This window comes from Zeugodacus cucurbitae, chromosome 4 (genome assembly GCF_028554725.1).
Source record: "Zeugodacus cucurbitae isolate PBARC_wt_2022May chromosome 4, idZeuCucr1.2, whole genome shotgun sequence".
NCBI classification, from domain to species: Eukaryota; Metazoa; Arthropoda; class Insecta; order Diptera; family Tephritidae; genus Zeugodacus; species Zeugodacus cucurbitae.
Genome location: NC_071669.1, coordinates 16975408 through 17047496, shown reverse-complemented (window position 1 = coordinate 17047496; position 72089 = coordinate 16975408). Strand labels below are relative to the sequence as shown.

The following is a 72089-nucleotide window of genomic DNA, read 5'->3' as shown; positions in this document are numbered from 1 at the left end:
TGATTGAGACCTCCTTTCACTTTCATGCGTTGAGCGTTTTCTCGACATTTGCTTTCTTCTGACAACAAATATTCATTTGTAAATTTGTTTACTTACATTCATCGGCATTTGTTACACTTGCCAAGCAGGCCAGAAGGCACAATAGAAAACAGCGCAGATTGCACATGCTACCCAAACGCGACGCGCACAAATTGAAAAGAAGTTGAACTGAGTTGTGTAGTGAACGTCACCCGCCAGCGAATGCTACTGTTGAGTTTTTTGCAAAGTGACGCAGTTTTTATTCGGAAATTAAGTGTGTAAACAAAAACAAAGAAAGCGCTTAGCAATCGAAATGGCTAAAATACACGAATACTGAAATAAATCTAAATGCGGCGATAAGTATCAGCAGACGCTACTTAATGCTTAGACGGCGGCAAAGTAACTGGGCATGAGCTACACATGCCTGGCTTACTGAGAGAACGTGAGAAAGCAGAGTTTGTTTTGTAGACTACAGTTTGAAAGTTCAAAATGAGAATACAAACTCAAAAATTATTTTTTGAAAAACACGTAAGACAAGCTGCTAATTTATTGCCGGCGCTAGCAGCGAGTTTGAAAATCGCACCAACTTTTTGTAGCTCAACTTGCGAGCGTCACTAGCCGACCTACTAAAGTACGTGACTCACGTGCGAGTTCTACAGGTTTCTACTGCTACTTAGTAATCTAATCAAGTCTAATTGCCGGGCAATAACTCGCCGATATCCCAACGGTGTATTGCCGCAGCCAATCCGAAGACGGCAGTTAAACTCCATATGCTAATATCGGCCGTTTATATAGCAAACGGAGCACGTCGCCTATAAAAGACGCACCCGCAACCGCTCCACAGCAGTCTGCACGAAAATGTCGCAACAGACAGAAAAATTGCCGAAGCTCACAGCATTACTGCTATTGGTTGTCGTCGTTGTCGTCGCGCAGACGACACGACACACCGCCGAAGCCGCCACTACCATTTGCGAACTCGCCGACAATACAGATGACTGCATGGAAAACGCTATGCACCCGGATTTTCCAACGAAACACCAACACAACGGCAAGGCCTACAGCGAACCGGAGTACACGAGCGACTTTTGGCTGCAGCGCAGCAAGGAATTCGTACGCCAGCAAGCGAGTGCGCGACGCAATAAGCGCGTAGCTAAGAATGTTATACTCTTTCTCGGCGATGGCATGGGTTTGACAACGTTTACGGCGGCGCGCAATATGCTCGGTGGACCCGAGAAGCAGCTATCATTTGAGAAATTCCCCTATACCGGCTTCTCGAAAACGTACTCGGTGAACACGATGGTACCGGATTCGGCGTGCACTTCCACCGCTTACTTGTGCGGCGTTAAGGGAAATCACGGCACGATCGGCGTTAATGGGCGTGTCGAGCGCACCGATTGCGCGGGTATGGCGAACGCGGATAATCACGTGCACTCGATTGCGAAGTGGGCTCTGGACGCTGGTAAGTCCGCCGGTCTCGTGACCACAACTCGCGTAACGCACGCCTCACCGGCCGGTGTGTACGCGCATGTGGCAGATCGTGAGTGGGAGAATGATGCGGTGTTGGCCGATGATTGTGGCGCCGATTCGGGTTTGCCGGATATTGCGCAACAGCTGATATACGGTGAAGTGGGCAAGCAACTGAAGGTGATCTTCGGCGGTGGCAAGCGTGAGTTCTTGGACACACAGTTCTATAAGAAGGGCAAACGTCAGGATGGACGCAATTTGATTGCAGAGTATTTGGAACAGTCGCCGGATAATGCTTTTGTCGAGACACGTGAGCAGTTGCTCAATTTGAAGTTGGATTCTTACAAACGCGTGTTGGGTCTCTTCGAGCGTTCGCATTTGGAATATCACTTGGATGCCGCAGATACGCAACCGACTCTGAAGGAAATGACCGTGCGCGCCATTGAGATGCTGAAGAAGGAGGATGGTGGATTCTTCCTCTTCGTCGAAGGTGGACGCATTGATACAGCACATCACTCAAATATGGCGCAATATGCTTTGGATGAGACGGTGGAGTTCTCAAAAGCGATCGCCGCAGCGCGTGAACTGACTTCGGAAGAGGATACGCTCATTGTTGTGACCGCAGATCATTCACATGCGTTCAGCTACGCGGGCTATCAGGTGTGTATGGCAAGGGCGAGATATAGTGAGCATGAATATGAGAGAGTGAGAGAGAATGAGTATGAGAAAAAGAGAGAGAGAGATAGTGAGCGCGCATAGTAGAAAGCGTGTATAGTATACGAAAGTAGATAAGATTTATAAATTAAATACGCAAGTTCTTTGTTTTTAAACCAGATAAGCCGTAATACCTGCCAGAAAGTTTATAAATATTACTATTTGCATTCATATATTTTCATTCTCTCTTTGTTCCTTAGGACCGCGATAGCGATATTTTCGATGTCGCACCAGCTGAGGGCACCGATGACACACCCTACCTAACGCTGAGCTATGCCAATGGTCCCGGTTTCGAGGATTACTACAACACGGAGAAATTCAAGCGTCGCAATCCACAAAAAGTACGCGCTCAAGTGAACAGCTTTCCCGCCACAGCACCGTTGGAGAGTGCTACACATGGTGGTGAAGATGTTGCCGTTTTCGCTTCCGGTCCGTGGTCACATCTCTTCACCGGCGTTTATGAGCAAAATACCATACCGCATATGATGGCGTATGCTTCGTGCGTGGGCGATGGTTTGAAAGCGTGCTAAATGAAGTTACATATGTGAGTTAAGTTGGTTGTGAAAAGTGAAAATTTTACTAAAAATTATTAAAAATAAATTAAAGGAGAATATTTTATTGTTTACATGTTGAAAGAAATTAAAATTTAAATAGTCAAGGTCTTGTTTCGAATGCTTAGACTAAGTGACATATGCAGACATATTCAATTTAATGTTGCTGGATTAGATTGACATGCTATCTACCAATAATGATATGTGTTTGTGCGATTAATTATAATCAGTCTTTATTTTTTGAGTGATTATCAGTTGGCAGTTAAGATTGTGCTAAGAAATCACAGTCATAAATATTTACTTATGGGTTTATTTTATAACCAATAAGTTAAAATCCAAAAAAAATCATTAATAACATTCTTATTGCTATTTTTACACAAAAAATCATAAATTTAAAAACTCTCCACTTTCTGGAGACTTTTTCAAAATCACTATTTTGATGCTAGTTGTTGTTAGAATACTTCTGAAATCCTTAGTGAGATATTTTTATACAAAAATGCAACTCTCCACTTTTTTGGAGAGTTTTCAAAAACCACTGTTTTGGTACTAGGTAGTGCTATTATACTCATAAAATTTCTATTGAGCTAATTTTATGCAAAAATAAAACTCTCCACTACTGAAAATTTTTGATTTTTATCATATTAATCAAATTTTCTGTGTTTTTTATATAAATCTGTTGCTAATAAGAAGTATTAGACTTCTGGGGCTCATCAAATATATATTAAAGGCGCTTAAATTTCATGAAAAGTAAAATAAATTTAATATTTTAAGGCCAATATAGATACATTTCTACTTAACAAAACCCAAAGGTAGGCATATAAATTTAATTTGCCAAAAATTAAAAATCCTTCTCAACGCAAACTCACTGTCAAATAAATGCAATCATAAATCAATAAGGCCACACCACCAATGCCACAGTATATTAAATATAAATTATCCCATCAAATAGACATCAGCATACGTGCATGTAGCCAATATTGACCGCACTGCAATAATGTGCGTTGAAAAATTGAAAATCGGGAAATGTATAATTAATAGAATTTTCCACAGTGCCGCTCTACGCATAAATCCATAAATTACATTGATTTCTTGTTTTATTATTACGAAAGTATACTTTCAACGTTATGCTGTCGAGTGTTTTTATTTTGCATATATTTTTTTTTTTATTTTTGCTATTTGTGGCAACACACCGTATATGAATGATAACGTAGAAAAAACGTTGGACGCTATGACAGCAGCTGCTGTCAGCCGATAGCCAAGCCGTTAGACAGACAGTCAAGTCAGCGGCAACGACAGGGCAGCATTGATTGCGCTTTCCTACATACCGACAACAACTCATCAGACACAAATGAAGGCGCGCATATTCGTGTGAGCGCTTCACACTTCTTGAACAACCACACCTTTACAGTATTCACACTTTAAGCTGCATATGAGCGCCCGTAACCGTGTCCTTTCGACCTACACACACACATACACCCTCTACAAAACTAACAACGCCCACTACGCTTGCACAACATTTTAATTAACCATTATCACAGCTGTCGCAGCGTTGGCGATGCGAGTGTTAAATTTGCATAACACAGCGTATGAGCTGAGTAAGAGTGAGGGGCTACAAAGAGAGCCATAATATAGACAGTTGGTAAGGCGAACTTATGAAGTGATAGGTGACATTTACATATGCACATGTGGACAAACACATATTCTCTTTTGTTATTTTCAAACAAACACTTACAGTGTGGAAAGCTTAATAAATATTGTTCGAGTTAAACCAGTGAACCAAAAAGGGTTTTATAAAAGTAAAAAAGCAGAAGAAAATAGAATAATGCAGAAAAGTTATAGAAAGTTATGGAAAATACAAAAAATATATTTTCGAAAAGTCTCCACATTTGGAGACTTATATAAATTTGCTTTAGAAAATTCCAAATGGTACTTAAATAAATTTAATTGAAGAAGGTTTTAAATTTACACCCAATAAAAAGTCTCCAAATTTTGGAGAGTTCTATAAATTTGCATTTGAAGCTTCCAAATGTCACTAAATGAAATGTGATTAGAAAATGCTTGGAAATTTATCAAAATAAAAAGTCTCCACTTTTGGAGAGTTGCATAAGTTTGCATTGTCGTTGTAAAAGTTTATGGTAAGATAATTTTTAATAGAAATTGCTTGAAATTTCAATGAAAAGAAAATCTCCACTTTTGTAGACTTTTAGCTTTTACAGTTTAAACAGCATTTCAAAGAAAATAACGTCAGATATATGACTTTTTTAATACTTAATAGCTTTACTTGATCATTTTACTACGCTATCTTTGCTTTACTGGGTTACCGTAATAATTTATTATGTTTTCAGCGTTTTATTTCACACAACTGTAGAGATATTAATTTACACATCTGCATACAAACAGTAAATATGTTAGTATATTTACATTTGTATACATGCAAATATTTTGCCGTAAAGTTGTATATGATTCTGCATAAACCGGCAGGATATGTGGTACTATATAGCATACCTATGGATGTTTGTTTGTATGCACACACTTGACATTCGTAAATGTCGATTGCACTGACAGTTGAATGTTGACAATTATGATAGCCACAGCTTCCCGACCGGCACAACGCACAGAAGTTGTTGTTATATTTTTTTATTGTTGTTGTTGTATTATTTTTTATTATTACTCTGGCTATTGCACTTGCCGTTGCATTTATTGGCAGTATTGTCATTTACATTATTGGCGTGGGTGTCGTTTGCGTTCTGAAATTAACGCCATTTTAATTGAATTTTAATATTTTACACATGAATGCAGGAAGCGAATGTAATGCAGAGATTCGTTGTGAAGAGTTGGGTGTTGGATGGTAGAAAAAATTGTACCATGTATGTTGCTAGCTGTCTTGGTGGCTTATGAAAGACAAGTGGTAACATTTAATAAGCATGCGGCTGGCAGTTACATAGTTGGTGGTAGTAAGCTGACAGCAAAAGCTGGGACTACAAGGGACTGAAAATAGTACGTTAAAAAAAATGCTGGGAATTGAGTACAAATGTGCGTAAAATAATTGTCATTATTTCATATTCCATGGAAAGTCAGTTTCTGCGTGTTAACCGTCATATTTGATATGCGGTGGAATTATGCTTGCATTAAAAACTTTCCAGTTACGCGTAAAGGCATAAGTACATAATTAACTGAGCTTTATATGAGCATATTTCAAAATTATACAGTTTTGGAGAGTTTTTTTCATGACGTTATTATTGTTGTACTACATTTTTAATCAATAAACTTCATTTAATCGTAAACTATTTGCATAAATTGAGTCAAAATAAAAAGTCTCCACTTTTGGAGACTTCATATTTTCACCAAAACCACATTTAAAGGCACAATATATGACGAATTTATTAGAGAATTAAGTAGATTACAATATTATTCCTCATTATAAACCAAAAAAGAATAATCAATCTTATGAAAAGTTCACATTTTTTTCATAATTGACATAATCACAGTTGTTTAATTTTAAAATTAAACTTATTTGCGTTTAATTTAACTGTAGTGGCTTAGCACATTCAATTCCGAGACAATTTCAATAAGTCTCCACTTTTGGAGAGTTGCAATTTCACTTGGAATTTGATAATTTTGATCTTTTGTCACAATATATGTCTAATTTTTTAGAGAATTAAGTAGACTACACTATTTATTTCCAATAAAACAGAGAAAAAGAATAATCAATCTAATGAAAAGATCACAATTTTCTTCATAATTGACATGATCACAGGAGTTTAATATTAAAATTAAACTTATTTGCATTTAATTTAATTATAATGGGTTACCATATACATTTCCGTGACAAATTCAATAAGTCTCCACTTTTGGAGAGTTGTAATTTAGCTTGGAATTTGATAACTTGAGCTTCTCCCTCATGTTTTCTTGATTTCCTATTTAATATTTAACGAAAATATTTAAACCAGAAGTCTCCAAAACTTCTGGAAGTTTGAAATTTTCGAATTTCATAAAGAAAAATTACGAATTTGATTGAGTTTGACTCTCTACTTTGCCACAATGACCAAAACGAAAACTCTCCACTTTTATAAAGTTTTAAATTCTCTTCTCAAATCATGATTTTAGAAGTTTTAAATCAGTTTAAGTATATATATTACTGTAATACTTAATATTTTTCATGGAATGATAAGTATTTGAGTAATTTCGCTAAATATTTTCGAAATATATATTTTCCTTAAATTTCATTCAAATTACTTTAGCAAAAAAAATTAAAATGATTTTAAGGTACCCTATACCAACAGCGCCTTTCGAATACACTAGACACCAGCAATTCATTGCATAAATTAAAATCATAATACCATTAATACGAAATGCAATGCCTCGCCTGGAATTCGATTGGCGTGAAAATCAAAAATTCATTTCAATTGGCATACGCAGTACAGATTGCGTACTGGTGTTAACGCTGCTGCTGTTGCTGTCTTCCCAACAATGGTAATTTACGCAATTACAAAATAATGATTGGAGCAAACTGTCTGTTTTTGGCGCAAATCACAAAATCCCTCAAATGAAATAGTGAAATAGTGCAGTTGACAGCTGACAGGCGAAGGCACACACAGTCATAGACTCATACAAACAATCAAATAAAACACCATTACAGTTGCAGCTAAAAATATGAGTTTAAAAAATGCATTTCAATACGTAGTAATCAAAGGGAGAAGGCAACAAAAAAATAAAAAAGCATTTATTAAATCGCAACTACGCATTGTGACAAGCGTTGACAATAAAAGTGTCAATGCATGACATGTTGAAGCTTTCGTGTCTACAGTCTACAGTGTAGACACATAGACACAAAAAAGTTTGCACAGCAGACAGTTGGGTGCTGCCTTTGACATGTTGGCGCTGTTGCTGTCATTAACTACACACCCTAGCAGCAGTGGCAGCGGCAGCGCTTTTTTCAAACGCTTACTGACAGCTGCTACTTACTCATCACATCGCTCAGCGCTTTCGTTTATCAATTTTGTGCAATTTGCATGCGAATGCTGGCTGCAGTCAGTGCTCTGATATCAACTCACACCTACATACACACACAGAAGAGTGCTGGTACACAGCTGCAATGTATTCTGGTTTTGGCTTTCATTAATTTTTTCGACACTGCATTTGCTGTTGTTGTTGCATTGTCATCATCATCTATGCGCGTAAAAATGCAAATTTAAACGAATTTCAATCATTTCGCAATTGTTCTCAGGAATGCACAAAAACAAAAAAAAAATTTATGAGTGCATAGTATAAAGTAATCAATGCATATCATTCAGATGTGTGGAGGTATGTCTATATGTATGATGCACATGTGCAATGTGTTAAACTATTCGCATTTTGACACTCTGTGGTTGATTTCTTCTGCATAGGGCTTAAGTGCCGCGCTATTACAGCACGTTTTGGTCAGAATTGCATTGAAGCTAATACCACTGCTACTTTGATGCAAGCCATTGCGGGCACAAGTGTAAGCTGTGAAGACCCAGTAGAGCTTTTTAAAAAAAAAAAATAGCTTTTCACAAGAGTTTAATGAAAATTAATGTGTATTAAGCAATCCATGAACTTCATTTAAGATTTAAGCACTTTGTATACACTTTTTAAAAAGTCTCCAATTTTTGGAGAGTTTAAATTTTTTTATAAAAATTAACTCACAAGGGATATTTCGAAAATTTGAAGCTAAAACAAATTATTTTTACGTCAAATGAAAAGTCTCCAAATTTGGAGAGTACTGAATTTATGGTGAAAATGCTTTCAAATAAGAAAATTTTATATTTTTATTGAAAACAGGTGTACATATATCTGACGTCTCCAATTTTGTTAATTCTCTATATATGAATTGTACTAGTACAATAAATTTATTGAAAAGTAATGTGTATTAAGCAATCCATGAACTTCATTTAAAATTTTAAGCACTTTGTACACACTTTTTAAAAAGTCTCCAATTTTTGGAGAGTTTAAATTTTTTATAAAAATTAACTCACAAGGGATATTTCGAAAATTTGAAGCTAAAACATATTATTTTTACGTCAAATGAAAAGTCTCCAAATTTGGAGAATAATACATGTTAAATAATTTTTTGCAAAGACTATCAAAGTAGATCTAAACATTTGATCAATCTGAATATTAGATTAAAGACTAGACTTTTTAGAAAATACTTCAAAATAAGTTTCAGAGATATACAATTGCAACTCTTATTAAATCAGCTTTTACTTTTAATCATTTATAACAAATTTAGTTTATCGCGAGAGCAGATTGCCATTTTCTTTTTGAAATATATTAAACTTTAGGTTGTAATACGTGCGTGCGAGACAATTTTCAGCGAAAAATGTATTTAGACAAAGTCTACAATTTTTGGAGAGTGCAAATTTTTGCCGGAAGTATGTTGTATTGAATGTTTCGAATATGAATTATTCGTAAGCAGGCAATTTTCAGTGAAAATTTTATTTAGAAAAAGTCTACACTTATTGGAGAGTGCAAATTTTTGCCGGAAATATGTTGTATTGAGAGTTTTGAATATAAATTATTCGTAAGCAGGCAATTTTCAGTGCAAAACTAATTTAGAAAAAGTATACACTTTTTGGAGAGTTAAAAATTTTGCCTTAAATATATTGTATTGAAAGTTTTGAATATAAAGTATAAGTTACCTAGCAAATTATCACTTTAAGGAATGACTCCAAAGAGTGGAGAGTGCATATTTTTGTCTAAAACATCTTGTAATAAGAGCCATATATTAAAATAATAAATTATCTGGTGAATTACCACAAAAACAAATGTATCCAAAGTATTTTCGCTTAAAATATGTTAAAAAAGTTACTGTTTAAAAGAAAAACGTTGATAACATAAATTATTTTATAAAAACTTGTTCTCCCTGGGTGTTTAGTGAGCTCAACTACATCGTTTCCACCGAAAATCACTTGTACTCACCTCGTCAACTTGGCGCGCAATGAAAAAGTAATTAAATTTCATCAAGCTGCATACGCGATATTCAACTACCCCAACTCACGCCAGAATAAAGCGCTGTCAATCGCCGTATGAATACCCCAACCTATGTACTTCTACAGTATGAAGCGCTGCATAGGACTGACATTGTTGCGCTCTGCAAGTGTCGATGGTTGCAAGTGTCAAAAAAGTGTCGCTGACAGCCACCAACAGCAGACAATGGCACAACACGGTGGCCAACAGCAGATCAGCGTCATCAACACAAAGCGACTGTTTACAACAAAAAAATTAAAATATGGGAAGGATAGGAAGCCACGTTGCTGTGTGACTTTGCCAACTAAATACTATAACTGTTGTCGCACTAAATACAAACATGCAAGTCATTTTCAAACAAACCTTCAATATTACTGAGTATTTATTGTTTTTGTTGACATATGAGTATTTGCGCTTCACTCGCAGCGCTCTGGCGCGGTTGAAGTGGCGGACTAGCGGCATTACTCTTTTATACTCAAATATACATGAGTATATACATACGTAGGTATGTGAGTGCGATAGTTGGAGTGTCATTATTAACGCATTCACAGCTGGGTAACAGCTGTTTTAGAGCAGTTATGGTACGACAAATGTGGCAAATCCCTTTCTTTGGGACTTGAAGATATTTTTTATCTTTTTATGCCGAAGTTTGCTGGTAATAAATATATTTATGCATTAAAAAGTGTGCAGCTAAAGATGTTGACACTATGGAGAATAGGAATATGACATTTATTTGGAAAAGTTTAGGAATAAACTTCCATTGGCCTTTTAGGATAAATTAAAGCATTCAGTTGCATACAAAAAAAGTGTCATATTCGTCGATCTTTAAACCAACCGTTCCGTTTACTCACTCCTCTTCTATATATTGTTGTGACTTAGTGTCTTTAAAACAATCAAGATTTTACACTTTTTCTTTCAATGGTTTTTTACCGACAATAAGTTCTCTTATGCATCTTAGGTTAGGTTAGGTGAGGTAGACAGATTCGACTGACTTTTGTGATACCCGAATACTCCTGACGGAACTCTAAGTCACTCTACTGGGTGCGACGAAGAAGTGCCTACCGAGGTGCTTAAACCTAAGAGGAAGTGCTTGGATAATTCCACTTCACTTTCCTCCAAATAGCTTTGGCAACTAGCGTCTGACTTGATTCCAAGCCTCACCAAGTGTGTGCCTATTGGACAATGACCCTTAACGATAGCCTTACTTCAGACTAATCAAATTATATAACTTTTAAAATAATGCGTAGAAAAAAAGTAGAGAACAGCAGTAAGATATATTTAAACACCGTGATCACCAACACCCAATGGATGAAGACTTGCTAGAATCCTTTAATCCAACCTATTTAAAAAAAACTACTGACCTACTAATGATCTACGTACTATTAAAATACCATACGTGATCCCCCTAAATGTAAACAAGCCTGATCATGTGATCCTTAAAAATGTCAGCAAACCTGACCTCACATGACCCCTCAAAATGTAAACAAATCTTAGACCTCAAGTGTTGAAAAGACTTTGCGGTCGGTCCTGATTATTTTCCTCATCAACAATACATCGCAGACCCATTTCTGGAAGAAGTTAGTATTTAGATTTCGATTTGACGGTCAAAAACTGTTGGTTACATACATGAACTAATAAGCCCTTAGACTTCGAAAACTTTTCTGGATGTAATGTCTATGGAATGTCCTCTCTCGACAAACTAATACGAAACCCTACAAGTCCCTCATCATTCCCTTCCTACTTTATGGCGCAAAAGCGTGGACGATGTCACTAGGAGTGGACGATGGCACTAGGAGTTTCCAGAGAAAGGTTTTGTGGAAGATGTATGGTCCTTTGAACATTGGCAACGACGAATACCGCAGACGATGAAATGATGAGCTGTATGAGATATTCGACGATATTGACATAGTTCAGCGAATGAAAATACAGCGGCTGCGCTGGCTAGATCACGTTGTTCGAATGGACGAAAGCCCTCCAGCTTTAAAAATATTCGATGCAGTACCCGCCGGTAGAAGCAGAGGAAGACCTCCACTCCGTTGGAAAGATCACGTGAAGGACGACCTGGTGTCACTTGGTATTACCAATTGACGCCAAACAGCGAGAAGGAAGAACAAATTGGTCGCTGTTACAAACTCGGCTATAACCACGTAAGCTGTGTCTACACCAGTTATGTTGGTTTGTCCGCAAAGAATTCAGTTTATGGTTCCATCTGTGGAAATCTATTTCCATTCTTGGAGAAATCGAGTCCTCAGTATCCGAACATAGTTATATTCATTTCGTTAGTTTCCTTATCAATAATCCGTCAAAGGCCCATCTCAGGAACTTTTTGATATTTAAACGATTAATATTTATAGTCAAAAGAGACGTCAATCATTCGTATGTACCGCTTATCCTTGAATGTTTAATTACGTAACACCTATAGTGCCTGCACCGTATTACTATTACACATGATATGAAATTTTAGTCCTATCTATTCATCATATTCAGGAATATGTTTAATCACTGAAGACAATTCAAGAGGTAAATGTATATGTAAATTTGGTACACGATACATGAGTTTTGGATGTAAATATCTATGATTTCAAAGTGTTATGTCCATGTTAGTTGTTGCATGATAATTTTCTGAAATATCCTAAATATAAATATCAAACTCATATGTTTACTTTGACAGCTGGTTTGACAGCTATCGTCTTCATATTAGCCGAATATTTAATTGTATTTACTCCCGGATAAAAGTATGAACCTGGCCAGCTTAAGCTTCTCGGTCTGACTGCCATATTTTACAGACTTTCAGAAGAACGATCTTTAGATAAATTTTTTCTCCATAATTATATATATTACTACTACCTCCGTCTGGTAGTTCCAAACTTAATTCACCCGCCTTCAACAATGTAATTACATTTAATCATAACATAATAACGGTATCTAGTACTACTAGCAATTTGACAGTTGAATGCATATGAACCAGCAGTCTGGCAACACGTGCGCTTAGCGCTGTCAACGACAGAAATCAAACGCCACAATCTATGTAAACCACAAGCTAAACACAAATGCAGTTGTAGATGATAGCTCAACAGGAGATAACCAAGGAGATATCACAATAATAACAACTACGCATAACAAGTCACTGAGCAGTAAAATACAAATTTTGATGGAAGTCAAGGAAAAGCAAAGGAAAAAAAACGAGCAGATAATTTGCATAATTTTGCGGCAACACTTTTAATAAAAATAATCTAAAAGGAATGTCAGCGTGACACGCTTGGGTGTCAGCGACAGTATAATGCCTTTGTATGGTAACGAACGAAAATTTTGACAGTTCAACAGGGTTCAAATGACTGCATGCATTAAGTCTATGTAGCCAGATGTACTTATATATTAACATATACGCCACCACCTTGCCACTAACCACTTAAGTGACACGTTCACAAAATCTCTAAAAAAAAGGTTCATATTGCAAGTAGCGTAGCAAACAACCCTCAATAAATTTTTGGAAATAATTTTACTGCGCAATAAATACACACATCTAAAAAAATATCCATCAACCCATCACACAATCCATCATAATCAACGCTCGCAGTCACATTAAAATTGCAGTTTGCTCGATTTTGATCGATCTGTTTTGTCTGCGTGTCGGTCCAACGGCCTATCAGTGACCTGTCGTCACACCCTTAAGTGTGTCGGTGTTTTTTTTTTGTAACCCCACTGGAAACGTTAATAAGATTTTCACGCCCTTCTTTCGCTGAGAGCTGCGATTGCAATGTGTGGAAAAAATGTTAATTTGAATTTTTCTACGCAATTGTTGATCTGCGTAACGCAAATAACTACTTTATCCCCAAATTTCAACCACCGCCAACTTCACGCCACACAAGTGTTTGCTGCAACAACGCTTCTTATTATTAAATGTACTTAGCTGAGGAAGCTGGCGTTTCCGATTGTTCTTTTTCTTCTTCTTTGTGCTAGAAGTGTTAATGTTCATTTCGCATGCTTTTATATTACTGTTTTTTGTTTATTTTTTGCTTTTTCTTTACCAAAATTGACCACCCGCTGGGAGTTATTTTACGCCTTTAATGGTTGATTTCACATTTCTCTTATATTTGATGAGCATACTTATGGGTTTTTGATACAAAGAGGCGTGTGAAATTTGAAGGATTTGAGTAAAGAAATGCTTGGTTGGTTGGTAGAAAATGGAGGCGAAGAGAGACTGAACGTAAGCGGCCGCACTTAGGACATTATTAGGCCCATTGTGCTCCCCGAAGGTACCCTGATAAACATCACCTGAAAAACTCGGTCGATTTAACGAAGCTTCTGAGTTTTTCCCATCCCAGCTGCCCAATTTTTCTAAACTTAAAGTATTGGGAGCCTTCGAAGGTATCTCTTCTTAACCGACAGAAGCCTTGGCATTCGCAAAGATAATGCTCTAGTGTCTTTTCATCTTTCGCGCACGCCTTGCATTCTGTCGATTCTACTATACCAAGTCTCTGCAATTGGCTTCTTAGAGGTAGATGACCTGTGATAACCCCCGTGATACAGCTTAGTTCTCTTTTGCTCAAAGCAAGAAGTTTTTTGGTCCGTCCAGTGTCGACATTACCCCAAAGTAGTTTTGTGGTACGACCCGTGTTGTACATTTTCAAGCACCTGAGGTGTTCCCCTAGCATCCATAGCATAGAACTGAAAGGTCTGGGGCAATTTAAGGCAATTGCGTTCCCATCAATGTGATCATTTCGGAACAACATAAGCTATTAGTTCATTTCTTAATGTACATATATTTAAGAATACACACAGAAAATTTCATATCGTTCCGGTGAATATTTTCAAAGTTATAAGCAAATGAAAAATTTGAAAAGGCGTTTCAGAGTGCTTGGAAGTACAAGGTCCAAACTTTAAACGCGTTTTTCTCAAAATGGTGTTTTCAAAGTCGGTGACCAACTCGAAAACGGCTAGACCGATTAGTCTCAAATTTTAACACGACCTTGTTAAATATATTTTTTAGTAATTAATCGTAGATTTTTTCTCTCCGATAAATATTTTTTTTTCTTATAAACAATTTAAGGCCGAAATTTCGGTGAAAAATCGATTTTTTTTTTGAGAAACCGACATTTTGTCAAAAAATTTTATTTTGCTTATTCCTTCGATTAATTACTAGATTTAACATTATTTTAACGAAATCTGTTTGGTTTTTTAATTTCGGATAATCCAGTTCCGAGATATAGTGGTCACCGCAAAACGGACCGGTCACCGGAGCTCCTGGAGATCAGCTGTAGCTCTTTTTCAAATAAATATTTTTACTAAAACAAAGTCTTAAAATACAGTTAAAAGATACCATAATATGTGTATAAATTTTTGGATCAATAAATTAAAAAGTTTTCTCAGAAAAAATTCTGGAAAATTCACTTTTTTTCGGCCGTCTAACTGTATATAACCCCGTAAAGCGGTATTACCTAAAGGCATAACAGTATATACTTTTCAAGATCGCAGATACCGATTGTAAGAGCTTTGGTTCTTATTTCATTTCCACTATTTTAAATATCTATGGTTAATGAAACGTCAACGTTTGACATATCAACGATTACATCACCGAATTGAATAAGTCACCCCGTTAACAATGTGTGAGGGTAGATCATACTGAAAATATTTTCAAAAATAAAAGTTAACAAGATTTCGCAAATTTTAGTGTTTTCACCCTCTCTCTTTGCAGATTTTATAACACGATTTTTTTGTTTCCGAAGCTTTTGTGCAAGCTTTCATACTAAAATGTAAGTTCTCGGAAGCTTTTGAATAAGCTTTTATAACAAAATGTATGTACTAAGTTGTAAATGTAATAACTGGTGATTTTGGTTTGGTTTGTAACACGGTATTTCTGTTCCCGAAACTTTTAAGTGAGCTTTTATACTAAAATGTAAGTTCTCTGAAGCTTTTGTGTAAGCTTTCATAATAAAATATAAGTTCTTGATAACTTCTGATTTTGGGTTTGAAAAAACTTTCCTTATTCATAATCTAGTTTGTTTCAAACTTACCAAGTAAAATTTTAAATTTGTTGGAAAAAATTGTGTACATACCTGCAAAGAAAAAAAAATAAAACAATTTAATTTAAAATAAAAACAAGTAAGGAAAGGCTAAGTAAAATCGGGTGTAACCGAACATTTTATACTCTCACGAATTTGCAAGGCTCAAAGGTAAGGAAAACTTTTCAGGTATTGGTAAACTTTATAATAACAGTTGATACTGGAAAAGATTTACTTTGATTTCATGATTATAAGTACCAAATGCAGTAGGGGTTAGATTATTTAAAAAGGAACAATTATTTATATTATCCTCCGCTGTGACCAAATTTTTTACTGAAGATTAGGAAGTAGCTTCGATATTATAACACTCAGAATTTAACCGGAATATATAAAAGCCTGCTAACACAGAATTCTTTAGAACCTTGAGGAGAGAATATTCGCTTAAAGGAATGGTTTTGGCAAAGTATAATTTAGAAATCCAATGCAAGGTCTGAACGACCATTTACGATATGAAATTATAAAGCTAAATTCCAAATATGATTTTTAGACCTCTGGAAAATAGGCGCTGATGTGAAAAAGGTTTTAAAGCGCTATTTGACGTGCCACCAAACAAAACGCGCAATTTTCTGAATCAACCGGTGATGGCTTTCATAACTTCCGCTACTCGGCGTGCGCAGCAATAGAAATATCTGCCTGTTTTAACTGTCTCCACTAACTTTTCACATATTCGCGCTACTCTGCTGTCACTTTTTAATACCCAAAACTGATTAAATGTCATGCTTCAATGTTTGCCATTTACACTGAGCCTTATTTGTTGTTTGCCTTTGGCTTTTACAATTTTTGTTTGCTTCTATTAAAGCTGTTGCTATTATGCCGTGCTGATTGCTATCTGCTTGTACTGTTGTTGTTGTTGTGTTATTGTTATTTTGATTTTCGACACTCACGGTGTTTGTTGTAGCACATGAGACGCTTGTGGCTGTCAAAATGACAGGCGGAAATTGATGCAGTGACCAGTGAAGCGTACACAAAGTTTACCTTACAAATACACAGATACCTACACCCACACTTACATAGGCATACATATGCTTATGTAGATTTATGCAAGCATAGATTTGAGCTAAAATTGCAGCAGCGGAAGCGGCCAAAAATGAGGTAAGAAGTGACAAAAATCAACAAGATATGTATGTGGTGGAGTATTATATCCATACATACATACGCACATACTTTCAACATTCTGCTTAATATGCCACCCTGTTGCACTGCCGCCACCGACACTCACTTCTAACCTCAATTTAAGGGTTGTGCGTTGGCATGAAAGCATGAAATGCCGAAAATTTATGCGAAATTCATCAACATCAACATCAATTCGGTGTGGAGTAATCGTTGTATCGTTGTGCGTTTGACATTTTCACATATTTTTGGATGTAAACATTGCTAATGCCGCCGTCTGCGTTTATGCAAATGAGATGAGTTGAAGAAAAAGATTCAAATGGAAAAGTTTTGCTTATGAAGTTGGTTCTTAGGTTAAGTGCTATATATAGAAATCAAAATAACATACATCACAGTACAAAAATAGATTGTTAGATCTTGAGAAAGTTTACAATTTTTATTAATCCTTAAATACACTTTGTAGTTATTTACATATGTGATGTATGTATGTGATTGGCGTTGCAACCGTTTAGCCGGTTATAGCCGAATCGACGATAGTGCGCCACCTGTCTCTCTCCTTTGCAGTTCGGCGCCAGTTGGAGATCCCAAGTGTAACCAGGTCGCTCTCCACCTGGTCCCTCCAACGGAGTGGAGGCCTTCCCCTTCCTCGGCTTCCTCCGGCGGGTACTGCATCGAACACTTTCAGGGTTGGAGTGTTTTCGTCCATTCGGACAACATGACCTAGCCAGCGTAGCCGCTGTCTTTTTATTCGCTGAACTATGTCAATGTCGTCGTATAACTCGTACAGCTCATCGTTCCATCGTCTGCGGTATTCGCCGTTGCCAATGTTCTGAGGACCATAAATCTTGCGCAAAATTTTCCTCTCGAAAACTCCTAGTGTCGTCTCATCTGATGTTGACATCGTCCAAGCTTCTGCACCGTAAAGCAGGACGGGAATGATAAGTGACTTGTAGAGCTTGATTTTGGTTCGTCGAGAGAGGACTTTACTGTTCAATTGCCTACTCAATCCAAAGTAGCACCTGTTGGCAAGAGTTATTCTGCGCTGGATTTCGAGGCTGACATTGTTCGTGTTGTTGATGCTGGTTCCCAGGTATACGAAATTATCTACGACCTCGAAGTTATGACTGTCAACAGTGACGTGGGAGCCAAGACGCGAATGCGCCGACTGTTTGTTTGATGACAGGAGATATTTCGTCTTGTCCTCATTCACCTCCAGACCCATTCGCTTCGCCTCCTTATCCATGCGGGAAAAAGCAGAACAAACGGCGCGGTTGTTGCTTCCGATGATATCAATATCATCGGCGTACGCCAGAAGCTGTACACTCTTGTAGAAGATTGTACCTTCTCGGTTTAGCTCTGCAGCTCTTATAATTTTTTCCAGCATCAGGTTAAAGAAGTCGCACGATAGTGAGTCACCTTGTCTGAAACCTCGTTTGGTATCGAACGGCTCGGAGAGGTCCTTCCCAATCATGACGGAGCTTTTGGTGTTGCTCAACGTCAATTTACACAGCCGTATTAGTTTTGCGGGGAATTTTTCATTGGGGGGTGTTTTTATGTGGTGGGTCCCAAACCCTACGCACAACCGCATAAGCGGGCTTCGCCTTCTCACTTTAGCTCGCCTTCAAACGGATGTCTGTTGGCTACCCAGAGGATACTTGGTCTAAAACCGGAAGTCGTGAGCTGCTTGAACCATGTGGAGAAGAATCGTTTCTGGCCACTCCCAAGTGAGTGACAATCAAAAACTTTCCTCACTTGCGTGAACTTCTACACATGATCCCATCCTCCCGTGAACTTCTACACATGATCCCATCCTCCGATATATATATATGTTATTTACATATAATGCATCAAAAAGTGAGGTTAGTAAATGTTTTACTTTAGAATCAACTCATGTTAGAGAGCTTTGTGTTCAGTTATTGATTTTGACCATTTTTATACTCTCTTAGCAACTTTATTGTTTTATTCACATAACGGTTGTATGTAACACCCAAACTGCTCAACCGATTTCAATGAAATTCGGTATATAATTTTTTCTTGGCATCCTGATATTAACGATGAAAAATGGGCGAAATCGGTTCGCAACGCTGTCTATTTCCCATACAACTCAATTTCGAATTCCATTTGATTCGTTCACTTTATAATATATACATTAGGAACCAATGAAGATAATTTAATAAAACTTTACACAAATACTATAAAATACACAAAATCGGGCAATGACTTTTAGAGTAATTTCTCAACGATTTCTCTGAAATTTTATTGCAATTCAGAAGAATAGAAATTCTTCTAATAGTGTGTCTCTGTACCAAAAATGGATAAACTCGGGTCATAACTTCCTCAGGCTCCCATATACCTTATATTCGGATATTCAAACTTCTCCCATATATTGGTTAATATGTGATATATCTTAGCAAAATTAAGTGAGCATACAGTCTTGGATATAGTGTACCCTGGTGGTGGTGAAAATAAGTGAAATCGGTTCAGGAATTACCTCTGCCCTCATGCCCACGATGATTTTCGTTATTCTAGTGGACTTTTGGAAACAACACCCGCGCCGTTAGTTCTGCTTTTTCCAGACTGGATAAGGAAGCGAAGCGTATGGGTCTAGTGGTGAACGAGGACAAGACGAAATATCTTCTGTCGTCAAACAAACATTCGCGTCTTGGCTCTCACGTCACTGTTGACAGTCATAACTTTGAAGTTGTAGATAATTTCGTCTACCTGGGAACCAGCATTAACAGCAATAACAATGTCAGCCTGGAAATCCAACGCAGAATCACTCTTGCCAACAAGTGTTGCTATGGACTAAGTAGGCAATTTAAAAGTAAAGGCCTCTCTCGACGAACAAAAACCAAACTCTACAAGTCTCTCATCATTCCCGTCCTACTTTACGGTGCAGAAACGTGGACGATGTCAACATCCGATGAGACCGTTTTCGAGAGAAAGGTTTTGCAGAAGATTTATGATGCCTTAAACATTGGCAACGGCGAATACCGCAGACGATGGAACGATGAGCTGTATGTGTTATTCGACGACATAGGTCATGTTGTTCGAATGGATGAAAGTGCTCCAGCGTGGCGCGTTGTTGTGGACTCGGCTATAACCGTGTAAGCGGTGTCTACGCCAGTCAAGAAGAAGAAGTGGACTTTATGTCGAATATATAGGTCAAATTGTGTTATCTTTATAAAATTACACCAATAAATCGCATTTGTCAAGCAAAGCGAATACTGACTTGGGTTCACGTCAAGACTTTAAAGCTTTTAAGAAGTCGGTCAAAAGCTCAAAGGAAGTTATACCTTACAAAAAAGTAATAGGAACATCTCGAAACTTTGTTAGCTAACTGAGTTCGGTTTTCCATGCACTCTAGAATCTTACGAAAGCTTATGAAGCCCATTAATGAAAGTGAGACTTGGATTCAAAAAGATACGAGCTATGATATTTTCCAGAATATTTGAATTCAAGTCAAGGCAAATTAAATTGCAATATATGTGTATTATCAAGAAAGCTTTTGAAGCTTTTCAGCTTTCAACTTTCATCCAACCACATACACACCTTTATCGGTATAAATATAAATACTAACAAATACAGCTACACATTTTATACTCATAACTTCAAAATCACTAAACGCGCTTAAGAGCTTTTCTTGTGTCAGCGTTCATTATGTGTGTGTCTATATAAAGCACTGACATAAAATACACAGAAGTGACAGGCAAAAGAAAGCGAAAAACTATGAACTTTTAAATAGTGAAAAAACCAATTGCACTTTCATCTTGATTCAATGACTGTCAACAACATTTTCAAACAACAACAAATGTTGTCGGTGGTTTAGGTATGAAAAGAGGCTGGGAAAGAGTGAAGTTTAGTTTTTTCTAATAGAAATACAAATGCTAGTTGCAGTCACGCAGTAAATGTTGACTGTTAAACTTTTTTTTTTAGTTTTTGTATCCTTTTAGCTTATCGTTGTTGTTGTTGTTGCTGCTGTCTAACCTACTTTGTGTGAAGTCATAATTTTAATGGCCACCTTTCAGCAACAATATCGCTGCATGTTGTCACATTTTGTTGCTACTGTAGTTGTTGTTCTTGTCAACTTTCATTAAATACTAGTAAAAAACACAACAACAACAATAACTGCAACTATAACAGTAAATCACAAACGCGCCACCTCATTTGAAATGCTTTTCTACAACGAAGAATCACAGTCAACCAGCGCAGAATCGCACATTTTATTCCTTTTTTTCCTTTGCCTCTCATTCATTCATAGATTTTAATGCTTAGCGTTCAAACCGCAGTTGAGTGTGACGCGGGTGCTGAGACGCGGCGCGGCGCTGCTTTGAACGCTTTCATTTGCGTGCAACACTTTCTTTATCAGTAGATGTAAGAAATCCGTTGAGCGTTGATGTCGTTTGCTAAGGGCAACACCACACGTCACGGCAATGGGCAACGCGCTGAAAGGCGATTGCAGTCAAGCAGACAGCCAGTCAGTCAGCTAGCTAACATTTGTTGTAGCGTTTGTCGCCGTTTGCTTCGCTTAACAGTTCTACTTCTGCTTCACTTTATGTCATATTTACTTAGAAAATGCTATATATTTTCTAAAGACTCGAACTGCGCTGGGAGAATGTGACAATCTTTATGTATTACGACTATTTGTTTAGACCACGTTGAGTAGGTTAGGCCACAAGTGAGTTGGAATTGCTAAAGACGTGGACGCAGTGGCTGTAAAGGGGGACATTTTTCTGATATTAATGAAGAAGGACAGCAGTGACAAGAAGGGAGGAATTGAAGAAAGTATATGGACTCATGAAAAATGGACTTAAACGCTGAGAAATATATATACGCACTACACTACAGTTATTTATAAATACCCCTTAACCTCAAAATTCACAAATCACAGCGTCACTTGCGCCCAATAAACGTCAACTTCACCTTTTCATAATATTTTCCATTTTTGGTGTAAAATTTCTTCCCCCTTCTTCAAAGAAATCACTTTAAATTATCAGCAGCAAAGTGAATTTAAATTGATTTTTATCGCTTCTTCATTGCTTATAACCATGCACCGCCACAGCACACCCCACCCAAGCGCAAATTTCATATTTGGTTAGATAAATATTTGTAAACAACACGTGCGACGTGTGGTATGAGTAACATGATGCTGGCTTACCTTCGAAGTGCTGACTGCTTCAATGTGTGTGTGTTTGTGTATATATACTTTTTGTTGGCGGCGTGCTGTGTTGCGCGAAAATCGCTAAATTGCAAGTAAATCTAATCAGTGTCTTATTTACTTTGCAGCCGCTGTGAGTGCGGGGGCGGTGTAAAAACACATTTCAAATGTGATAAAATTTCGTTGGTTAAAAGGTAATGAAATCGGCAGATTAAGACTTGTAAACTGCTTTATTCAGTCAGCAAAATTGCAAAGAAAATATTGAGTACTGAATAAATTGAGAATTGAATGAAAGTGTTGAAAATGTTGCCAGTGAGTGTCATAATATGAGGTTGTTTCGTTTAGATTTTCATATAAATTCTATACATATATGTACATAGTTTTTCCTCAAAAGAAAATACTCTTTCAACTTTTTTTTATTCACATAAGATATTTTTACAGACCAGTACATCACTGAGGTCATCATTATAATTCAAACCTTTACTTTGGGGATCGCTGGAATGTTGACGCAATCTATCACTTCCAACGTCGCATTCTTCCACAGGATCGGGAGTGTTTTGACCACTTCCTTCACGCATGTCAGCGATGGGTCTTTTTTACATCCGCAGTGCCATCCCACTCCATCAAATCTTGGCATGGATGCGCTAGGCTCGGCGTCCATCCAAGCGAGGGGACTTCTAACAGTTTCATTTCCACTCTTTTCCACCGCTCTTTCGACATCTGCCCCAGCGGGTTACAGTGGTCTATGAGGGCGACGATCCATTGTATTTTTACTACCTCTTTGCCCGCCGCGGCTGCATTGTCCGATTGCTTAACGCTCTCGGCCGCGTTCTTTCATTTTCTCCTCATTAGTGGTACCCTCTTCTGTTCGCTTCTATGCAACGCTGCCTCTTTTCAGTGATATGCTCCGCGATTTGCAAACTTTGTATACGAGACATTGCACCAGTTCCGTGTGGCGAAATATGTCAGACCTATGTTCACCTCCTCTCTAGCCCAAGCAAATCGTTTCTCCCCCTATTATTTCATGTTGGGTTTGCCTTCGAATTGGTAGCATATCTCGACCGTCACCTTGTATAGCGCTTTTGCCTTCTACTTCTCTTTTTTTCTCTCCTCAGGCCGTGTAATAATAGAACAGAAAACAGAAAGTATTAAATGCTACGGACTTTTTCGGGAAAGTTAAGGATCAACCGCGAAAGCTCCATTCTTAATGACATAGTTGAATCCGAAATGTATTCTCTACAGATATAACGAGACAATAATTGCCTACTTTTCAGGCGAATATTATAAAAAAGACTGAATTAATGCGGGCATATAGGGTTTAAACATAAGAGAGAGAGAGAGAGACGTTTATACACATGAGTGGTTGGTTGAAAAAGGAGGCGAAGAGAGTCTGACCGCAAACGGCCGCACTTAGGCCATCATTAGGCCCTGTTATAACCTCTGTGATACAGCGTAGTACTCATTTTCTCAAAAAAAGAAGTTTTTTGGTCTGTCCAGTGTCAACATTACCCCATAGATGTTCCCCTAGGCAGCGCTTGAGAGAACTGAAAGGTATGGGGCAGTTTAAGGGAACTACGTTCCGCGCACCCATAATCTCTTGAGATGAAAAAAAATATAATTAATAAAAACGCAATGATCTCCAACAGAATATTTTCAATCTTTATTTAAAAGTCAGAATTTCCAAAGCAACTAAAGACCGTTCTTTAAGTTCCTTAAATTTAAGAATATTGTTAAAAAGTAATAAAATATGAATCATCTCCTATTGATTCAACACTTTATGTGGAACATTAACATATTTGAATATTACAATATTAACATAATTATATTTATAGTCAATTACGTTTCAATTATAGCCTTTTCGCACAGTAAAATTGAGCAATTAAACAACCGATCAATTGTAATTACATATGCGGTCTTTTTCTGCGAGTTGTTCACGCTATTATCCATGAAACTTACCAACTTCTTATGTCATTGATCAATTAATTTGGCTGTGTGAAAAGGCTATTCGTCTTCTTATACCAGAACCGCTCAATAAGTAAAACAACAGCACTCAGCATATAACCAATAATGCACACGTACCACGCCCAATAAAAGTAATGCATATCCAGGGAAAATTCCAATTCATGATCTCTCGGTAGTTTGTGTAAGATCCCACCTTCAAAACCATTCCGTTGCGTATCATAATACGCCTTCATAAAGAGACCCGTATTGAAAAACCACAATAAAGTATCGGTCAGCATTTCAACATATGGTGAATTTAGTGGCATTAACATGCCGCACAAAGCATCCCAAACGATTTCCGACTGTAGTAAACGCACATGTTTCTGGCGTAAATTCATCTGTTGTGGACTAAAAAAAGCATAGTCCCAACGTGTATTTAATAAGATTACCGAATTATTGAGTGTTAAATGATGTCGCCACATCTCGCTTCTACTGATTATTTCAACTTTTTGACGCAAGTCCGCATCTTTTGGAAAATAAGGCATATCCGTCTGTGTGAGTTGTATTTTATAAGGTGAGTGTATGACGTCAGTAATAGAATTTAGTTGTGGTTCAGAGAGTCCCGTGGTGAGAAAACTAACGCTTAAAGCACTATAATAATTCACTAAAATGAAGGCGAGTACACTGTGAAATATATACACGAAATTCAGCCGACTATTGTAGAACGAGCGCTGACAGTTACTATTGGCGGTAAAGCAGAGTGATGCCAGTAATTGTAGGAAGGTTTCAATGAAAATGTGTAGATATTTAAAAACTCCGTAGTGTAGCTGAGCATAATAATTGTTTGAGTAAGGTTTACGATTCACCTTGAATTTACTGGAACTTCCACTTCTTGGCCTAGAAGGCGAGATGATCTCGCTACTAATTCTACCAAAGCTCTCACTTAAAGACGCTTTACGTAGCCACTCAATACGAGCACTTAAAAAATAGCCGAAGGTGAGTATCCACGCTATGCAAAGCAAATATAAAAATACGACACCCCAAACATGACGCTGAAACGGTGCCCAAACGTAATCTTTAAAGGGACGCGGCTTCGCATTTGGCACTTGAAAATAATTTGCAAATAAAAAAGGCGGTTGGTTGATGTGCCATTTCTCGTAGTCCGCAAAATAAAAATGTAATGAAATATCCAGCTGATCGCGCTGCATGGCTGCAATTACCGATTCCATTTGTACGAAATCCGGATAAGGTTCGGGTAGCACAACTTCTTCTAAAGTGGCATTATGTAGCTGAATGAAATGTCGGAATACATAATACATCATACCGGACGTCTTTCGTTGTCCATTTCGATCTTTGTAACTAAAGACGACGGGTGCGTTTTGTCCGAGTGGTGTACGTATAGAATGTCCTTGGAAATCATGCGGTAATGTATAACGAAAGTAATCCACTGGACGCTCCACAGTTATCAACTGTAATTCCGGGAAAGGTGTGTAACTCGTGAGCATTATATGAGTTTCGTTCGCAATCGTTGTCGCATACAAGCTCATTATTCGCGTATAACCCGATGTCCACGCCCAACTGAAGAACGCCAGTTGTGATTCCTCATCGCTCATTGTGGTGGGTAGTACGAGCAGCACTTTTAGATGACGCAAGCGTGTCAATAGCTCATTCAATATGTTCAACATCTCATGATTGTTCTTCTCACCAAATAAGACCACAGCTAATGCATTCTTATTGACTCGATAAATTAATTTAAAGTTGGTTTGCATGCGATTAACTAAAATCACTGGCGTGTCTTTGGTGGTATACTCGCTGACATTAATTTCACGGCTATTATAGATGAAAATATTACTTTCAATTTCAAATTGCTGATTGAATTCCTTTAATTTTTCACGTATTTCCCTGGAATGCATCTGTGATTCACTCTGAATAACCATGTTTGCCAGGAGTATGAGACTTATCAGTTGCAATTCCGCGTTCATTATGATTTTGTTGTCCTGTATTGCTCGATTTCTATTAAATTTATGAGCACAAAAGCTTTAAGGAGCAATCTATATAGGCTCACATGCTTCAGAAAGAACAAGTATGTGCGCAATTAAATATGTTAGTGGATATAATGAACGGTGTATGCTTTGTCATTGCGGTAAATTGTCTTCTTAGTTGTTGGGCCGATTCTCTATGTGTTATGGCTGTTAGTTTAGTAATTGGATTTTTGAAACAAAAGGTTATGCTGATAAAGATCGTAAAATTTCAAGGAAACGCAATTGTATATAAATATGTGAATACACCAAATACATCGGGTTCAACTAATAACCGGAAATACCTTTTTACGACGAATCCGTTAACTATTTAATTTCGTTTGAAATATTGGATTTATTGATGAGATGATTATTTCCAGTACAATGCTTTGCATTCACATAGGAGATACACAACAGTATCTTCTACTTCTACTTCTTGGCAGCTCCTACAGTAGTCATTGTTTGGTATCACCAGTTCGACGCGTGCCTTCCTATCAAAAAATGACCTGTAAGCACACCTACTAGAGTTCTTATGTCATTCCTTTTAAGTTTCATTAACCGCCACGTACGGCCTTTATTCCAATCAGGACACGCAGGCAATGTTGAGCAAATCATAGATTCTTTCCACCAGGACTCAGCCCAATTTATGACCGGCTTATCAAATTAAGTATCTACAAGTGACCAACGGCAGGCCTAGTTCATCTGCTTCGCAGTTACCTGGAATATCAATGTGTTCAGAAACCCATTGCAGGTGTTTTACTATCTTAGAGGAAATCTTCAGGCTCTTAAGTGATTTCAAAGCCGCTTGATTGTCGGTAAAAATATACATTGTATATATTTTTCTTCGATTAGTAAACTATTTTCCAATACTTGGCGGCTTTCCTTTTTTTGCAGTAATCTCTGCTTGAAAGACGCTGCAGTTATCTAGTAGTCGGATGGCGATTCTGGTGTCTAATTTTTTGTCCCACATCTATATAGTGGGGAAGACAATATTGAGGGACGTATTTAGATTTAATACTAATGGATTACGGAAATCCGGAGAATGGGGTAGAAACGAAAATTTAATAACGGTATTAGAATGTCCCTGATTATAAGTGACTAGTAGGGAGGATCACCTCAGTCTAATATCAGATTAACTGTCATTTGCTTACTAAACAAGTATATAGTATACGCTCTTTATTGCGTATTTCTTTTCCATTATTGACCACCAGACCAATATGCCATGTGGCATAATTGGCTTTACCACCGCTGTGTAGAGCCAATGAATTACAAGCTTGGTTTCCACGGTAATTTGTGCTGCTTAGTTCTCTCTTTATTAGAAGTGGAAGATTTTTGGTCTGTCCACTATCCACATTACCGAAAGATGACATGGTGGTATTGCAGGTTTTCCTATAACATCCATTGCTTTAAGCAACCTTCGTCGTACCTTCGTCTGTACAGTCGATTACGGGATTCCCAAGTGATTCCCAATGAACACCCTGACAGAGTGGTCTTTGTCGAGACGAACTTTCTCTGGACGAGGTTTTGTCTCAACCTGCCAGTGTATGTATATATGTATGTAATTGGCGTTGAAACCGTTTAGCCGGTTACAGCCGAATCGATGATACTGCGCCACTCCTCTCTTTCCTTTGCAGTTCGGGGCCAGTTGGAGATCGAAAGTGTAACCAAGTCACTCTCCACCTGGTCCCTCCAACATGACCTAGTCAGCATAGCCGCAGTCTTTTTATTCGCTGAACTATGTCAATGTCATCATATAACTCGTACAGCTTATCGTTCCATCGTCTGCGGTATTCGCCGTTGCCAATGTTTAGAGAAAATTCCTAGTGTCGCCTCATCTGATGTTGACATCGTCCAAGCATCTGCACCATAAAGAAGGACAGGAATGATAAGCGACTTGTAGAGTTTGATTTTGGTTCGCCGAGAGATGACTTTACTTTTCAATTGCCTATTCAGTCCAAAGTAGCACCTGTTGGCAAGAGTGATTCTGCGCTGGATCTCGAGGCTGACATCGTTGGTGTTGTTGATACTGACAGGAGATATTTCGTCTTGTCCTCATTCTCCTCCAGACCCATTCGCTTATCCAGTCGGAGAGGTCCTTCCCAATCATGACAGAGCTTTTGGTGTTGCTCAACGTACACATCCGTATTAGCTTTGCGGACTGTCGAAAGCAGCTTTAAAATCGACAAAAAGGTGGTGTGTGTCGATCCTCTTTTCACGGGTCTTCTCTAAGATTTGGCGCATGGTGAATATCTGGTTCTTCTTCTTCTTAACTGGCGTAGAAACCGCTTACGTGGTTATAGCCGAGTCCACAACAGTGCGCCACGCATCTCTCCTTTTGGCGGTTTGGCGCCAATTGGTAATACCAAGTGAAGACAGGTCCTTCTCCACCTGGTCCTTCCACCGGAGTGGAGGTCTCCCTCTTCCTCGGCTTCCACCAGCGGGTACTGCATCGAAAACTTTCAGAGCTGGGGCACTTTCATCCATTCGAACAACATGACCCAGCCAGCGTAGCCGCTGTCTTTTTATTCGCTGGACTATGTCTATGTCGTCGAACAACACATACAGCTCATCATTCCATCTTCTGCGGTATTCGCCGTTGCCAATGTTTAAGGGACCGTAAATCTTCCGCAAAACCTTTCTCTCGAAAACTCCTAGTGCCGTCTCATCGGATGTTGACACCGTCCACGCTTCTGCACCATAAAGTAGGACGGGAATGATGAGGGACTTGTAGAGTTTAGTTTTTGTTCGTCGAGAGAGGACTTTACTTTTCAATTGCCTACTCAGTCCATAGTAGCACCTGTTGGCAAGAGTGATTCTGCGTTGGATTTCAAGGCTGACATTATTATCGGTGTTAATGTTGGTTCCTAGGTATACGAAATTATCTACAACTTCAAAGTTATGACTGTCAACAGTGACGTGGGAGCCAAGACGCGAATGCGCTGACTGTTTGTTTGATGACAGGAGATATTTCGTCTTGTCCTCGTTCACCACCAGACCCATTCGCTTCGCTTCCTTATCCAGGCGGGAAAAAGCAGAACTAACGGCGCGGGTGTTGTTTCCGATGATATCAATATCATCGGCGTACGCCAGGAGCTGTACACTCTTGTAGAAGATTGTACCTTCTCTATTTAGCTCTGCAGCTCTTATAATTTTCTCCAGCATCAAGTTAAAGAAGTCGCACGATAGCGAGTCACCTTGTCTGAAACCTCGTTTGGTATCGAACGGCTCGGAGAGGTCCTTCCCGATCCTGACGGAGCTTTTGGTGTTGCTCAACGTCAACTTACACAGCCGTATTAGTTTTGCGGGGATACCAAATTCAGACATCGCGGCATAAAGGCAGCTCCTTTTCGTGCTGTCGAAAGCAGCTTTAAAGTCGACAAATAGATGGTGTGTGTCGATCCTTTTTTCACGGGTCTTCTCCAAGATTTGGCGCATGGTGAATATCTGGTCAGTTGTTGATTTTCCAGGTCTAAAGCCACACTGATAAGGTCCAATCAGTTTGTTGACGGTGGGCTTTAGTCTTTCACACAGTACGCTCGATAGAACCTTATAAGCGACGTTAAGGAGGCTTATCCCACGATAGTTGGCGCAGATTGTGGGGTCTCCCTTTTTGTGGATTGGGCAGAGTACACTGAGATTCCAATCGTCGGGCATGCTTTCTTCCGACCATATTTCGCAAAGAAGCTGATGCATGCACCTTATCAGCTCTTCGCCGCCATATTTGAATAGCTCGGCCGGCAATCCATCGGCCCCCGCCGCCTTGTTGTTCTTCAAGCGGGTAATTGCTATTCTAATTTCTTCACGGTCGGGCAATGGAACATCTGTTCCATCGTCGTCGATTGGGGAATCGGGTTCGCCATCTCCTGGTGTTGTACTTTCACTGCCATTCAGCAGGCTGGAGAAGTGTTCCCTCCACAAACACAGTATACTCTGGTCATCAACCACTAGATCACCGCTGGGGGTCCTACAGGAGTGTGCTCCGGTCTTGAAACCTTCAGTTAGTCGCCGGATCTTTTCGTAAAATTTTCGAGCATTACCCCTGTCGGCCAGCTTGTCAAGCTCGTCATACTCACGCATTTCTGCCTCTTTCTTTCTTTTTCTGCAAATGCGTCTCGCTTCCCTCTTCAGCTCTCGGTATCTTTCCCATCCCGCTCGTGTTGCGGTCGATCGCAACATTGCGAGGTAGGCAGTCTGTTTTCTCTCCACTGCGAGACGACAATCCTCATCATACCAGCTGTTTTTTTGGCTTTTCCGAAAGCCAATGGTTTCGGTTGCAGCTGTACGTAAGGAGTTTGATATGCCGTCCCACAGCTCCCTTATACCGAGATGCTGATGAGTGCTCTCAGAGAGCAGGAGTGCAAGTCGAGTAGAAAATCGTTCGGCTGTCGGTTGTGATTGCAGCTTCTCGATGTCGAACCTTCCTTGTGTTTGTTGACGTGTGCGCTTTTCTACACAGAGGCGGGTGCGTATCTTAGCTGCTACAAGATAGTGGTCCGAGTCGATGTTGGGACCACGAAGCGTACGCACATCAAAAACACTGGAGACATGTCGTCCATCTATCACAACATGATCGATCTGGTTGCGAGTGATTCGATCCGGGGACAGCCAAGTAACTTGATGGATTTTCTTATGCTGGAATCTAGTGCTACAGATGACCATATTTCGGGCCCCGGCGAAGTCGATCAGCCTCAGACCGTTTGGTGATGTTTCGTCATGGAGGCTGAATTTTCCGACTGTTGTGCCAAAGACACCTTCTTTACCCACCCTAGCGTTGAAATCGCCAAGCACGATTTTGACATCGTGGCGGGGGCAGCGCTCATAGGTACGTTCTAGGCGCTCATAGAAGGTATCTTTGGTCACATCGTCCTTCTCTTCCATCGGGGCGTGGGCGCAAATCAGCGATATGTTGAAGAACCTCGCTTTGATGCGGATTGTGGCTAGACGTTCATCCACCGGAGTGAATGCCAGGACTCGACGACGGAGTCTCTCTCCCACCACGAATCCCACACCGAATTTGCGCTCCTTTATATGGCCGCTGTAGTAGATGTCACAAGGACCCACCTTCTTCCGTCCTTGTCCCGTCCATCGCATTTCTTGGATGGCGGTGATGTCAGCCTTTACTCTTACGAGGACATCAACCAGCTGGGCAGAGGCACCTTCCCAATTAAGGGTCCGGACATTCCAGGTGCATGCCCTTAAATCATAGTCCTTTATACGTTTGCCGTGGTCGTCATCAAAAGGGGGGTTTCTCATCCGAGGCCTGTGTTTCTTATTCACTGGTTATTCGTTTTTATGTGGTGGGTCCCAAGCCCTACGCACAACCGCATAAGCGGGATTCGCCTTCTCACTTTAGCTCGCTTCCAGACGGATGTCTGTTGGCTACCCAGAGGATACTTGGTCTAAGACCGGAAGTTGTGAGCTGCTTGAGCCACCTGTAAAAGAATCGTTCCTGGCCACTCCCAAGTGAATGGCAGTCAGAAACTTTCCTCACTTACGTGAACTTCTACATATGACTCCATCCTATATCTGGTTAGTTGTGGTTTTTCCAGGTCTAAAACCACACTGATAAGGTCCAATCAGTTTGTTGACGGTGGGCTTTAGCCTTTCACACAGTACGTTCGATAGAACCTTATATGCGATATTTAGGAAGCTTATCCCATGATAATTGCCACAGATTGTGGGATCTCCCTTTTTATAGACATATTCTGCAAAGAAGCTGATGCTTGCACTTTATCAGTTCTTCGCCGCCGTATTTGAATAGCTCGGCTGGTAATCTATTGGCCCTCGCCGCTTTTTTGTTCTTAAAGCGGGTAATTGCTATTCGAATTTCTTCATGGTCGGGTATTGGAACATCTATTCCATCGTCATCGATTGGGGAATCGGGTTCGCCATCTCCTGGTATTGTACTTTCACAGCCATTCAGCAGGTCGGAAAAGTGTTTCCTCCATAATCCCAGTACGTCCTGGACATCGGTTATCAGATTACCACCTTGGTCTCTACATCTACATTTAAATCTTCGTTAAGTCGCTTAATTTTTTCGTAAAATTTTCGAGCATTACCTCTGTCGGCCAGCTTCTCAAGTTCTTCATACTCATGCATTTCTTTCTTTTTCTTTCTACAAATGCGTCTCGCTTCCCTCTTCAGCTCTCTCTTTGCAACATTGCGAGGTAGGCTGTCTGTTTTCTCTCCGCTGCGAGACGGCAATTCTCATCGTACCAGCTCGTTTTTTGTCGTTGCCGATATCCAATTGTTTCGGCAACAGCGGTACGCAGTGAGTTTGAGATGCCGTTCCACAGTTCCCTTATGTGCCAACCTGCCAGTGACCAACTCAAAATTGGACGAAGAGAAGATAGAGAGAGCAAGCAGTGAACCCTACAACCAACAAATTCCAGGAACAAGTGGGAATCTTGATTTATACTATACTATACATTACATGTTGTTCGAATGGATGAAGGTGCTCCAGCTCTGAAAGTATTCGATGCAGTACCCGCTGGTGGAAGCAGAGGAAGAGGGAAGACCTCCACTCCGATGGAAGGACAATGTGGAGAGGGACCTGGCTTCGCTTGGAATAACCAATTGGCGCCAAACTGCCAGAAGGAGAGATGCGTGGCGCGCTGTTTTGGACTCGGCTATAACCGCGTAAGCGGTGTCTACGCCAGTCAAGAAGAAGATACATTACTATCACATGTACTTCCGCCGGAAGTGAGGAACAGATCCATATTTAGCTCCATATCTGGTTTGACCAGCATGTTTACGACAGCTTACGGTTGCCCCATAGCTCCGGCAGACTATCCATGCTGGCGCAGATGCCTGTAGTATTTTTTATGGAGTTGATAGCTAGACAGAAGACCTTAAAAGGTCCCTTGCAAGGGGTACCATGCTTAGTCCTCTTGGAGCTTTTTAAGGAGTAGGGAACCGTTTTACTTATTCAGGAACTATTTTCTTAGCGGAGCTCAACAAAGTTAGTAGTGCACCAAAATAGCCACAAATGAAACTACCGCAATAAAAATATTTGTATATATTTATTCAAAATACAATACTCACAAATTACTTTTCTTTACTAATTTCAACTGTAAACCAGCTAATCGAACTAATAGTGAGTTCAGTGAGTGAGTTTCACCACCACTAAGAAACCCTTCGCTTTGTTTTCTCATACCAGAACCGCTCAATTAGTAAGACAACAGCACCCAGCATATAACCAATAATGCACACCCACCACGCCCAACAAAAGTGCTGAATATTCAGTGCAAAACCCAATTCACGATCCAACGGTAGTTTGCGCAGAATCCCACCTTCAAAACCTTTCCGTCGCGTATCAAAGTACGCCTTCATAAAGAGACCGGCATCGAAAGACCACAATAACGTATCGGTCAACATTTCAACATATGGTGAATTAAGTGGCATTAACATGCCGAACAAAATATCCCAAACGATTTCTGACTTTAGCAAACGGACGCGTTTCTGGTGTAAATTTATCTGTTGCGAACTAAAGAAATCATAACCCCATAGTGTATTTAATAAGATCACCGAATTGTTGAGTGTTAAATGTTGTTGCCACAACTCGTTCCTAGAGATTATGTCAACTTTTTGACGCAAATCCGAATCATTTGGAAAATAAGGCATATCCGTATGAGTCAGTTTTATTCTATAAGGTGAGTGTATGACGTCAGTAATAGAATTTAGTTGTGGTTCATAGATTCCAGTGGTGAGAAAACTAACACTTAAAGCACTATAATAATTCACCAAAATGAAGGCGAGTACACTGTGAAATATATACACGAAATTCAGCCGCCGATTGTAGTACGAGCGCTGATAGATACTATTGGCAGTAAAGCAAAGTGATGTCAGTAATTGTATTAAGGTTTCGATGAAAATGTGTAGATATTTAAACACTCCGTAGTGTAGCTGAACATAATAATTTTTTGAGTGAGGCTTACGATTCACCTCGAATGTACTTCCAATCCTTGGCCTACCTGGCGAAATTATATCGCTACAAACTCTACCAATATTCTTTCTTTTAGGCGCTTTACGCACCCGCTTAATGCGAGTGCTTACGAAGTAGCCGAAGGTGAGTAATATCGCTGTGAAAAGCACATACAAAAATACGACACACCAAAGTTGACGCTTAAACGGTGCCCAAACGTAATCTTTAAAGGGACGCGGCTTCGCATTCGGCACTCGAAAATAATGTGGGAATAAAAATGGCGGTTGATTGATGTGCCATTTGTCGTAGTCCGCAAAGTAAACATGCAAAGAAATATCCAGTTGTCCTAGCTGCATCGCTGAAATTACCGATTCCATTAGCACAACATCCGGATAAGGTTCGGGTAACACAACTTCCTCCAATGTGGCATTATGTAGCTGAATGAAATTACGGAATACATAATACATCATACCGGACGTCTTTCGTTGTCCATTTCGATCTTTGTAACTAAAGACGACGGGTGCGTTTTGTCCGAGTGGTGTACGTATAGAATGTCCTTGGAAATCATGCGGTAATGTATAACGAAAGTAATCCACTGGACGCTCCACAGTTATCAACTGTAATTCCGGGAAAGGTGTGTAACTCGTGAGCATTATATGAGTTTCGTTCGCAATCATTGTCGCATACAAGCTCATTATTCGCGTATAACCCGATTTCCACGCCCAACTGAAGAACGCCAGTTGTGATTCATCATCGCTCAATGTGGTGGGTAGTACGAGCAGCACTTTTAAATGACGCAAGCGTGTCAATAGCTCATTCAATATGTTCAACATCTCATGATTGTTCTTCTCACCAAATAAGACAACAGCTAATGCATTCTTATTGACTCGATAAATTAATTTAAAGTTGGTTTGCATGCGATTAACTAAAATCACTGGCGTGTCTTTGATGATATACTCGCTGATATTAATTTCACGACTATTATAGATAAAAATATTGGTCTCAACTTCTGCTTGCTGATTGAATTCTGCTAATTTTTCACGTATTTCCATGGAATGCATCTGTGATTCACTCTGAATAACCAAGTTTACCAGGAGTATAAGACTGATAAGTTGCAACATTGTGATTTTGTTGACCTGTACAGTTTGCTTTCTGGTAGATTTATGAGCATAGAAGCATTAAGGAGCAATCCTATGTAGGATAATATACTTCACAAGTATGCTAGTAATCATATTTTTAGTAAATAGAATGAGCGGTGTATGCTTCGTCATTGCGGCAAATTGTCTTCTTTGATGTTTAGGCCGACTCTTTATGTCTTATCACGCTAATTAGTTTGGTAATTGGATGTTTAAAACAAAAGGTTATGCCGACAAAGATCGTAATTGTATCAATTCGTAAAGTTACTCAGCTGTTTCAGTCCTAACTACCCGAAACTAAAACCAAACCAAAAACTCACTAAAATAGCATATTGGGAACCGTAGAAGTTATCATTTCTCAGCTTCCACCACTTAGTTATCTCTTTCCTCGAAGTAAGTTGGTCTGTCCTCGATCAACATTACTTCAAGGTAATTTTGTAGTACGTCCTGTGTTGCAGGTGCTCTGAGACTTGAGGTGTTCCTCTAACATCCATTGCCTTAAGAACCGTTTGAGGGAGCTGAAAGGTCGAAAGTAGCTTGAAGCTACTAGCTAAAGTAACTTGTTGAAGAGAAGACCCCACGTTCCTTAGCCAGCATAGGGGTTCTTGAATGTTTTCCAATGGATAGTGACCAACTCAAAATTGAACGGTGAAGAACAACAAGTGAGCCCTACCACCTACAGATTTCAGGAATATGTGGAATTCTGGATCGATATTCATCACTATCACATTTCCGTCCGGAGGATGCGAAGGAAAGATGCGTCTTCAGCTCCATATTGTGCTTGCCCAGTAGCTTTACAACATTTTGCAGTTATCCTATAGCCCACGCAGATTTTCCAAGATAGAGCGGATGACTGTAGTATCTTATTCGTAGTTGATGCCATGTCAATTTTGAAAACAGCCCTATTTGAGGAGGAAGATTATAAGAATAGGTACATTAGACCATAACCGAATCTTGACTAACTCTGCATTGACTTTGGCTTTTCCCTTGCTGGTCCCTGAACCAAAGGTCATTGCATTCCCGTTCAGATTGTTCCTTACAAAAGGGCACAATGCTTAGCTGTGTTGAAGCTTTTTTTGGAACCACAGGAGTTTGGAGTCACTTTACAAATTCGAGGTCTTTTTCATTCCACCGGTTATGATGGAATTCAAAGAAAGTTAGTGATGCATAAAAATATAATTTTGCAAGATGAGGAAGCCACAAAAGAAACTAACTCAATCTTAATATTTTCATAAATATTTATTCAAAATAAAATATTCACAAATTACTGAATAATTAAATTGAATAATAAAAATCTGAACTGTTAACCAACAAACATAAGTCACAATTTTAAGAAACCCTTCGCGTTGTTTTCTCATACCAGAATCGCTCAATTAATAAGGCAATAGTGCTCAGGATGTAACCAAAAATGCAAACCCACCACCCCCAATAAAAGTAGTGCATATCCATCGAATATCCTATTTCACGATCCAATGGTAGTTTGCGCAGAATCCCAGCTTCAAAACCATCTCGTCGCGTATCAAAGTACGCTATGCGAAAGAGACCCGTATTGAAAGACCATAATAATGTATCGGTCAACATTTCAACATATGGAGAATTAAGTGGCATTAACATGCCGCACAAAGCATCCCAAACGATTTCAGATCTTAGTAAACGCACACGTTTCTGGTGTAAATTCATTTGTTGGGGACTAAAGAAATCATATTTCCACAAGGTATTTAATAAAATCACCGAATTATTGAGGGCTAAATCATGCTGCCACAACTCGTTCCTAGTGATTATTACCACTTTTCGACGCAACTCCGAGTCATTTGGAAAATAAGCTATATCTGAGTAAGTAAGATATATTTTATAAGGTGAGTGTATGACGTCAGTAATAGAATTTAGTTGTGGTTCAGAGAGTCCCGTGGTGAGAAAACTAACGCTTAAAGCACTATAATAATTCACTAAAATGAAGGCGAGTACACTGTGAAATATATACACGAAATTCAGCCGACTATTGTAGTACGAGCGCTGACAGATACTATTGGCGGTAAAGCAGAGTGATGCCAGTAATTGTAGCAAGGTTTCAATGAATATGTGTAGATATTTAAAAACTCCGTAGTGTAGCTGAGCATAATAATTGTTTGAGTAAGGTTTACGATTCAGCGAAGTGATCTCGCTACTAATATTCTCAATTTCAGGCGCTTTACGTAGCCACTCAATACGAGTACTTAAGAAGTAGCCGAAGGTGAGTGTTATCGCTATGAAAAGCACATATAAAAATACGGCACACCAAAGTTGACGCTCAAACGGTGCCCAAACGTAATCTTTAAAGGGGCGTGGTTTCGCATTCGGCACTCGAAAATAATGTGGGAATAAAAATGGCGGTTGATTGATGTGCCATTTGTCGTAGTCGGCGAAATAAAAATGCAAAGAAATATCCAGCTGATCGCGCTGCATCGCTGCAATTATCGATTCCATTTGTACAATATCCGGATAAGGTTCGAGTAGCACAACTTCCTCCAATGTGGCATTATGTAACTGTATGAAATGTCGGAATACATAATACATCATGCCGGATGTCCTCCGTTGTCCGTTTCGATCTTTGTAACTAAAGACAGTTGGTGCATTTTGTCCCAGTGGAGAACGTATGGAATGACCTTGAAAATCATGCGGTAATGTGGAGCGAAAGTAATCCTCCGGATGCTCTACAGTTATTAAATGCAGCTCTGGGAAAGGTGTGTAACTCGTGAGCTTTATATGTGTACAGTTAGCAGCGGTCGTCGCATGCAAACTCATTATCCGTGTATAACCCGATTGCCACGCCCAACGAAAGATCACCAGTAGCCATTTTTCGTCGCTCATTGTGGTGGGTAGCACGAGCAACACTTTTAACTGTCGCAAGCGTGTTAGTAACTCGTTTAATATCGTCACCAACTGTACTTTGTTGTTCTCACTAAGTAATACGATAGCCAAAGCATTTTTATTGACACTATAAATTAATTTAAAGTTGGTTTGCATGCGATTAACTAAAATCACTGGCGTTTCCTTGGTGATATAGTCACTGATATCAATTTCACGGCTATTATAGATGAAAATATTACTTTCAAAATCAAATTGCTGATTAAATTCCTTTAATTTTTCACGTATTTCCGTGGAGCACATTTGTGATTCACTCTGAATAACCAAGTTTACCAGAAGTATGAGGCTGATCAGTTGCAGCTCTGCATACATTATGATTTTGTTGTCCTGTACAGTTCGATTTCTATTAAATTTATGAGCACAAAGTCTTTAAGGAGTAACGCTATATAGGCTCAGACGCCTCATAAAAAACAAGTATGTGCGCAATTAAATATATTAGTGGATATAATGAACGGTGTATGCTTTGTCATTGCGGTAAATTGTCTTCTTAGTTGTTAGGCCGATTCTCTATGCGTTATGGCTGTTAGTATACACAAATTAGTTTGTTAATTGTATTGTAATACAAAATGTTATGTCGATAGAGATCATTAAGTTTCAAAAGAACTACGGAAGAAATGAAGCTTCTTCCAAGAAAATCATAGGTTTGTAAAATGGAAAACATAAATTAAAATACATAACATTCAAAAACTCGAATAGTTCGTTAACTCGAACAAGTATGGTTTCCATTAGTTCGAGTTCTCGCGAGTACACTGTATATGTTTTTAAATATGTACAGGATGTACTAACTTTTAACACTAAAATATCTACACAATGAATTTGTATGTAATATACCGAGTGAAACCAGGTCGCTCTCTACCTCACCAAGGGAGTGGAGGTCTTCCTATTCCTCTGCTTTCACCGACAGGTACTCATCGAGCACTTTTAATGCTGGAAAGTCTTCGTCCATGCGGACCACATGACCTAGCTAGCGTAGCCGCTGTCTCTTTATTCGCTGAACTATATCTATGTCGCCGTATAATACGTACAGCACATCTTTCCATCGTCTGCGGTGTTCTCCGTTGCCAATGTTTAAGGGACCGTAAATCTTCTTCAAAAGCTTTCTCTCGAAAACTCCTAGTGCCGTCTCATTGGATGTTGACATCGTCCACTTTTCTGCACAATGAAACAGGACGCGAATAATAAGCGACTTTTAGAGTTTGATTTTGGTTCATCGAGAGATAACTTTACATTTCAATTGCCTCCTCAGACCATAGTTGCACCTATTGGTGTTGTTGATGCTGGTTCCAAGATATACGAAATTATCTACAACTTCAAAGTTATGACTGTCAACAGTGACGTGGGAGCCAAGACGCGAATGCGCTGACTGTTTGTTTGATGACCCATTCTCTTCGCTTCCTTATCCATGCGGTAAAAATCAGAACAAACGGCGCGGTTGTTGCTTCTGATGATATCAATATCATCGGCGTACGCCAGCCTTTACTCTTATATATGCACACTCTTATAGAAGATTGTACCTTCTCTATTTAGCTCTGCAGATCGCATTTTTTTCCAGCATGAGATTAAAGAAGTCGCACGATAATGAGTCACCCTGTCTGGAACCTCGTTTGGTATCGAACAGCGTGGAGAGATCCTTCCCGATTCTGACGGAGCTTTTCGTGTTGCTTAACGTCAGTTTAGACAGCCGTATTCGTTTTGCGGGGATACCAAATTCAGACATAGCGGCATAAAGGCAACTTCTTTTCGTGCTGTCAAAACATCTTTAAAATCGACGGAAAGATGGTGTTTGTCAATCCTTTTTTCACGGATCATTTCCAAGATTTGCCACTTGATGAATATTTAGTCAGTTTTTGATTTTCCAGGCCTAAAGACACACTGATAAGATCCAATCAGATTGTAGCCGGTGGGATTTAGTCTTTCCAACAATACGCTCGATAAAACCTTATACATAATTCAAAATATTGACTGTGGAATAATTTTTATCTTATTGTTCTACTCAAAGAAAATAGCTGAAGCGAGGAAGTTCTGAGACATTCCGAGAATCTCGATGGTAGAATCCTAATAAGCTACACTAAGTTCATTAAACTTGAAAAATTGAATGAATGTGAAATATTAATACTACTGATCCTTAGAGATGCCAATAAAATTCGACAATTTCTAAAAATATTCTGTTTTTGAAAGATTTAAATTCCACAACAAAAAATGTACACCGAAATCTTACAGATGAATTAACAAAAATTGAAAACTAATTGAAAATGTTTTTCAATAAATTTATATATAATAATAACATAATCATCAATCTTATTACATTAGTAATTAACCAATATCAAAAAAAGCACATTTCGTTAGAACTAACAAAAACTTTATATTGTTTTCTTATACCAGAACCGTTCAATAAGTAAGACAACAGTGCTCAGCAAATAACCAATAATGCACACCCACCACGCCCAGTAAAAATAATGCATATCCAGCGCATATTCCGAGTCATGATCTCTCGGTATCAAATGTAGTATCCCAGCTTCAAAACCATTCACCCATGAATCGATGTACGCTTTGCGAAAGAGACCCGTATTGAAAGACCGATTTCAGATTTTAGTAAACGGACGGGTTTCTGATGTAATTTCATTTGTTGAGAACTAAAGAAACTATATCCCCACAATGTATTCAACAATATCACCGAATTATTGACTGTTAAATGGTGTTCGTACATCTCGCTTCTACTAATTACTTCAACTTTTCGACGCAACTCTAAATCTTTGGGGAAATAAGGCATATCCATATGTGTCAGTTGTATTTTATATGGCGAATCTATGACATCAGCGATGGAGTTCATTTGCGGTTCAAAGATTCCCGTGGTGAGAAAACTAACACTTAGTGCGCTGTAATAATTCACCAAAATGAAGGCGAGTATACTGTGAAATATAAACATGCAGTTCAGTCGACGATTGTAATATGAGCGCCGACAGATTTTATTGGCGGTAAAGCAGAGTGATGCCAGTAATTGTAGGAAGGTATCGATGAAAATCTGTATATATTGAAATAGCCCGTAGAGTAGCCGATTCAGCATGCTTCCACTTCTTGGCCGAGCATTCGAAATTTTCTCTCTACTAACTCTTAAAATGTACTCTCTTTTAGGTGCCTTACGAAGCCAATCAATACGAGTGCTTAAGTAGTACCCGAAGGTGAGTATCAACGCTATGAAAAGCAAATATAAAAATATGGCATTCCATACCTTTCGTCTAAACGGTGCCCATACATAATCTTCTATGGGACGTGGTTTCGCATTCGGCACCCGAAAATAGTGTGCAAATAAAAATGGCGGTTGATTGATATGCCATTTCTCGTAATCCGTAAAGTAAAAATGCAAAGATATATCCAAATGACCGCGCTGCAGCGCTTCAATTACCGATTCCATCAGCACAACATCCGGATAAGGTTCGGGTAGCACAACTTCCTCCAACGTAGCATTATGTAGCTTTATAAAATTATGGAACACATGATATATCATACCGGTTGTCTTCCGTTGTCCATTTCGATCTGTGTAACTAAAGACCGATGGTGCATTTTGACCCAGTGGAGCACGTATGGCATGACCTTGAAAATCATGTGGTAATGTATACCGAAAGTAATCGACTGGCCGCTCCACAGTTATCAACTGCAATTCTGGAAAAGGTGTGAAGCTCATAAGCGTAATATGAGTACCGTTAGCACCAGTTGTCGCATGAAGGCTCATTATGCGCGTATAACCGGATTGCCACGCCCAACGAAAGAGATCCAGTGGCGATACTTCAACACCCAGTTTGGAGGGTAGTACGAGTAGCACTTTTAGATGACGCAAGCGTGTTAGTAACTCGTTTAGTAACATCAGTAACCCATAATTGTTCTTCTCTTGAAGTATGACGATTGCCAATGCATTTTTATTGACGCGATAAATTATTTTAAAATTTATTTGGATGCGATTAACTAAAATCACTGGCGTTTCTTTGATGATATAGTCACTGATATCAATTTCACGGCAATTATAGATGAAAATATTGGTCTCAACTTCTGCTTGCTGATTGAATTCCTTTAATTTTTCACGTATTTCCAAAGAATGTCTCTTTGCTTGGTTCTTATAAACCAGGTTTGACAGAAGTATGAAGCAGATAAGTAGCAACTCTGCGTCCATTTTCAATTATGTCCTGTATTGCTTGATATTTGGTAGACTTATGAGCATGACAGCACTAAGTAGCAATGTTATATAGACTCAGGCAGTTCATAAACTGTCAAATGTTTGAACAATTAAATGAAAATCGCATAAAAGGGCTATGCTTGGTCATTGTCTGAAATTGTGCTATTATTAGATTTCTTAAAGAAAATATATCATCCTGATAATCATTGTTGGTTTTCTAAGGAACAGTGGTTATAAAGCATAGCATTGTAAATTATTATGTACAGGGTGTGTCATATTTCTCGGTAAATAAACTTACATACTAGATATGTACTAGATGGTTACCCTTTAGTTGAACTGCTACTATACAACTAAACAATATAGGATACATGTATATTTAGGTATGACAATGAGGCTTATCATCAGGGCGAAGTAGCAGTATTTAACAACACGTGGGAAACAAGAAAAGTGAAAGTATGTATGTATGGAATTGGCATAGAAACCGTTTATCCGATTATAGCCGAATCAATAATAGCGCGCCATTCTCCTCTTTCACTCGCAGTTCGGCACCAGTTGGAAACCCCAAGTGTAACCAAGTCGCTCTCCACGTGATCTCTCCAACGGAGTGGAGGTCTTCCTCTTCCTCAGCTTCCAACGTCGGGTACTCGAACACTTTCAAAGCTGGAGTGCTTTCGTCCATTCGAACAATATGACCTAGTCAGCGCAGCCGCTATCTTTTTATTCGCTGAACTATACCAATATCGTCGTATAACTCGTCGAGCTCATCATTCCATCGTGGAAGTGGAAACAAATTGCCAAAATACATCATAGAAGGTATCCATAAAAAAGCAAACTTCGACGTGGATGGCACAAACCAGGTCAGCTGCTCTCAAAACTGAGACTCAGCCTTTGATAGAGTTTAACATTTGGGTCTACTGTTCAAATTGAAGTGCTTGTTACTCAAACAACATTGCGAAATAATTGCTTTCTACCTAAAAGATTGATACTTTCACATAAAACAAGAGGATGCATACTCAAACATGCAACCGCATCTTCTACGGGATGTGCTCCAGGGAAGCGTGTTGGGACCAATGCTTTACTTGATATCCCCACTAACACAAGTTATTTGACAGCGACATTTGCGGATGACACAGCACTGTTAGCAGCTGGAGAGTCAACCTCAGTATCTACCCTTCTAGTGCAGACAGCAGTCAATGCAATTACTAAATGGGCTTTCAAGTGGCGATTCCAAATCAATGAACGTAGACTTCAGTTAAAAAAAAAAACTCCTACCATCATTGTCAAGAAAAAAAGGTGTGAGCTTGATTTAAAGTTTTACCACCTAGTCGGTAGGAGATCCACGCTTTCAATCGAAAACAAGCTGTTTATATATTATCAAGTACTAAAGCCAATTTGGGCCTATGGAGTTCAACTATGGGGTTGCTCAAATCAAAAAAGTATTGCCTGCATTCAGCGCTTCCAAAATAAGGTACTAAGAAGTATAGTTAATGCTATTTGGTATGTTAGATCTGCTGACCTTCACTGTGAACTTGGTGTGGATTCAGTAGTAAACGAAACCAAACTTGCAAAGTCTCACGAAATGAGGCTTATACAACATGTAAATGAAGAGGTATCCAGACTCATCGAAACTGCTGACCGAAAAACCGACTGAAACGTAAGAGGCCTTTAGGCTTAGCAAGGCAACTGTAACAGCAAATGAATTTCTCTAACATTTATCTTTTAATCATTATTTTTAACTTATTAGAACTGAATTGTTGTTAGTATTTAAACATTTATACTAGGTACAATTGTAAAAAAACTTAACATATATCAAATGGAATGGACATAGAGAGAAAAAGCGCATAAATAGTAGTAAAGAAAATCATGTTCAAATCCATTTATTCAAATAAAATACACACAAATCACTGTTCGTTACTCAATAGAACTTTTAACCAACAACAATAAGTCCACAATTTCACAGTCATTAGTAAACTCTTCACTTTGTCTTCTTATGACAGAACCGCTCAATTAATAAGACAACACTGCTCAGCAAATAACCAACAATACACACCCACCACGCCCAGTAAAAATAATGCATATCCAGCGCATATTCCGAGTCATGATCTATCGGTAGCAAATGTAGAATCCCAGCTTCAAAAGCATTCCCCCACGTATCGATGTACGCTTTGCGAAAGAGACCCGTATTGAAAGACCACAATAAAGTATCGGTTAACATTTCAACATATGGTGAATTTAGTGGCATTAACATGCCGCTCATAGCATCCCAAACGATTTCAGATTTTAGTAAACGGACGGGTTTCTGATGTAATTTCATTTGTTGAGAACTAAAGAAATTATAACTCCACAGTGTATTCAACAATATCACCGAATTATTGAGTGTCAAATGGTGTTGCCACATCTCGCTTCTACTGATTATTTCAACTTTTCGACGCAAGTCCGCATCTTTTGGAAAATAAGGAATATCAGTATGAGTCAGTTGTATTTTGTAAGGCGAATCTATGACATCAGCGATGGAGTTCATTTGCGGTTCAAAGATTCCCGTGGTGAGAAAACTAACACTTAGTGCGCTGTAATAATTCACTAAAATGAAGGCGAGTATACTGTGAAATATAAACATGGAGCTCAGCCGACGATTGTAATATGAGCGCCGACAGATTTTATTGGCGGTAAAGCAGAGTGATGCCAGTAATTGAAGGAAGGTATCGATGAAAATGTGTAGATATTGAAATAGGCCGTAGAGTAGATGAGTACATTCAATTCTTGAAAAGGGTTTACGATTCAGCTTGAATGTGCTACAACTTCCACATCTCGGTATAGCAGGCGATGTCATCTCGCTACTAACTCTTCCAATGTACTCTTTTTTAGATGCCTTATGTAGCCACTCAATACGAGTACTTAAGTAGTACCCGAAGGTGAGTATCAACGCTATGAAAAGTAAATATAAAAATATGGCATTCCAAACCTTACGCCTAAACGGTGCCCATACATAATCTTCAATGGGGCGTGGTTTCGCATTCGGCACACGAAAATAATTTGCAAATAAAAATGGCGGTTGATTGATATGCCATTTCTCGTAATCCATAAAGTAAAAGTGCAAAGAAATATCTAGCTGACCGCGCTGCAATGCTGCAATTACCGATTCCATCAGCACAACATCCGGATAAGGTTCGGGTAGCACAACTTCCTCCAACGTAGCATTATGTAGCTTTATAAAATTATGGAACACATGATATATCATACCGGTTGTCTTCCGTTGTCCATTTCGATCTGTGTAACTAAAGACCGATGGTGCATTTTGACCCAGTGGAGCACGTATGGCATGACCTTGAAAATCATGTGGTAATGTATAACGAAAGTAATCGACTGGCCGCTCCACAGTTATCAACTGCAATTCTGGAAAAGGTGTGAAGCTCATAAGCGTAATATGAGTACCGTTAGCACCAGTTGTCGCATGAAGGCTCATTATGCGCGTATAACCCGAATGCCACGCCCAACGAAAGAGATCCAGTGGCGATACTTCAACACCCAATTTGGAGGGTAGTACGAGTAGCACTTTTAGATGACGCAAGCGTGTTAGTAACTCATTTAATATCATCAGTAACCCATAATTGTTCTTCTCTTGAAGTATGACGATTGTCAATGCATTTTTATTGACGCGATAAATTATTTTAAAATTTATTTGCATGCGATTAACTAAAATCACTGACGTTTCTTTGAAGATATAGTCACTGATATCAATTTCACGGCTATTATAGATGAAAATATTGGTCTCAATTTCAAATTGCTGATTAAATTCCATTAATTTTTCACGTATTTCCCTGGAATGCATCTGTGATAGACTCTGATAAACCAAGTTTACCAGGAGTATCAGGCTGATAAGTTGCAGAACTGCGTTCATTATGATTTTGTTTTCTGTACTTCTTGATTTGTGGTAGACTTATGAGCATGACAGCACTAAGTAGCAATGTTATATAGGCTCAGGCAGTTCATATGTCAAATGTTTGAACAATTAAATGAAAATCGCATAAAAGGGTTATGCTTGGTCATTGTCTGAAATTGTGCTATTATTAGATTTTTTAAAGAAAATATATCATCCTGATAATCATCGTTGATTTTCTCAAGAACAGTGGTTATAATGCGTAATATTGTAAATAATTTTGTGTAATATTGTAAATAATTTTGTACAGGGTGTGTCATCTATTTAATGGATATGTGAACATTGAGGAATATTCGAAATAATCAACAGTCTGTTATATTTGAGAATAGTTTTATTTTTGCTTCTACCACCTCAAACATGAAGGAGCGGCAATATGTAGGAAGAAAGCGGTACTATTTAGACTATTCATAATCAGAATTGTGTTTTATTGAAGTTTCTAGAACATGTATAATCAACAAACATTTATATTTATATACCTTCGTAAAAGACGATGACCCTATAGATGAACGGCCTTTAAGTTAACTAAACAATATATTCTATAGATCTATTTTCGTATGACATTTTTAAACTTATCATCAGAGTGAAGTACCGAACAATAATGCAGAGTAGAAGGAATAGGTGAGGTAATACAGAGCTCAATGCTAATGTGAGAGCTAAGATGTATGTATGTATATTGAAATTCCTTACAGGCTACCAACAATATGAAAATCTAGCATTGCACCTAGTTACTTCATTACTTCATTAAAGTTCTGCAAATAGAGATAAAAGGGTAACAACCACGCTCACTGATGTCGATTTCCCAGCCCCAAATTGAAATTGAATCTTCATGTCGCCTGACCAAACAATTGAAATCCTTCCCATATCGATATCTAATTGGCTGCGGAATGAAAGAATAGGCCCATAATGTTCGTAATAAGGTTTACCTTACAATAGATGATTCATCTAAAACGAATCACAATCGGTTTATAGTTTTTCGAGCTCTCATTTACCGACACTCTCTAATAGATATTAGACTTTTACCACGTTTATGCTTCATTTCTACTCGGTTATATTCTACACGGGTAAAGCCTATACATAAAGCATAAACGGCGAATACTCTACTCGAGGTAAATTCTGAATTGAATTAAATTGAGGGCTTCCACGTATTATAAATTTTGATAGAATTTTTGGTAAATAATTAAATTTTTAGCGAAAAATTGGCAATACGGGAACCCCTCTATATGCAATTCGTCAAAACAATATACACCGCTGCTGAGTCCAAAAACAGATACATGTCCGTATTTTCCAGATATAAGGGGCAAAACGAGCAAAACCGACCACTGACCGACCCAAAAAAACCGGTATTTCTACGAAAACCGACTACCCACTCGTCGAAGTTTTGTAAAAAACCGGTTTTCGCTACACCATCCGATTCCCCACAGTGCCACGGGTGGGCCACAAAAGAACCGTTGTCAAAAAGTAACCAATAACCGGTTACTGTAGTACTACAAAGTACCAGACGTTTGCCGCAAAAATTCGGTAGTAAGTGGGGTAGGGGTTTTTAGCGAAAATTGGCAATACGGGAACCCTGTATATGCAATTTGTCAAAACAATATACACCGGCACAAAAAATCAGCTGATTTGACGTTCAACATAACTCTAAATCCGTTTATGCATCCAAGTTAACTCGTCTACATACGTAAAGAAAATGTGTATATTCTATCCGAGTAGATCATTTAAGTCGTGGTGAAAAAGTGTTCATGCATGTGGGTTGAACTTACCCGTGTATAATATAACCGAGTAGAAATGAAGCATAAACTTAGTATATATACAATATTATTGTTGATATGTAAGATATCTTAGGCGAATTTCGCCTCTCTTCGCCGCCCCTTCTCCTATAAACTAAGAATTGCCGCAACAGGAGTTGACCCGTCTGAAAGTGCTCTTATTGGAATTTGTGTGAGCATGAAAATGGATAAATGCTAAGAGGACCAACTTCTAGGTCTTATACTACCGATATCATAAACTCTCTATGTTTGACTTTGTACCGTAAATATCGATTAGAAAGCTAGAACATTTATAATGAATAATATTGACCCATACCTTCCCACAACACTAAAATGATGAATAGTTGCTTTCTATAAGGTTATAAGATAATGCGGTATTTATTACGAAAATCTTAAGAATAATATTTTTATTTATTTTAAAACAGTTTTTAAGCAAGTATCACAAACGCAGAAAAAAAAAGTAAAATTTTATAATTTTTTATTTTATTTATGACCGAGTCGAATTGAACGAATAAATCTCAATAAGAAATACGACACTACTCAGCACCAAGCCACCAATGCACAAGCACCATGCCCAAAGAAAGTATTCCACATTCAAAACGAAAAAGTTTTCTTTCTCAGCCGGCAGCATTGTCAGTATGCCACCTTCGATGGCATGCAGCGTCGCATCCAGATAAGCTTTCCAAAATAGACCCGCATCGAATGAGCGCAACAGATCAATGCTTAACATCTCAACATATGGTGAATTGAGTGGCATCAACATGCCACAAAATGCATGCCAAATAATCTCCGACGTAAGCAAATGTACACGCTTCACTTTTAAATTCAATTCTTGCAATTCATAGAAGGCATGAGTCCACGCGGTTGTCATCAAAATCACCGAATCATTGAGATTGCTGAGCTGTTGCAAAAACTCCGCTCTACTCGTTACCACGAGCTTTTCACACAATTGCGTATCGTTCGGAAAGTAATGTCGATCCATTTCGACTATTTGTATTTGATATGGCGATGCTATAACATCGGCTACACTACTCATTTGCGGTTCAAAGATTTCCGTGGTGAGGAAACTAACAATGAGAGTGTTATAAATGTTGACTAAAATGAAGGCGAGTATAGCATGAAATCTGTACATTAACATTAGACGGGAATTGTTGTGATGCCCTTGATTATGACGATTGGCATTGAAGCAAAGTAATGCGAGTAAGTGCAGAAAATGATCGATAAAGGCGCTGAGATATTGTATGGCAATGTGTGGCAGTCGTATGAATGTCGAACTCACTCGATGTGGCGGAGTCTTCCGTCTCAACCAACTTATTTTACTTGCTACCAAACTACCGCAAGTGAAAACCACGGTCACACAACATAAGTAAACGAATATAAACAACCGAACTTCGATTTCGAATGGTGCCAGTACACAATCACTCACCGGACGTGGTTTCGCATGCGGCACACGAAAGAATTGTTGCCATAAGAACGGTGTATCGGTTATATGCCATTTATCGTAGTCTGCAAAGTAAAAATGCACCGAAATGTCGAGTTCATCGCGCGCCAAAGCTTCAATGATTCTTTCATGTTCTACAATTTCGGGATAAGGCGCGGGTAGCATGACTTCCTGCAACGTCGCATTATGCAGTTTAATGAAGTTCGCGAATAACGAGTATGCCATGCCGGTAATCTGCTCTTGCCCATTACGATCTTTGTAAAGAAAGACGCCGGGTGGATTTTGTCCGAGTGGTGTACGTATGGGATGACCTTGGAAATCATGTGGTAATGTATAACGAAAGTAGTCCTCCGGCTGCTCCACTGTTATCAACTGCAATTCCGGGAAAGGTGTGTAACTCGTAAGCGTAATATGAGTACCATTAGCACTAGGCGATGCATGTAAACTCATTATGCGCGTATAACCCGATTGCCACGCCCATTGGAAGAGCGTCAGTTGTGTTTCTACATCACTCATTGTATTGGATAGTACAAGCAACACTTTTAGCTGTCGCAAGCGTGTCAAAAACTCATTTAATACGCTCAGCAATTCTTTCCTGTTGCTCTCGCTTAGTAAGACAACAACTAATGCATTTTTATTGACTTTATAAATTAATTTAAAGTCACTTTCTAAGCGATTAACCAAAATCACTGGCGTTTCTTTGCTAATATAATCGCTAATATCCACATCACTGCTGTTATAGATGAAAATATTACTTTCAATTTCAAATAGCTGATTGAATTCCGCTAATTTTTCACGTATTTCCATAGTACAGGCTTGTGCTTCACACTTCACACACAAATTTAAAATAAGTAGAAGGCCAATTAGTTGAAACTCTGCGTACATTATGATTATGTCGCCTCGTACCGCTTGACTTCTGCTTGAGGTATGATATTTTGATATTTTTAACGAGAGTAAATAAGCTTCAGGCTAAGTCTCGATGTACCACCCACAAGTATAAATATGTCTAATTGTCCACACGTGCCAATGAATAACTTATACGCTGCCTAATAATAGTAATACTTTATATTTAAGCCCAATTTTTTTGATAGTCATTGCTTTAAATTGTAGCGTGTAAGTTTCCACTAACCCTTTTAATTTGATACATACATGTATGAAGTTTTTTATGACTTCATTTTATTTCTACATATTAGTTTGTTTGGAAGACATCAAATTTTTTTGTAAATCGATTAAAATTATATTGGAAGCTCGTAGTATGAAGTAGGTTGATAGGGATGAGACTGAATGAGTCTCAACATAGTGAGTTAGTTGCTGTGTTCAGACATGGAAAATAACTGAATCTTCTTGTTCAACTGATTATGCATTCAGCTATGAACAAAAACTTCGTCAGTTTTCTTTCTACTTGCCTCTTTACCCTCCTCATAAATATACCGGCAGGTTCTTCCAATTGGTTTCGAGCAACTTTTCTAGGTTTCTTCCTCAATCACTCAGGGTATTTTTTATGTGTTTAACTATCATGTTTCCAGAGATCTCTCTCATATAATCTATCATCATCCCTTCTTTTTCGACGATGTTCCCTTCAACAGTCAGTGAGATTATGGAAAGAGCACTGCGAAGGTTAAACCTATGGGCCATGAACAACTGACTGGGTGTTAACCCTAATAAAACAGAACTGATGCTATTCACAAGCACAACCAAAATACCCCAATTTCATCTTACCATACTCAATGGTACAACTCTCTCTCTGTCCCACACAGCTAAATAGTTGAGATTGACAACAAGCTTAAGTGGAAATTTAATATCGAAAAAAGAACAAAACAAGAAAAAACGTTAACTTCGGCTGTACCGAAGCTAATATACCCTCCACAGGTGCATTTCTTTTAGTAACTATGTGTTTAAGCAAATCTAAAGACGTAAGAAAAAGTAAGTAAAAAAAAAAAGAAAACATTTTACTAATTCTTTTTAGCCGGGTTGTTTGCTAGAAACATTAAGGTTATTTAATAAAGAAAATAGATCCATGTCATGTAATCCATGTCAAATTTCGTGAAGATACGACGTCAAATGCGAAAATTTTCCTTACAAGCCATTGATTCCGATCGTTGCTATATGCTATAGTGAACCGATCTGAACAATTTTTTCGGAGATTAATTTATTTCTATGAGCAATAACTCACACCAAATTTCGTGAAGATATGTAGTAAAATGCCGAAGTTTTCCATACAAGCCCTTGATTCCGATCGTTCAGTTTGTATGGCAGTTATATGCTATAGTGAACCGATCTGAACAATTTTTTCGGAGATTAAATTATTTCTATGAACAATAACTCACACCAAATTTCGTGAAGATATGTAGTAAAATGCGAAAGTTTTCCATACAAGCCCTTTATTCCGATCTTTCAGTTTGTATGGCAGCTATATGCTATAGTGAACCGATCTGAACAATTTTTTCGGAGATTAAATTATTTCTATGAGCAATAACTCACACCAAATTTCGTGAAGATATGTAGTAAAATGCCGAAGTTTTCCATACAAGCCCTTGATTCCGATCGTTCAGTTTGTATGGCAGTTATATGCTATAGTGAACCGATCTGAACAATTTTTTCGGAGATTAAATTATTTCTATGAGAAATAACTCACACCAAATTTTGTGAAGATATGTAGTGAAATGCGGAAGTTTTCCATACAAGCCCATGATTCCGATCGTTCAGTTTGTATGGCAGCTATATGATATAGTGGTCCGATATCGGCAGTTCCGACAAATGAGCAGCTTCTTAAAGAGAAAATAACATCTGCAAAATTTCAAAACGATATATTAAAAACTGAAGGACTAGTTCGTATATATACAGACGGACAGACGGACGGACAGACAGACGGACATGGCTAAATCGACTCAGTTCAACATAATGATAATTTATGCATATACTTTATAGGGCCTCCGACGATTCCTTATGGGTGTTACAAACTTCGTGACAAACTTAATATACCCTGTTCAGGGTATAAAAAAGCTTATATGGCTTACTATACTTGCAAGAGAACCGTTAGAAGGAACTAGGCCTTAGACCGAATATAATCATGTGGATGTACACGACCGTCATTAGACCAATACTTGCATATGGAGCATTAAAGAAACAAAAAATATCAGGAAATTAAATAGAATAAAGAGAGCAGTAGGTGCACGACGGTGCAAAAGGGTGTACTGCGATGATTCCTAATTCTTGCATAGTCCATAAGTGCAAGAAGGCAATGAGAAGACAATTTTTAATTAGACTTGATCTGACTGCCCGGCCACAGGAACACTTTCGATAACGAAAAAGCAGATGAGTTTGCAAAGCCTTTCTGGACGAATGCGAAGCAGAGTTAATACCATGCCAGCTAGGATCGATCAGGAGAGAGCTCAACTCACAATTTGAACAATTAGCAGACAGATGGAATAATTCTACCAAATGTAAAATAACTACACAGATATGGGCAAAATATGACAAGAAAAGAACTAAGTCCAGGAAAAGTATTTTCAGACTCACTGCTACTACATATAACATAAAATGGGTATGCCCTTCAACTAAAAGGAAATAAGGAAACAGTTTTCCACTTCCCTGTGAATGCCTAGCCCTATCAGAGGTTACAGGTGTATAACTCTATAATGTTTAAAAAGTAGGAAAGACTAAGAGTGCATTCACCATGGAAAGCTGGCGGAGGAAGAAGAGCAAGAAAAATAATAATTTCTTTCTGAAATTGTGAGATCTCCATAACTTTGGACTGAAAATATTATCTAAGCTAATCCATTAATTGATAAAAACAGTGTTAGTTTTTGATACCAGAGATCAATTAAGAGTAAAATGGTTTATACTATACTTCCAGCTTAAGATTGGGCTACGAATATTTATTTAATTTCGCAAAGGTTTCAAGGACTCTTCTATTCATCGAGTAATAATCGACCGCCTCTTCTCTTCCTTTGAATGGAAGTATCAAAGTCGGAAGAATACTAATTGTAGAAAAGAAGAGTTACCCTGTGCGACAACTATTTAAAGAAAATCTGTTAATCCAGAATATAATTTGAATATTAGGTTAGGTAAGGATAGATCTTCGCATCTACAGAGAATCTCAATTAGATAGCATCGACTGTCCTTGGTGACACCCAAATACTCCTCACGGATCACCAAGACCCTTATGATTCGACAAAGCGCTTGGATTCTGTTATCGATTCCAGTCACTTCATTGGGTGTGCCTAGCGAGGTGTTTAAACCCTAGTCTGACGAATGCTGGACATTGAAGGAGGAAGTGCTTGGATGATTCCTCTATCCTTTAGGCAGCTTTGGCAACAGTTCCCTATGATTGCGGATAGATGAGCCTTTCTAAACTCGCTACTGCACAGGTGCTGGTTGTTGTCCAGCGAAGTCAGTGTGTCCAGCTCTCTAGCGGACTACCCACCCGCTTCCACTTTGACGTTAATGCTACTAGGGTACCCTCTCTTGCAAGCTGGTCCGCTTTGCAGTGACCGGCTACCCACACAGTCGGATTGCAAGTAGTTTGAAGTTACTGATAAAGCTGTTAGACACTCCCTAACTAGCTTAGAGCGTATTGTCATCGAATCCTAGGCCAGTATTGCCGCTGCTGTCGGAGTAAATACACAGATCTCTGAAGTAGGAGGATTTATTGCCATCCTATTGCGCTAATTCTTCAAACAATTTTATTTTGGAATGAATTTCTATGATCCCATTAAAGATCAATAGAAAACTGTCAAGCCTAAAAGTATGCAATTATTTATAGACCCACCTGATCCAATTGCCCTTTGCGCCACAACAAGTCAAACGGCAGACAGGTAAGAAAACTATACAACCAAAAACGATATGAATGAGAAAAGGCATTAACCAAAATCTGAACAACAACAAAAGGCAAAAGAATATACAATAAGCGAGGTGAGTGTGTGATTTTTTCGCTACCTGTGTGCCTGGACCGGCGGCACTGAGCCCTGAGAGGAGCTGCTTGCTTAACCAAATACACTGCAGAGACCGTGATCTGCGAACAGAACCAAACTACAATTAGCGCATTGTGCCGCCGAATTGAAAGCAAATACGCTCAGTCGCAACGGATTCGCGAGAGTGAGCGCAACGAGTGTATGAGTTCCGGAGTTGACGGCAAAACGCGAAAACGGCCAAATTGTTTGGAAGGCATATACATACATACATATCAAGGGCCGGCTTAAAGGGAGCAGCACACTTGCAGCCGGTTGCGGTGTGTGGCACAAGGCAGACAAAAACAATTTGTAGCACTGTGTGCCGCAGGAATTTGTGTAAAGTGAAAGATCTTGCTAAGAAATTTTCATTCAATATAAGGCGCTGACGAGTGAGTGTGGCATATAATTTAGTGTTGAAAATTCAGTTTTTTTTTCGATTATAATTTGCGGTTTTTGTTAATTTTGCGGCATTCCACGGTGGTTTTTTGTGGTCGCAGCTCGCATGTTTACTTGCTTTTTTCTTTGGTTTGCTCGCCTGATTATTGTGTGCTTGCGGTTGAGCTTCACTTTGAGCGCAACAAAATGCCGAAAACCAATGTGAAAACTGGTTTCTGAAAATTGCGCGCACGCATGCGCACAACGCTTGTTGGTACTGCGGAGCGGGACGGTGACGTTAGCGCGGTTTTGTTTACAAATTTTCAACTTAATGATGAGAAATATGTATTGTTAAAGTGTAGAAAAGAGTGGAAAGAAAAATAAAAATTGTTGGGAGATTGAGTGAAATGTGGAGATTTTACATAAACAATGCATGTGGGGAATTTGTTTTTACATAGTTATGAAAAATATAAAAAATATAGAAATTTAATATCAAAATATAAATTTAATTATCAAAGAAAAATTAATAAATAAAATAATTTCATCAAAATTCCTTAGTGGATTCTTCAAAACATAGTAAACTTGATTTAAAAAAATGTTTTAAATTAAAAAATAAATTAATTTATGAAATATGCTACATTAAAATAATTTTAATTAATTTAATAAATAAAAAAAATTTAATTAATTTAATAAATTAAAATATTTCAATAAATAAAAATAATTTTAATTAATTTAATATATTAAAATATTTAAATAAATGAAAATAATTAAAATTTAATTAATTGAAATAAATAACAATAAGTAAATTTTATTTAATTAAAATTAATTATATAATAATTAAAATAAATTATATATTAATAAATAAATTAGAAATTTTTAATTAGATTAATAAAAATTTAATGACATTTGAAGATTAAATACTCCAATAATTATTGATTAATTCTTAATGAACGCAAAAAATAAACCACTTTTAGTGATAGTACAACAACACAATAATTAATAATTTTTCATAAAAAATACAAAAAATAAATATTTTTATTAAATTTTAACCAATATTGAAAATTAAATAGTAAAACAATTGATATTTATTAATTAAATCTAAAAAATAATTTCAAAATTTCTTATTATGCAAAATAAAACCATTAAAATTTTGTTGTTTTTGTTTTTGTAGCATATTTGCAAAAAAATACGAATTAATATTAAATTAAAACATAATTTAATTGTTTTTTAGTTTTACTACAAATTCATGTACTGAATTGTAACTCAAACATTAGTTATAATTTAAATAAATAATAATTTTTAAACAATTATTAAACATTATTAGATTAAAAAAAAAATTATTAAATAATATGAGATCATTAAAAAATAATTAAATAATATTAATAAAAATTATATTAAAATTATTTAATAAAAATTCAAGTTAAAAAATTAATTAATTTTTTTTTTGAAAATCCTTTCAAATCTTCATGAAATATTGTAATCAATTGAAACTAAAAATGTAATTGAATTTAATTTTTATTAATATTTTTGTTAAATTAAAATAAGTAATTAATAAATAAATCATTAAAAAATTCGCTACTTAATTGAAGTTCGAAAAATATTTTATAATTTTTTTCGTTCATTTAACTAATTTAATTTCTAAATTTTAAAACAAAATTTTTTTTTAGTCAAAAATTATTATAATTAAATTGGAAAAGACTAAATTGATAAGTATTTCGAACTGAGAAATTTTTTATTATAATTAAAAAATAATATTTTCAATATCTGATATAATAAAATTTACCCCGAAAATTTAAAAATCAATATTCCCCCCGCTATCGCAGCGGAAACACGTTAAGTGCCTTTCAATTAAAAACATATCGGTTGCTAAACAAGATACAATAAAAAATACAACAACAAAAAATTGCTAACAGCACGTGCGCCAAACTGCTTTCAAAGAATATATACACAAATCTCTGCGTAGATCCACATGAAAAGACTAAAGTGACAAACGTGAACGCACGCACAATAAATAATTAGTTGCCGCCGCTGTCGACAGCAACAAACAGACAGAGTTTAGCGGCAAGCGCGTGTAGAGAGCAACACAGAAAGAAAAAAACAATTAAAACTAACAACTAGTGTGTTGCCGCGAGCCAACTTTGTTGCAACATTAATTAACAGATATAAATTCAAAACAACAACAACAACCCAGAGAATAACACAACACAACTGAGAGTATTCGCGCTCAGTTTGTCCCCACAAAACGGTGTGCAACAACAATGGGCACACGTGTTCCACCACCTTGCCCCACACCATTACACTGCGATCAGGCTGCTATGGCTGGCCTGCCACAGCTCATCACCGACTTGCAACGTCTGTCCGAGGATCAGGAGAGCGCCGATTTAGTATTCATTTGTGGACGTGAGGAGGAACGTATTTATGCGCATCGCATTTTGTTGATGGCACGGTAAGTGGGCGTCGGTTAAATATACCCACATATGTACATATACACATATCTATATCCCTTGCAAACTGCTGTAATGCGATCGGTTGCACGCTTTTGTACAAAACCGCGTCGCGTTGTTGCTTGTGGCAAGCAGTGTGATTCAGTTACACCGTCAGTGCGTGTTGCAATTTTTTAATTACACTTCTATTTTATTGTTGTTGTCATGCATTTATTCATTCTGTTTAATTGTATTTCATTTTAACTTTTGCGGCGGCACATGTTTAATTCATTTGTATTTCCATATTTAATTGTTGTGTGGCAATTGTGTTATGTATTTATTATATTTGGCAGCAATTGTGCGGCGTCAGTTGTTTGGCTTGAATAATTATCACACACACACACTTACACATTTGCACTTTTGTTGCCCTTTTAATGCATTAAATGACTTAATTACATTTTTTATAGTTAATTAATTCTTTATATTTTTTTTTCACTTGTACTTCAAATGTATTTAATTACTTGCCACATGCAACTTGCTGATTTGTAAACAGGCACCAACTAATTGCACATACAATAAATTACCGTTGCAATTGTTTAATTAAAATTATAATGTAAATGAAATTATTAATATTTTTACTAATTACAGCTGCAAGAGCTTTAAGACAGCTAAACGTGGCGAAATCTGTCGCATACCCGGCTGTTCGGTGTCACCAGCAGCGCCAGGTACACCCACACCAGTGCGATTGCCGCATGTCAATCCGGATGTGTTTCGCCAATTCATCGTTTATGTCTACACAGCGAAGGTAAATTTATAACAAATTTAAATAAAAATTAAATAAAAATTATCAAAACATTTGCTTTTAATATGTATATCTTCTAGATTATGCTGCAAGATTCACGTGTCTTTGAGATGATGACACTCGCACAAGATATGGGTGTGGAAGAATTGCGTGCAGCTTGCGAAGATCATGTCATATCAACACTATCTGTAGACAATGCATGCACATTTCTCACTTCCGTCATGGAAATACACGAAAAAGCAGGTGAGACATATTTATATATAAACGTAAAGTATCAAAAACAAAGGCGTTTGGGTATAAACTGCACCTATTTATAATAAATATTATTTGATTAATATTTTAGTGGCAATTTTTGTTGTTGCAATAGCAAAAATCACACTGACACAGTATTTCTGTTGCAAATTGCTTTAAATGTTATGGAGAAGGTGCTCGCCTGCTTCTCATATAATTAAAATACTGCCCTTGTAATATATTTTAGTATTAATATAATAACAAATATCTATTTCACTTACCTTACTCACATATAACAAGTTGCAACATGTTTGCGCGTAGTCATTAACTTGAATGTCGCAGAAGTCTCAAGTTCGCAATTTGCTTGCCACCCAATGGGCACACACACTGCAATGAAGTTAAAATGTTACTTAAAGTATCGCAAATTGTAGAGCAATCTTACTTTTGATGAAGTAAATTTGAAATAAACTTATAAGCAATACTTCCGCCCTGTGCTGGGTGTTCAACAGGAAGCACTTGTCTTTGCCAGTCATTTGCAGTTGGTTGCTTGGAATTTGTGTATATTTTACTATTTACAACTTGTATAACACTTGCACACCAACAACAACATTATGCACTACTCATTTATTACTTTTAAAAAACATAAAACTAATTACAAATGTAATTAACACAACATTTTTAACAATCACGAAATTTCAACAATTGTTCTGAATAAACTGCACCGGAAAGTGAAGCCAAGATTTGAGCGGCTAACAGTAGGTTGCCAGATTCATTTGGTGTTATTGAAGTTTTGGTACAGAATGACGAAGAAAATTAATTTTTATATTGAATAGAGGGGGAGAATATATTGAAAATAAGAAAATATATAGTTAATATTATAAATATTCAGTGAAATATATATCTCAAAACATATTTTTATAAATAATATTTCCTCAAAGTCACTTTAATTAACTTCGTGTGGTAACACACAGTCGGTGTGTGTCTTTGCTAGGCTCTCCAAACTGGCCTCAACTGATTTAGTAGTGCCCAAAAGCGCCATCTGTTGTTAAATTTATAGAAACTCCTCAGATTTCACAGAGGAGTATGTCTGAAATGAAACAGGGCGTCTGTGACTATAGCAATGAATAACCAAAAGATTTAAAAAATTAAAATATTGAATCTATAATATACTTTAAGAACATATAAAAGCTACAGGCTAGTTAATTTAGTGCTAATATATACATAGAATCTTAAAATACCGTACATAGTAGGGACAGTCAGTAAAAATCCAGAAGAATATAACCATAGAAAGTTATATGAAGCTCAATCAATAAATTCCACAATTATAGGTTTGAAAATATAAAATTTTATTTTATTTTTAAACAAATTACATTTTTTCAATAAAAATTCGCTTACTTAAAATTTAATTAATATATATATAAGAGAAGAAAAAAATATCGAATAGCAAATAAAACATTTTCCATGAACTAATTCTGCGAAGAAACAACACTGCAGGGTAAAATGTCTCCCTTGCATAAAACGAGCAACACCTTTTAAAACCAATTTGACATTTCTCCGCGTAGCTGTCAAAAAAAGAGCGCTGGTAAGCGACGCCGGTAATCGTTTACGCGAAAAAGATTGTTAATTTTTATTAAAATAACACAAAAAAGTGCAAAGTTATTAGCGCCAACATGTCTTTTAAAGGCAATACGAAGGTCCAAAAGGTGATGGTCCAACCCATCAATCTGATCTTCCGTTACCTACAGAATCGTTCGCGCGTACAAGTTTGGCTTTATGAAAACGTTTCGCTGCGTATCGAGGGACACATTGTAGGCTTTGATGAATACATGAATCTAGTGCTGGATGATGCCGAGGAAGTGTGGGTGAAGACACGTACACGCAAGAATCTTGGACGCATCATGCTCAAGGGTGATAATATAACATTGATACAGAATGTGAGCCCATCAAAAGACTAAGCGCAACAACAAATGTGAGGTTATGTGCCACTACAACCGAAAGAGCGCGATTCGCGGGGAAAGTGGCATTTCCAAATGTAGGCGACTTGCAGAGCAACTAGACTTTAATATTATGCATTAAATTAAACTAATACCGTAAATTCATTACTACATATACTTAAACTGTATGCGAAATGTGTATTTTCTATAATGCACCAATAAGAACTCAGGTTGCACAATGGTGGATGCATGGATTTTGACCACTGAACTAAAAAATAAGTTAGTTTATAAACGAATTGTAATTGAATTTAGGTTTTGTTCTAATTCCAATGAATGTGAGAAAATAAAAGTGAGATATGAAAAAAGAAAATAAAATTGTGTTATTAAATGTTTTCGAAGTGGTTTGGGAAGTCTACTAAGCTACTAATGTTTTTGCCATCCTAAATCAATTTCCAGGTGCCAAATGTGCCGCTTCCTTTATGGAGCGCTGCATTATTTACATTGGCGAGAATGCCAGCGAGTGTGCTAAGACCAATGCCTTTCTCAATTTAACCAAGGATGCATTAGTCAAACTAATATCTTCAGATTATGTGAGTATAGTGCTCTATATATTTTGGATTTCTTAATAATTTCTCTTTTCTGCTATCCTTCACTTAGTTTTGCCTCGAAGAGGAAGACGTTTGGCGTTGTGTGCTCGCCTGGGCTAAAAATCAAGCTGGTGTCACACAACCCACCGCACATTGGACTGAGGAGGAACGTGCACGTGTTTGCCAACATCTCTCAGGCGTTATGTGTCATGTACGTCTGCTGCTAATCGATAGTCAAGTATTTGCTGAAGAAGTGGAACCAACTGGCGCTGTGCCGATGGAATTGTCATTGGAACGTTATCGTTATGCAGCTTTGCATTCAAATAAAGGTGGCGGTGGTGTTAATGCTGGGCAAATGCTACCATCTATACCGGGGATGACCGAAGATGATAAACGTTTGCAACCAAGACTAACAGTCAACATGTTTCCAGGTTCGCAGTTGTTGCGGAATGATAAACTGCATTTACAGAGTGTGCTAAATGGATGGTAAGAAAAAGCAGTTTGATAAATTAGTTAAAACTTCCACTACATGTTTTTTCGGCATTTCTATAGGTACGGTATGCCCAAACAATCTTGGCGTTTGGTTTTCCGCGCATCAACTCATGGTTATTCATCAAGCGCTTTTCATCGCTACTGTGATGGCGTAGCACCCTGTTTTGTTGTTGGCATTGTAAGTGTAAGAGAAAATTATGATATTTTTTATGAAATTCATATATTTTATTCATTGCAGGGTTCACGTGGCGAACTAAGCGGTGGCTACACTGATGTTGCCTGGGCAAAAACTAATCGTAAAGGCGGTTATATACATTCAGAGCGTGCTTTTCTCTTTGCACTTAATCCCGCTGGCGGTGATCCACCAGTGAAGTTCGATATTATTAAAAAACCGTATGCAATCTGCTATCATCCAGAGTAAGCTCACTAAATAGTTTGATTTTTTTCAAATAAAATTGATTTTATTTTTATTTTCCACATTCACTCTAGCTGCGGTCCAATTTTTGGTGCTGGCGCCGATTTACTTATAGCGAACAATTCCAACACCAATATGGACTCCTACTCGAATTTACCGCACTCATATGATGGTCCAAATGCCACTTATTTAACACTCTTTGGTGATTACAATTTTACGGTTGTCGACTATGAAGTCTACACATTGTCCACGAATACAACAGCAGGTATGGGCGGCGGTAGCGCTGGAAATAATGGCAACAGCAGCGTTTCTGGAAATAATGCAAGCAACAACAATAACAATAATACATCCTACAGCAATACTGGCAATAACAATAGCAGCGGCAATTTGTCAACAAATGTTGGCGGTGGCGGCGGCAGTGCTGCCGGTGTAGGTGGTAATGGCAGTGGCGGTGGCGGCACTGTCGGCATGCACAAACCAAAATATGAGCGTTATTGATTGGTTGTTGTTTACGCAGTTTGTTTGATGTATGTTTTTGTGTACTTATGTATGCCTTTTAATTGTATTTCTTTATTTGTAAGTACCATTTGTGCCTTGAGATAATTTTGCGTACTTTTGTAGTTTTTTAGCGTATGATATAATGCGTGATCTTGTACTATTAGTGTAGTAATTTTGCTATATTTCATTATTTGCTATTAAAAATTTGATATTCATATGAGTTCGTTGTGTTATTTACTACAATTTTATTAATATTTTGAGCTTCTTTGGTTTTGTGAATAGTAGCTAATCTCGATAGCGAGTTATTCGTTGGCTGTCCGCGTCATTCGTTAACTCAATGGTGTTGACAGGACGTAGTGTTTATTGAAATTGGTTTTAATATTTTCAAAAAATATTTAGATTATAAAAAATTGTGTTACAGAATTATTCAAAATTTAATAAATCACCATAACCTCAATTTTTTAGCTTCAAATTCAAGCTATTTAACGAAAAAGCGGAAAATAAAGTCTATAAAAAATTCATTTTTCTTTATGTGTCAACAACAATGTCACCAAAAACCAAGCAGCAACATGTGTTGACAGCAGTAGCTGCAAATTTCTAACGGCTACAAGAACAACACAAAAGCATTGTAATAAAAACGTAAAGAATTGTATGTAGCTTTAGCAAAAACCGACAAAAGAGTAGTCGTTGACTGACGTGCAAACAACAAAAAGTCCAGCTGCAGTTGTATGTTGCATGTTCGTATTTATGCATGCATTTAGTTGACTTGACTACTACAGCAGCAAATGTTGCCGCCGTGTTGAGACACAAATTTTCCATTTAAAGTTATGCGCAAAGGACACGCGACAACTGCAAGCATGTGCGCTACACTTGTTCGCTGTAAATCCTGCTGCTGCATATTGTTGTCGTTGTTATTGTTGCATTTGCAACAAAGAATATAGCAACCATTTCAACTGTTCTCTGGTCCGTCTGTAGGTGTTGTTTTGTTGCCCGTGATTTGCAACTTACAACTGAATCAGGTGTTAAATATGCGAAACACATAAAAATACATGGCAACACAAATGGTATAGTAATAACAACAACAGCAGCAATATGCTATATATGCAACAAAATGCTGCATGTTAAGTTAACCGTTGGCAAAAGCACAAAAAAAGCATATTTCTTCAAAAAATGTTTTGCTAGTTGTACGTCTGTTGACTGTCTGCCGCTTGTTATGTGTTTTTGTTGTTTGTATTGTTGCTGACTTGCTTTAGTTGCAGTCGTCGAGCAGCAGGTGACAATTTACAGCTTAATTTAATTTGTTGCGCCTAGCAGCTAGCACTAGTTTGGAGTGCAGAAGTAGTTATTTTGGTTTGGTTCGGTTGGTTTGTTAGTGGATGTCCGTGTTGACGAAGACTTAAGCAACAAACCCGATGAGTTTTAAGTGCATGGGAGTATTTGATAGACGAATGGTAGATGGAATTAATAAATTGAGTTCTTGGAAAATATTCGAAAATTAAAAAAAATTAAATTGAAAGAGGAATTTGTATTAATAAAATAATATAATAATAGTGAATAAAAATACCAAGGAATTTAATAAATCAAAAATAAAAATTTGTAAGAAATAATAATAAATATTTCATAAATATTAAATAAATAATATTTTAATGGAAATATAATAACAAACCAGGAAGTAATATCTAAAAAATACCAAAATTTTGTAAAAAAAATAATAGTTTGACACGTGCGCAGTTTGAAATTTATTTTGTAAACCCTCGCTTAATTTGTTTCCTGCAAAATCTAAAAAATATTACAATTACATGCCAGAAAAAATGCAAATTAATTTATATTGAATAATTTCTTAAAAACAAAAACCTATTCATCCACAAAACGAATTTATGCCGTCATTTCCGTTCAGTTAGCGCAAATTTCGTGCTAAAAGTGAAACGCAATCTCGTTTAATACCCCAAAAAAGCGATTTAACACAATGCGTGAGCGATTAAAATGCCATCAACCAGCGCTAAATCACAGAAATATACATATATTTGTGCATTTATAATCACCAATGAAATCAATATGCCAAAAATTAGATTCATGCACGCAATCAAATTTAATTGCGGAGGAGTTTACGAAAACCAATTGACTTGAACTGTGTTAATGTTGCAAAAATGCTTTGAAAAAGCCTCGTAAGTAGTTGATAATTTCGATGGTTTAGCATAGCACGTGCTTGCGTGTTAAAAGCAATGCCTACTGGCATTTAATTCTATTTTCAAGAATTGCGAGAATTAAAAGTAAGATTACTGCGAATATTCTTGTAAATTAGTTTTTAATTATATTTTTGGTTTTTTGTTGGATACATGCTAATAGGCGTTGAACTACATCCTGTTCTATTCTTGTAATAATATGTAAATCAAGGGATGTTAAAAGTTTGTTTTGAAAAATATGTTGTGAATAGTTGTAAATAATGTTCTTCCAATAATGTTAAGTCTTTTCGAAAGAAAAATATGTCCCTCAGTCTTCTGGAAACTTACTAACTATTCGATAAGTTCAATGAAAGGGAATGTGAGACAGATGTACTGATTGAGAAGCCATATTTCATACTATTTCCATTGAATATTTGCAGCTAAAAAGGTTTTACACCATCTAAGAAGAACTTAATTTTGTAATATCAAACTTATAAACCCCCACTTGCCATATACATATAGTATGCAGTTTGATGAAAGGTCCAAGTCTACTTGATTGCTGTCATGTCTTGGAAAGTAAATAACTCCAACTTTTCTTGATTGCTCGCTGGGTAAAAACTCTGAACTTTATGTTCTCAGCGACATTTATTTCCACCTGTAGGAAGAAGAACAGACTCGATTTATACGTTAAAATTTATATAGTCCGGGTAAATTTTATCAATGCACAACATCGAAAGAGTATCTCTGTGGGGTAGTAAACCTTCTAGATGTATTCGTTACCAAATTTAGGGGTTCTGTCTGCTTCCAGCCAAGAAATATAAAATCTCTGGAATCTCTAATGGAAATTTCAAACGAGAGTAGCCTCTCAACTCGGTCGAAACAGCCTAACGTTAGATAACTTCTAATTTTTATTCCATAAAAGTTATTAAAGAAATTGCCACACATTAGCGGTAAGCTATTTTACTATTAGACTCGTGTGGGTGTCGTGTGACAGCGGAATCGCTGGCAAGTGCAGAGCGAATGAGCTTGCAAGGAGGGGCGCCCGTCGTTCTATTTCACCATGCTGGTAACAAGTCTGCGCTTCGTTGTCCTCTTGTACTCTAGCATTGGATATTTGGACCTCTCGCGAGCTTGTTAACTAGAGGTTGCGAGATACTTTCGTTTCAGAGTGGACCGCAGTAGGTCGGCGGAATTACGCGCGCTTAAAAAGGATCACCTGCAATAGTGGGAGTACTCACCAGACACTGCGGAATAGGCATACATTCGATGAGACTAGGAATACTCCCGGACGCAAACTGCCATAGCTGTATGGAGGAAGGCGAGGTGGAAACAACAAGTCGTTTCCTTCTCAACTGTCCAGAGTTCGGAAGATTGTTGCGATATGTAAGCGTCTTCTTTGCGATCCCTACATAGGAGTCTTCTGTTATCACAACGGATTGACACCTTTAGCTGTTTAAGTGGGGTCCTCCGCGAAATCTGTCGCGGTGCTCAGCATTTTCACGCCAACCTCATCTAACCTGCTACAACGACTACGGAAACATTATGTTCTAATTAGACTACCTTTCAATCTTATACAAAAATATTTCTGGTTCTTTCTATAAAAACATCTGGATCCATATAACTTTAGTAGTCTCATGTCGGAAATAATATTCCACAGCAGTCTAACGAGTTTTAAAACAGATTGTTCATATAACTTTTTTTTGATACCTAGACCCGAATTTTTTTCAATAAAACTGAAAGAAATCGGAAAAGAAGGCTACTGTAAGATCATCAGTGGATCTTGAAAAGAGCTTGATCCACTACTATACAATGTAAATCGGTAATCTGGAATCAGAACTTATGCCACTACTGCAGACTTCAATGGAATGGCTGGGTTCAAACCCAGATCGATATATGAAAAAATCTCATTTTTCGGGAGGTAATATTGAATTTGGGAATGTATTACAGTATATTATAGATGTTGCGAACAAAAATATGGAAATCCTGCAAATAAATTTTCAATCATCAGTGATCTATAAGTTCGTTGTATTCGAAACAGTTCTAGTAACTAGATATTGTTCTCCTATGGAAACGATAAACCGAAGGACGAATTTCTTGTATGAAAAACTTCATCAGTAGTTCGAAGATGGCTTTAAGTTTGTAGTATTATCTCATTCTGGAGATCTATTATGATGAGAGCGGGTTCCTCAAAGCCTTACGTTTTCCAAGACGGCTTGTGTACGACCATTGCTGGTATCCATGATATACTGGGCGCGTAGCAACTTTCTTCAACTTACTGTCTGCCTCAAATATACTATGAATAATTAACAAATATGAACAATTAAATAAAACACAAATAAATTATTATTAAAAAATCATCAAATAAATCCAACCAATTAAACGCCCGAGACACGCTAAAAGCCGCTTTCCCAACAGCTATTTCGCATTTATCATAACCACAAACACACACACTCACAGACACACGAGTACAACGCTACGTCTGATAGCAGCTCCGTTGCCCGGTGCAATCGCTGCAACCAATTTTTGCCTAACCAATATTTCGCGGCACTTTGGCGAATTTGATTGCGTTGCCTAGTCAAATGCAGGTTTTAATGCGCGTAAATAAATCGTCACATATCGAAATGGTTGTAACGGTTGCTGTATTTTGCCTACCAAACGGTAAATAATAGTTTGAGGTGTGTACCAAAGCCGATATGAGGTGTGGAAGTGCATCTCTAGCTGCTGCTGTTGTTGCACTTATAATATATATGCGCGTATAGTTAGTTGTTGGCATATCATATAGCGGCTTAGCGCATTAATTTCGCATATTGTCGGTCATATAATTGCGTATTTGTGCGAAAATTTCACCTGTTTGTGGGTAATAAATTTGAAAATGACCGCAAACAAAAGATTTAAACGACAAACGTACTGGTGGCTGTACCACTCTGTGAGTTTATAAAGGTAGCTGGCAAGGAGTCGTTGACACGTGAATTGATTGCGTAAATTTGTTTGATGCGTATGTGATTTTGCAATCGGTTGCCACCCCATATTTATTAATGATTTGAAGTTGTGAAAACCCGATTTTAGTAGAGTCTTCCAGTCTTTACTTCTCACAGCTTTTGCTAAATCTAAACACTAAGTCACCATCAGCTGGTACGAGTATTGAATATATTAAATTGAAGGCATATTCAAGGTATAAAGTTCCTTGGTTTTAGTAGCCTAAACTACTCCGATATAATTGAGAACTGGAAATGGAAAAGAAGCCTATTTGGTGGAAAGTGAAGAAGAAGATCTTTGTCAAATGATGGTATTGAAACGAACTTGAGTAGTTAGTCGGATAGGAAGAACGGCTGAAAGTGGAGTCAGGAATAAACAGGAATTCAATGAAAGACGATGCAATCAATGTTTCATCCCACAACAGTGACAATCTTCAAATAGCAATGAGCCCTCTAAAATATACTAAAGATCAATTTTATTGGAGGGCGAATTATTTCAAAAAACTAGTGGGAGACTTGACTGATAGGCAAAATATATCTAATTTATAAAATAATCTATTCTCCGAACTTCTAAAGTTAAATATATGAAGTGCTATAAGCTTGAATTCCCCATTGAAGAGATGGGTATCAATGTGCCATTACCCAATTCTAAAAATATACAAATATAGTCGACAAAAAACTGGCTGTGTCGATCTGGTGTTGTAACAAGACGTTGTTGGAGATCCCCTTTAACCTTCAGGAATCCAAACAGTGACAGTTACCGTGGAAACAGCACGCGATATATCACATATAAGGATTGAATCTTATACGTGTGTTTTATGAACTCGGAGAACGACAGAAAATGATCATTACAAACGATTTAGTCCATTATAGATATATCATTATCAGCAAAATAATAAATGTGAATTAAAGGCATTTCCGAAATGTATTGCTATTAAAGGAGTAGTACACCTCTTCTTTCGGGAAAAGTCCCGCATCATGGCCGACCTAGTAAATGGTACGGAATGGTTCTGACAATATATGTGGACCTGCAACTCAGAATGAATGAGAGAAATATTTATGTACTTCTATGTGTTGGCTATGTATAACACTTTCAACGAAATTAGACACACATTTAGTGCCAAAAGTACTTTATCTGCTTCCATATATAATCGTAACGCTAACAGGAACGTAAGGGGCATTTAATTCACAATTGGATAAATTAGCAAATTCTTCAATGGCAATTGAATTCAATTTTTCGTAGAGTAAATCTGTTATTATAAAATTATTGCGTAGAATTCGGTATATCTTAGGCCATCATCAACTTTTCCTCGGTTTTGAAATGTTGAAACTTGGACAGCAAACCCAATCAAACGTTTTCCAGATTCAGCTAATTCCTGAATTCTGTTTATGTAGAGCTTAGATTAGAAATTGTAGATCTAGATTAGGCTAGGCTAGGTTGGAAGGCTGATCATTCCGTTTGAGGTTGCTGCGGATCACACTTGAAAAACCAGAAGTGCTGATTCTTTATGATACTAAAAAAAAAACTCTACTACCTATGTATCAATAAGACAGTCATGTGCTGGGTTCACAGAAGGTATGACTACCGAGATTGCACGACCTTAGTCGGGCGAAAGCTAGTCATTGAAGGTGCTTAGATGATTCCACCTCGTTCCTCCTCCATACAGTTATGGCAACTTGCACTTGAATCTGTAGTCTCATCTCATACATGCCTATAGGACTGTGTCTGGTCAGCACTCTTATGATTGTGGCAAGATAAACCTTGCTGATATAGAGCAATTAGAATGACTCTTTGCGCTTCAATCCGGGCCTGAAGGATCTTGAAATCGCAAAAGTGCTGGTTGTTCAGCACTTACCCAGCTCATTCGAACGTATGTGGACCACGAACTATCGACTTGTTCCCAGTCCGATGACACAGTTGCTAAGATGGCAGGTAGGTCTAAGACGGTGCCGAATAATTCCAACACTGTTAGACGGTTTGGTATATCAGCGAGCGCCTACGAGATTCAAAAAGATTTTGAGCGTGAAAAAGTGAGAAAAATTTCAAGTTCTACTATTTTTAGACCGATATAAATTCCCAGTTCCCCCAAAGCTATGAAAATTGATGCACATCTGAAGCGCACGTGCGGTCATTCGCAACACTGAATGTCAATTAAATACATGGAATTGACAGCAAACGGCAGATCATTTGGAAGAATACTTTAAAGCTTGTAAATATGTCTCAAGCGAGCATTTCTGCGGCCAACGCCGACGTAGATGGTGCGAATGTATGCGAAAGCGCGCACAGCAATTAGCTGTTGGCACTAATTAACACTTGGGCTCCCAAATGGCAATGTGTGGCATAAACAATGCACGACACTGGCTGAATAAGAAGCAACGACAACAAGAAGAAGAACAATAACAACCAGTGTAAAATTGTAAGAATTGACTTTGCCAAAGCAGACAATTCCGCTTTGCCATTAACACATTCGCACGCATGCGCGCAACGCTTGCGTTTAGAGCGTGACGCAAAAGTCTCAGCTGCTGCTGCAACATCTAGATGCGTGTGGTGGCATGTTGCAAGGCAAGCGCGTGCCCCATAAATGGATAAAATGTAGCGTGGCGTTCAACGAAGATGTGCCACAATGGAGGCCGCCGCTTTGCGTTTCTTTGTTGTATCTGTTGTTGTTGTTGGCGTTGCAAATCCTTTTATGGCAGCAGTTCGTTTCATATACAATTGCTCGGCGCTTTTAATTGTGTGCGTGCGTGTGGCGCAAATGAAGATCTTTGCCAAGGCAATTGTAAGCGCGCCGCTTGGCGCAATCAAAAGGCCGCGCTGGCATTGTTTGGACAGTGTGTCGGCGTTGCCGCAATTGGCACCGCTCGTTGATCTTTCGTGTTTTGGCATAACAAATTTTTCGCGCACACACACAGTCTCTTTTGCGCACTGACACTTGTTGCATGTTTGTTGCCGAAATGTTTCTGAAGGTGTCTTCTTCTTCTTCTTCTTCTTTTTCTCCGTGTTCTTGCGTTTCGTAGAATTTTTGCTGGAATTCCCGTTCGTTTTTGGTGCGCCACTTAGCTGCCGCATAACAAATCCTTTGGGTATACATACAATTCGCACCTGATATCATCGTGTTTTAAGACTTCTTATCGGGGACAAGCTATTTGTTGTAGTTGATTTATTTTTTGTTGCTTTGTTGGATATTTCTAAACAACTTGTTTATACGTGGGTTAGGTTAGGTGCGAGGACCATTCCCTAAGAAGGAGATACACTTAGACTATTAAGAACAATCCTTTGTGATGTCAAACAAATTTAACCCCCTCACTTAAATTTAAGAATCGACAAAGCACCAAGAATCTACCTAAAAGTGAAATCCAAAGAATTTTTTCGTAGATCTCGCCAAGACGGGGCATTCCACAAGAAAATGTTGGGAAAGATTCTGCTTCATCCTCTTCCAAGCAGCTACTGCAGCTAGCGTCCGGCTTTGCTTAGAGAAAAATTGACCTTCCCTTGACCTCTTGTGATTTACTTTGGGCCAGAAGGATATAGTGACAGTGGTACCTAGGAGAAAATCCGGATGAATAATAGAAGTATTTTACCGAAGACTGAAGAGCTCATATTATGCACATATCGTTAAAATTTTTCACACCTAAAGTAAGGTCTTGGAGTATGTCAATGATCTTCTGAATGATTTCTAAGTTCAGATTATAAATTGAGGCTACGCACAGCGATCTGTGGTCTTTTGTGACCTCCCCTATTTCTATAATGACTTGATTAGTCCCCGTCCGTGTGACGAATTCAAATATAGAGCTCGGGCTAAGAGAGACGATGCGCTCCATACTTGGATGTTTGAAACCCAAGATACTACTACTTAATGAGTCCTAGTTTAATTCTTTAAAGAACTTGTTGGAACCGCGTTCCTGAATAGACATGCTGCTTAAAGCGGAGGTCAACTTAGGGCCATCTGTTATACACGCGATCGCAAGCTAAGCCACAGAGGTGTAGTGAGTGAGTTTGAGTCTACTTTTATATAAGTAAAGATCTCTGTGACTTGACTAATCCGTCAATATTTAGATTACATATTCTTTACTACGTATGGCGAGACTTTCGGATCGTTCCAAAAATCTAGAGGTTTAACAGATTGTTTCTATCTCCGCAGTCTCTCTTTTATGGCAACAATTGCCAATTCTATTGTGAGACCATTTGGATTCACACTGAATTTGATTCCTACATGCTCGGGCCAGCTGTCTTTGTGGATATCGACATTACAGTACCAACAATACATAGTTAAAAGTTGCATTTTTTCTGATATTTGGTATTCATTGGTCTCCTATAAACAAGACTCGTTCCTAGGGGAAATAATACCTCTGTTGTAGATCCAAGTAAGAAGAGCTCTGAATGCATTCAATTCAAGAACATTGAAGAGTATAATAGATGCATTCTCATATAGAGGAGCAGAAGTGATAATCTTCCTTAAAAAAGAAAGACTTCGGACTTTTACGAATTTTCAATGAATACTTACCTCTAATCCAAGGAACGAAGATATCAATTGGTTACTTTATAGTCTGGCAGAGACTTTTAAAGATCTTGGTTGATCCAATGAAGGTCCTAGAAATGGAGGAGGAGCTTTGAAATTCTAAGCGCAAAGTAGCTAGCTTAGTTGGTTATTCAGAGTGATTCAGAGTAACGAGGGGATGTCTTCTTTTGGAAAGAAATAAATACCAAAGATCAAGCAGTCGTAACTTAGGACAATAGGAAACGAACTCAGTTTTATATGCAGTAGAGGACTGACAACTCGATAAAATTACTCAAGACTATTTGAAGAATGCGCTCTGCCGCTACAATACAACAACAACAACTAGGTTCCGATTAAAGGTAATAATTTATCGAGGAGTGTGCTTGAGTCAATACCACTGGAGTTTCGAAACAAAAATATCTCCCGTTCACACTGCTCATTACTA

The 72089-nt window shown here is 37.9% G+C and overlaps 6 protein-coding genes across 7 annotated transcripts in view; 3 read left to right on the top strand and 3 right to left on the bottom strand.

Moving 5' to 3' along the window:
* Positions 1-309, bottom strand: part of Alp-m_2 (membrane-bound alkaline phosphatase) — a 5866-nt gene extending 5557 nt beyond the window's left edge. The window contains exon 1 of the mRNA XM_011189674.3: positions 97-309. Coding sequence (XP_011187976.2) covers positions 97-166 — 70 coding nt within the window. The 5' untranslated portion in view covers positions 167-309. The remainder of the gene's footprint in view (positions 1-96) is intronic.
* A 417-nt stretch (positions 310-726) lies between these two features.
* LOC105215660 (membrane-bound alkaline phosphatase-like) lies at positions 727-2807 on the top strand. The gene is made up of 2 exons (XM_011189686.3): positions 727-2142; positions 2397-2807. The coding sequence occupies exons 1-2, from the start codon at positions 877-879 to the stop codon at positions 2724-2726; spliced, it is 1596 nt and encodes a 531-aa protein (XP_011187988.2). The 5' UTR covers positions 727-876; the 3' UTR covers positions 2727-2807.
* A 41323-nt stretch (positions 2808-44130) lies between these two features.
* Positions 44131-45750, bottom strand: LOC105217511 (uncharacterized). The gene has a single exon (XM_011192556.2). It carries the CDS (start codon positions 45748-45750, stop codon positions 44131-44133), a length of 1620 nt encoding a protein of 539 aa, XP_011190858.2.
* A 2595-nt stretch (positions 45751-48345) lies between these two features.
* LOC128921409 (uncharacterized) lies at positions 48346-50106 on the bottom strand. Its single transcript, XM_054229051.1, has one exon. It carries the CDS (start codon positions 50104-50106, stop codon positions 48346-48348), a length of 1761 nt encoding a protein of 586 aa, XP_054085026.1.
* A 4049-nt stretch (positions 50107-54155) lies between these two features.
* LOC105215635 (uncharacterized) lies at positions 54156-62228 on the top strand. 2 transcript variants are annotated; one of them, XM_054229302.1, is made up of 9 exons: positions 54156-54640; positions 56590-57072; positions 57698-57854; positions 57932-58094; positions 60473-60606; positions 60674-61089; positions 61156-61273; positions 61334-61512; positions 61585-62228. In XM_054229302.1, the coding sequence occupies exons 2-9, from the start codon at positions 56885-56887 to the stop codon at positions 62006-62008; spliced, it is 1779 nt and encodes a 592-aa protein (XP_054085277.1). In that variant the 5' UTR covers positions 54156-54640; positions 56590-56884; the 3' UTR covers positions 62009-62228. The 2 variants fall into 2 exon arrangements, with proteins under 2 accessions (XP_054085277.1, XP_054085276.1); XM_054229301.1 differs by having other exon boundaries at positions 56450-57072.
* Positions 59630-60391, top strand: LOC105215626 (probable small nuclear ribonucleoprotein E). Its single transcript, XM_011189644.3, has one exon. The coding sequence runs from the start codon at positions 59753-59755 to the stop codon at positions 60035-60037; it is 285 nt and encodes a 94-aa protein (XP_011187946.1). The 5' UTR covers positions 59630-59752; the 3' UTR covers positions 60038-60391.
* Positions 62229-72089: the final 9861 nt, after the last annotated feature.

Bases quoted from the DNA above. Each gene is read 5' to 3' on its own strand.
- LOC105215660 (XM_011189686.3), top strand. From the start codon at position 877: ATGTCGCAACAGACAGAAAAATTGCCGAAGCTCACAGCATTACTGCTA. The intron at 2,143-2,396 runs GTGTGTATGGCA...TTTGTTCCTTAG, and splicing joins TCAGCTACGCGGGCTATCAG to GACCGCGATAGCGATATTTT.
- LOC105217511 (XM_011192556.2), bottom strand. From the start codon at position 45,750: ATGATATTAAATGAGTTACTAACACGCTTGCGTCATCTAAAAGTGCTA.
- LOC128921409 (XM_054229051.1), bottom strand. From the start codon at position 50,106: ATGGAAATACGTGAAAAATTAGCGGAATTCAATCAGCTATTTGAAATT.
- LOC105215635 (XM_054229302.1), top strand. From the start codon at position 56,885: ATGGGCACACGTGTTCCACCACCTTGCCCCACACCATTACACTGCGAT. The intron at 57,073-57,697 runs GTAAGTGGGCGT...TACTAATTACAG, and splicing joins CGCATTTTGTTGATGGCACG to CTGCAAGAGCTTTAAGACAG. The intron at 61,513-61,584 runs GTAAGCTCACTA...CATTCACTCTAG, and splicing joins GCAATCTGCTATCATCCAGA to CTGCGGTCCAATTTTTGGTG.
- LOC105215626 (XM_011189644.3), top strand. From the start codon at position 59,753: ATGTCTTTTAAAGGCAATACGAAGGTCCAAAAGGTGATGGTCCAACCC.